General features: G+C 35.1%; 1 pseudogene; it reads right to left on the bottom strand.

Moving 5' to 3' along the window:
* Window positions 1–13,201: 13,201 nt before the first annotated feature.
* LOC121476756 lies at window positions 13,202–65,867 on the bottom strand (annotated as a pseudogene).
* Window positions 65,868–72,089: the final 6,222 nt, after the last annotated feature.

Here is a 72,089-nt window from a genome sequence, read left to right as displayed (position 1 = left end):
GGTATTTCTCATACATTCAGGTGTTGTTATCTTAAATCCACCTGTAACAGAATCTAATTAAACATTTTCATGGAGTTAGAAGATATTAAATATTTTTCATAAAATAAAAACTTCTTAGCCATATTAATGAAAAAGATGCTAACTTCTATCATGTTTAAGCAATAAAAAGCTACCCAGATTAACTGAAAATAACAAAATCTATATGAAAATACAAATACATGAGCTTTGTCTATATAAAGTAGCAAAATAATGTAGAAGTTTTAAGATACAGAGTTTCTCAAACAAATAAGCAAATAAGAATAATCTAGGGAAAAATGGAAAAGAAATAATTAAAAATTTCCCCAAAGGCTCTGAGGCTAGATTATTTTTTAAGGTAAGTTCTTATAATTTTGAAGAGACAGGCAACTTATATAGAGGCTACATAGATTAATCTATAGCATGAAAATGCTTGGAATGATCACAAATAATTGTAAAATATTGCTAGAACTGTATCACACTAATATTATATGTATACAGGCATATATGTATATTTAGTGTATGTTTTATATAAGAAGAAATTTAATGGTGTCTACATTTTAGAAATATTATTTACTTTAGTGTAATAAAAATATATTCTACCAAACTCTTATCCATAAATTCATCTGTTGTTATAATATTAATAAAATATGCAATATGACTGTTAGAAAAAAGTAAAATATGTATCATCTGCACTGCCGAATGGAAAGTAATTGAACAATTTTGGAGAGTTATTTGTTCAAATTCATCAAATTTTAAAATGTGAATATGCTTTAAACTATCAAATTCAGTCTAAGAATTGCTATAAAGATCTATATGCAGAGTGTTATACATAAAATGTATTAATTGTAGTAAGATTTGTGAAAAAAAATTAATGAAACACATTAAGTCACCAATACAAAGTTGATTAATTTTTATCTTCATAAATTAAAGTGCATGCAGCTGCTTTAAAATTCAGGTGAATATTATTCATATATATTGGAACATATATAAGTATATATACACAAGTATCCATTATATATAAATATAGAGAGAGAAACACTTGAAGATATTTACTTATCTATATAGGCAATTTTTCCAAGGTAGAGTTTATGCAAATAAGCTGTAAATCATTATGAATTGCATAATATTCATTTTATAAATCATTAAAATAACAGAGTTTCTAGTAGGAATGACTGATTACTTTTATAATTATTAAAAAGGCAATAACATATTTTATCATTTTGATCTAGATTTCCCTTGTTAGATATCAATTGTAAGAAAATAGCCAAAAATCACTGGAAGATTTTTGTTCAAATATTCTCCTTCCAGTGTAATTTTCAATTGCAAAAAATGGGATCTGCAGGAAAGTAGTTAATAAGCCATAGAGCATGCAAATAATGTAATATTTTAGGAATTGCAAATATTTTAGAATGTAATTAATGATCCTAAGACATGCTTATCACATAATTCTAGTAAGCAAAGAGAAGCTAAAATTAATAAAACATGGGATTAAAATTCTGTTTTTAAAATATTGCATACATAAGCACATAAAAATTAGTGATAAATTAAGAGGTAAGAGTGAGGAGGACCAATTGGCTTATTGGGAAAATCCTCCAAAAGAGATAAATAGTTTCTGACAATAGAGAATTGAGGAGGAGGATAGAGGTTATGCAAATCAAAGAGAATCATCTTCCTGGAGCTTGAACATCAGAAAGATGTTGAGAGGTTGTGTTTCTGGAAGAATGACTTGTGTTCTTAGGGTCTGCAGTATGATGACATTATCACAGTTTGAAGCCACCATTTTGGTATGAGGTTTCTTGAACATTCACTTCTCCATGATCTGAAAAAACAACTTCAGTAAACTACACATATAATGATATATCTAGTGCGACTGAGTTTGGCGACAGTGAGATTAGGTTCTGAACTGCAGTGTGTATGTGTTGGTGGGATGGGGGAAGCAATCAGATTCCCTAGGTAGATGCAGAACAGTGAGGTAGCTCTGTCAGAATTAAAAACAAAACAAAACAAAAATATGAAACAGGAGCTATGAAATTTGAGAGAGAGCCCTGAATTTTCTCTGCTGGTGAAATTGGGAGTTTCAGGCAAAGTGTACTAAGCCTCCCAAAGTATAGAAATCCCAGAGCAACATTTGAACGGAGAAAAAATAAACATAATATATACATTTGCTAAGTATCAAATCTTTTTTTTTTTTTGTAATTCTTTACATCTTGACATACTGGACTATGGTGATTAATACAGTTGCAAGTGGAATGTATGCTTTGAGGCAAGTAGCTAATGGTTCAGATTAGGTACTAGATGAAACTTTATCTACTGATTTATTTAGAGACAGCTAGTAGCATAAGCGTTTACTGAAATCTTATAAAATGTCAATGTGTTTTCTTATACTAGGTAGCCATCAGCATTTATCTATTGTATTAGTTTGCTAGGGCTACCATAACAAAATATCACACACATGGGTGGCTTGAAAAACAGAAATTTATTTATTCACGGTTCTGAGGTCTACAAGTCCAAGATCGATGGGCTGGCAGGTCTGGTTTCTCCTGAGACCTATCTCTTTGGTTCACTGATGACCATCTTCTCATTGTCCTCACACGGCCTTTCTCCTACCTGTGCATGCACATGTCTAGTGTCTTCCTTTTCTTATAAGCTCACTGATCATTTTATATTAGGGCCCCCATTTTATATCCTCATTTAACCTAAAAGTTAAAGTTCCTATTTCCAAATGCATTCACACTATAAGGTATTGGGGGATGGGACTTCAACTTAAGAATTTGAAGTGAATTTGGAGGAATTTTATTCAGTAAGAACAGAAAGATTAGAGATGATGACTTCAGGGGCACTTGTAGCTCAGTTGGTTAAGAGGAGTCCTGGAATCAAGCCCCCAGGTCCTGCTGTGGGGATCCTGTTTATTTGGTTCCCCCTCTGCACCTCCTTCCTTTGTGGTCTCTCACTCTCTTTCAAATAAATAAAATCTTAAAAAAAAAAAAGATGTTGCAAACTGGCATCAAAATGAAGTTACTCAAATCCTTAATTTGCAAGTTTGATGGGTGCTTTTCCACTGGACTAATTTATGCCTCCATTAATTCCTTACAGCCAAAATCTGTTTGTTGAAGTCCCATCAAATAAAGAGTAAGTATGCATTGTTTAATGATCTCCATTAAAAATATAGTAAAAGTAAATCTGTTAAATTAATTCTTTTTCATTAAGGCAGTAAGAAGAAGAAAAAAAAAGGAATAGGTACTATATTCCTCTGGAAAAGTTTCTTAAGTAGATTGAGTTTGATTTCAATCAGCCTGGAGCCTAAAAATGTATGAAGCACTACCAGGAAGAAAGAGGTGAATTATTCCAAAAAAGACACAACTAACTGGGGGAATAAAGATCAGGTCCCATGCGGCATAACCTAATGTGAAGAGGGATTCTCTGAATAGGTAACTTTCCAAATGAGACCTGAAAGAAAAATAGGAATTAACAAAGAGTGAAGGACATTCCTAAAAAGACAATCCAACTACTACCTTAAAATTGACAATGTTTTTTTTTAATCCTCTTCATTAAGGTAAAATAGAATAGAGTCTTCACTTTCCCTTGTTTTACTTTATGAAAAATATACAGTTTGGAGTCCACGTTGCTTCAGTTATGGCCTAATTATTTGATTCTAATTGTCTGTGCTTTTTTATAATATTTTCCTTAAATAAATGGAACTGATACATAAAATTGTATCAGGCTCTCATGTTTCTATAATGATATTATCATTGAACTTTTAATATTGATATAAAATGGATTAAAATATCTAAAATTAAGGCAAAATTGCTGCAGATTCCATGAATACAAACACGAATAGCTCATTAGTTTGGTAGCATGTTACACTGGAGAACATCTGGCATGTGTCAAGGCTATGAGCATACACATGGTAATGGTTTCTTTTTGAATAATATGTCAAAGGTAGTTAACTATTAGGTTTAGCATATGTGTGCAAGTTAACCAATTCATTGGACAATTTGACCTTCAATAATATTAATAAGGTCATAGAGCATAGAACAGGACCAATGACGTGGCTGGCAGTGGTGGCGGGCGGGGGGAAATGGTGGCTCATTCAAGTGGAACTGGAGTTGCAGTAATTGTTTTCATCTTTTTTTTTTTTCCCCCACCAAAGGCAGAGAGAGCTTCTTTTGCCTCATTTCTTCAATATAAATGCACTTAGAAGTGGATTTAATTAAAAAAAAAATGTTTGATCCCATATCAACTGACACATTTATAAAAGAAACTGAATCATTCTCAATAAATCAACTGCCTCAAATATTTTTAACATATACAGCAAAGACAAATACTGGACTAAAAAATGGATTAGGATTTGCTCATTTGTCCAACATCTCTTAAGAAGTAGTCCTTGGTTTGTTTTTGGGTAATCTCTGTTTGCTGCTTCATATAGCCCTTGGTAGACTTTTGCTGTCCGCACCAAAGACAGGAATTTTTTTCCTGCCTCTCATTTTCAGTCTATACCTGAATTGGCAAGCTCAAAGATTCAATTTGATATCAGATTTGGTGTGTGATGGCAGTACAATCTCCTGGAGCTGTAAATATACCTGTAAAGTCTGGGAAGTTTATTTAGGCTCTTGCACAGAGCTCTAGAGAATACTAGATTTCTGGGTTCAGGTTTTGGGTCCAGGAAGGTAGCTTTATATTGACTGTTTAAATTTTGTTACTTTTCTCCTCATTATTGAATGAAATCTCATCTCAAAAAGAAAACTGTGGTTAGAATAAATAGCCTCTAGGAATTCATCTGGATTTCCAGAAATCTGTCTGAGGCATCCTTTCTCCTTTGCTCTCTCAGCCCTCTTTGGCTGGGGCTCATTGAATCAGTGCCAATTGTAACAGTAGATATTATAGACCCAGACTACAGGTGTGCTGTGGACATCATTAATTAAAATATTTTTAATTGTCATCATAATTACATAGGAACTTTTCATATTCTTCAAATAAAGTCTGGAAATTTGCTAAGAAGCTTGCACTTGGAATTATTTGGTTTTCAGAAATCAGAATAACAATTAATGTGCTTGTAACAAAAAAACAATTAATGTAGTCATCTATGTGAGTCAAACCAGGAACTGAGGCCCATTTAAAGAATACTGTACAGGGACACAATGGTTGAGCATCTTTCTTTGGCTCAGGGTGTGATCCCAGGGTCTTGGATTTGAGTTCCGTATCGGGCACTCCACAGGGAGCCTGCTTCTCCCTCTGCCTTTTTCTCTGCCTCTCTCTGTGTGTCTCTCATGAATAAATAAATAAAATCTTTAGAAAAAGAATACCAAAAATAAAATAAAATAAAATAAAATAAAATAAAATAAAATAAAATAAATTAAAAAATAAAAAAACAGAATACCCTGTAATCAGGGAGCTAATAAATGAATACTTGTGAAAAAGATATATACTTTTTACTCCAGTCTCTTACAGGAGAGCAAAGGGATTTAATAAATAATACCCTGGAACAGTTTATATCTGGTATCCTCTTCTCCCACAATCTGATATATTTTGCATTCTCTTAAGTCTCTCATTTTCTAGGGCACCTGGGTGGCTCAGTCAGTTAAGCATCTGACTCTTAGTTTCAGCTCAGGTCATGATCTCATGGTTGTGGGATTTAGCCCTGCATGGGGCTCTGCACTCAGCAGAGAGTCTGCTGGAGATTCTCTCTCTGTCTCTCTGTCTCTCTTCCCCTCCCTCTTCCCCTTCCTTTCTTTCTCAAATAAATACATATTTTTTTTAAGTTTCTCATTTTCCAAACTTTCTCTACCATAAATACTCTACTCTGGTATCCCAGCCCAACCTGCTATGACTCCCTCTTCCTCTTCCTCCCTTCTCTCCACTCCAGGTCCATCCGTTATTCCTTCTTTCATGTCTGAATATTGTTTTAACTCATTTTCTTATTTGCATTAGAATGGGTAGATATGATAGGCTCTCCTGCATGGAGGTGGTGGGCTTTAGAAAGAGGTCAGAATTTGCATCAACCCTTGTCACACAGTACAGCAAATTGAATGATGAGGACATTTTCTTTTCCTTTTCCAGCTTTATTGAAATCTAATTGACACAGGATCTTGTGTAAGTTTATGGTGTACAACAGAATGATTCGATATATGTATATATTGCAAAATTGTTCAGACGGGTGTTTTTACTTCATCTATTTTTTCCCTCAGGGGGAAAAATGAATATAAAATTTTAAAGGTAGAGAAAACTATCCTATAAAAGAATGTGTGTAGATACTTCAGCCTTGAAAATCGTAGAAAGAATCACTAGTTAAAGTAAAAATGGGACTTATTTATGAAAAGATTCAAGGTTTTAGAGAATAGGAAATACATATGTGAAAGGAAAATGAGAGCTATCCTCAGGGAAAAATAGCAACAAAGGAAGATGGTCTAGTCCTTTAAATATAAGTTTGGAAGGAGACAGATACTTACTCATAAATTGTGAGCTTGGTATTGACAGCATATTCAGGGAAGATTCCAGAGAGTAAACTGACTCAGCCAGATGGTTATAGCAACCTCTGAAAGTTGAAAAATAGGGCAGCCTGGGATGGCTCAGCAGTTTAGTGTGGCCTTCAGCCCAGGACGTGATCCTGGAGACCAGGGATGGAGTCCCATGTCAGGATCCCTGCATGAAGCCTGCTTCTCCCTCTGCCTGTGTCTCTGCCTCTCTTTCTGTGTGTCTCCCACGAATAAACAAATAAAATCTAAAAAAATAAAAAATAAATCAATACTGGAATCAACTGGGGAATCTCTTCCAAATGGGTGAAGCCAAGGAGCACTTGGGTGGCTCAGTGGTTGAGCATCTGCCTCTGACTCAGGTCATGATCTGGAGGTCATGGGATCAAGTCCGGCATCAGGCTCACTGCAGGGAGTCTGATTCTCCTTCTGTCTATGTCTCTGCCTCTCTCTGTGTCTCTCATGAATAAATAAATAAAAGCTTAAAAAAATAAATAAAAAGAAAACAACAAATGTGTGAAGTCACTACATAATATATTTGCACAAATGAGGGAAATTTAAGCAAACAATAAACAGCACTTGTCAGTTTCTACTCAGTGTGTTGCAGGGTGACACAATTCATGTGTGAAGGTGGAGGAAAGAAGAATGGCACATTTAATGACAAAGCATGACTACAAATATATGGATTTATGTTGTAAGGGAACTACTAAGAAGAAACATACAAGAGGAAAATCAAGGTGTAGTCCAGCTTTGCCCTAGATACTGTATCTACAATAAATAGGGTAACTATAGATTTTATTTTCCAAATGTGCCCTCTTGTACTACCAATGACTTAACACCTGTATTTATGATATCAGGAAAGGTATGGGTGACAACTGAAATATTTATTTGGGTAGTCAGCCATCCAACACACAGAACATCTGAAAGCCCCAGGACAGGTGAAAACAATATAGATAATTGCTGGAGATCTATTATTATCCCAATTTTTCACCTCTCATCTCCCTGTAACAAAATTTTATATTCCCTCCCATTACCATCTGAATTGCCATGTCCCTATTCCCTGTAGGAGGAATTTGACTGGATTTGGCCAATGGAGTATGAACATAAATGAATGATGTCACTCACAAAAGTTCAGAGCCATTTTCCTTTGCCATGAGAGTGACCTGTTCTAAAAGGAAGTTGCTCCTTCAGCACAGAGCCAAGTTACAGGTGCTAGAAACTGTAATGTGAGTTAGAAATAATGATGTGTACTTGTAACGCTCAATGTAAGGTGCAATGTAAGCCAGTGAAGATCTTTTTTTTCTTCTTTTTTTCCCCAACAGAACAAAACTAACAATACAAGTAAACTTCAGTGAGTGGTAGATATGAGTAAGCTAATTGCAATTCAAAGGAAAAGGAGTAATATATTTTCTTTTAAAATTCAGTATTGATGTGATGTTGCGAGATAAAAATCTTCTAATGCATTAAGACTTATGAATAAGTAGAGTGAGCCTAAAAAGTCCATTAGCCCTTACTGTCATAACCTGGAAATGCCCACAAATGTGGATTCCTAGTCAATGTTCAGTATCTCGTACTAAAAGTTAAAAATTGGTTCTACTTCATACCATTTAAGAGAGGTTGTCAGGCAAAGTTCTCTCACATTGAAGGTAGGCAGAGGACATGAAGAGTTCCATCAGAAACCTTATTTAATTATATGAACACTTTCAAGAACAGCATTATCTTCTGTGAATTGAGAGCTTTAATATCTCTTGTTAATACAGGCCAACCAGAAACCACATGAAAATTAGAAAATAACACTCCATATGTTGGAGGCATTTAGGAAAAACAATTGCTAGTCTAACTTGGAGGAGCATATCCTTCTCAATGGGAAAATAAGCTGGACTTCAGACATAATGTAGCAAATTCAGTGACTTTTTAGTTACAATTAGTTATGGAGAGAAAAGCATCTGCTAAAATGGAAATTAGTAAAAGACTATAGTGTATTTTTGCTTGGCCTCTTTAACATCTGATGTAACTTGTAACCTTCATGCAATAATAACCACCAATATTATGATCACTGTAATTAAGCGCATGAGAGAGAAGGCACCTGACCTATGTGTATGCTGAGGGCTTTGCTACGGGAAAATTAAATGAAAATGTTCAAAGACTCACTGCTTATTGCCGAGGAATACCATAAACCTAGAACTTGTTGGATGGTAGTGATGGTAATGGCAGCAAACTTCAGAACTAATCTTACTAACTCCGTTAATGACTTAATTTGGGTAAACTTTTAGAAGGACTGAACTGTAATAACTTTGGCCTAGTGGAAATTTCTATATGAAACTATTGGAGAGGCTGTGCCCTGACCAGCGGCACTGTGATCACATGAGAATACCCACATGCCATCATAAGTGCAATGTATTTCAACTACAAGTCGGAAAACCTAGCCAGTTTTGATAGATGATAGATAGTAAAATATGCTGATGTGAATTTAAATTTTGATGAGGACACAAGAATTTCAGAAGTTAATGTCATTAATTACCCAGGAAGGAAATCATGGACCCCAGGAATTCAGTAGGCTTGTGTCAGGAGGCTAAGTTAGGTGTCCTATAACATAGTAGTAAAGGGAAATTGCCCTGATGACTATAAAAGTTTCCGTGAATCTAGGGGCAAAATGCTATCTTATTTGGTGAATCAGTAATCAGTGTGTAACCCAAGGTTGAGTATAGGGAGTAAGATGATATAGCTTCAAAATCACAACAAAATAAAAGGTATAAAATGTATGAGGCATGCTAAGACAAGTGTATGGATAAGGGGATATTGACATAGCAGCTTTTCCATTGCATTGGAAGGAGATTCTTTTAGGACAATCCTCTATCACTAATGGGAATTAACTTTGGCCTTGCTTTGAAAAAAAAAAAAAAAAACACACAAACATGCCGTCATTCAGGCCAGTAGCAATCAATAACTTCCAATTCCTCACAAGGGAAAAGGCACGTGGTCTACAGACACATTTTTGGATCCCAAATATTTTCATATTTAGGGATAAATGTAGGGAATGAAATCATCAAATATGTGTATTAACAAGCTGTGAGGTTGGGTTGGGGGAGCGGATAGTATAAAATGAGATGCTATCTATCCTCTACAAGTCACTGATTTTCAGGAAAAATAAAAGGAGCTGAGAGCTGGAGATGTCAAGACCCTGATAACACATTTAAACTATCTTCCTACTGATAAATCGGACGAGCATTTTATTTTTATAACAGCAGTAGTTTCTCCAGAATGCATACAGGCTTTCCTCACCAATGATTAATCTATTAAGGTCACTGTAGAGATTCTAGCCTTAGGAGTTTCATATAGGAAAAGTTTCTCTACAATTATTTACTTAAACAATGGGTCCACCTTTAGAGTAAAAAACTTAAGGGGATGATCATACATATATATCTATGTCTATATCTATATATAATATTATATATTCCAGTGAGCTGAAAGTAGTTGCAAAATTGGAAAGTAAAATCACCTGAAAAGGGAAGAGTTGACCCTTGAACAAAAGGGGTTTAAACTGTGCAGGTTTGCTTATATGTGGATTTTTTGGGGAGAGTTAAAAATCTATACAGAAATTTTCAACTGTGTAAGGGATCAGGCTCTTAACATCTGCATTATTCAAGGGTCAACTGTATTTAGTTATACCATTTTGTTTTTTTTTTTATGAAACCTGGAAAAAATCATGCTGTTCACTTTAGGAGCTCTTTGGAAATGTCTCTGCCATTGTTCTTTACATATTCATAAGTCACAGAGAATCTTATCAAGGAAAGTTCCTAAGGTGGCTACAAAAGCTATCCAAGAAGAGTATCCACACCAACTCAGTTCAAGCCACAGAAGAAGTCCATCTTTGTAGTCCTGATGTCCCTTAATCCCCTTCAGTAACTTAAGCATCCTTTGAAGAGCTGTTGAATCCACTGAGTTGATGATTATATATATATATATATATATATATATATATATATATATATATACACACACATATATATATACAAGAATATATGTTCTTATACATTATATATACTATTATAATATATATATTATAATATATATACACTTAACATATATACCATTATACTCAAGATATGAATAAAAGAAATAAAATAAATATTCACTGAATCAAAGAATTAATATATATTCAAAAGTGATAGCTAAAAACAGGCCAAATATAAATTAGACACAGTGTTCTGGAAAAATAATACAAATATAATACAAACTGATGGTTTTGTGGGCTATAGAGATGATGCTATCATTTTTATGGTCTACAAAACCTCCTTATTTCCTTTTTTTCCTTCTTATTTAATTTATTTCAGATTTTCTACACCAGTCTATGTTTTTCTGTCCTCCTCTTTTCTGCTCATTGGGGTTTACTTTGTGTTGATTTGTTATAAATTGGTAAAGAATGAAAGGTAGCTCCAGGGTCTTTCTCTTAGCAAGTGGATCTCAAAATCTGTTTTTACCTGTCTGCAGCAATTTGCCATCATTCACTATCTCATTTCATTGCCTATACCAAGAGATAGGATGGTGCTAGTGACCTGAGACTTGATCTCTGAGATTCTGGAAGTTTCTGGGTTCTCCCTGGCTGTTTCGATATGTATGTGTCCCTGAACTATTTAAGGTGATATTTGTACCTTTGTTTTCAAAAAAAGAAAAAAGAAAAAAAAAAGCAAATTAAAGTCAAATGGGATTTCACTAGGGCAGAGCTTGAGAGGAACATTCACTAAATGATTTTAACACTAGGAAAGTTTATTAAAATATGAAAAGAACTAGATCTTCCCTTTCATCTGTTGATACATCCAAGACATTTCTCGAATATACTACTATATTTTTTTACTGCAGGTCGACCTCTTTCATTGAACATCCCCTAAAGTGATAGAGTAATTCAAACTGCTCGTCGTTAAGAATGTATGAGCAAGTATGACATGGTATAAAAAGTGATCTAACTTTCCTGGGTGAACAAATATAAATTAGAATACACATTTTAGGGAAGTTATATGTTTGTCTCAAATCCAGATGACAAAGACAAATTTTTCTAAGAGAACCTGGGAGCAAAAAATGACTTTAATAAATGTTGCTGGAATTTGGGAATTATAGCCATTTAAAAATTCAAGAACTTAATTGTGAGTAAAGCAGACACCATTTTGCTGTCATCAGAAAGTGCAGTTAGGGAGAGAACTAGTTATCAAAAATAAGGTGATAAGTGTTACGAAGGACAAATGCAATGTACTGTAAATGAAAGCTCTAACTTAGTCTAGATAAATGTCCTTAGCATTTGCTTGAAAACAAAAACTTTGATCTTTTCATTGAGATCTAAAAGATGAGTGTTTGCTGACAAAAAAGGAGCAAAGTCAGGATGGTTGGAGCAGAGGCAACAGTGTGTGTGATGGCCTAAGGCAGGGAGCAGTATTGCTCACTAGAGGAAATGAAGGTCAGAGTGAAAGAAGAATAGAAAAATGTTAGACATGAAGCTGAAAAGTGAAGTGCAGACCCTAAAATGGTAGGCCTTGCACATGTTAAAAGTAGGGGAGTCACTGAAAAATTATAAACAAGAAAGATACTCAGATTTGCATTATTAAATGATCAATTTCCCTGTACTGTAAAGATTTGCAGAACAGAAAGAAAGTGGGGCCACTTAGAAGGGTGTTGCATTAATTGAGGGAACAGTAGACGATCACTTGGATTAGGATCCTGGCAGAAAAGATGCTGAGAGAGGCAGAGCCTAAGAGCTATTTGGGAGGCAAAATCAATAGAGTATCAGACCTCACTGATACGCGGGATGAGAGGAGAGCGTCTTGAAGGATTCTCAGGTTTCTAACTTGTACAACTGGATGGATACTGTTATCGTTCATTCTGATAGAAATCATTAGAGGAAGACACTGCAAGATCACTAGTGAGCATGGAAACATACAAGTAGGCAGTTATCCTGTTAAATGGGGCTAGAATTCAAAAGGGCTGAGGTGCAGACACATATTTACGTGTTTAATGTCAGAGTATATTCCTAACAACTGAAGCGATGGGTAGGGTGTGAATTAACTGAAGGACATTGAGTGAGGATCATGTGACCTGTGACAATCCGCAAAGAAATTCAACAGTTAAGGATTGCATAGAAAAAAATGACCATCCATGTGGTTGAGAAGGGAGAATTAAAGCATAAGATGAATGCCAGAAGAGGGTGGTATCGAATAAACCAAAGCAATATGCTGTCATTTTTTAAAAAGATTTTATTTATTTATTTGTGAGAGACACAGAGAGAGAGAGAGAGGCAGAGACACAGGCAGAGGGAGAAACAGGCTCAATGCAGGGAGCCCGACGTGGGACTCGATCCAGGGTCTCCAGGATCACGCCCTGGGCTGCAGGTGGCCCTAAACCGCTGAGCCACCAGGGCTGCCCATGCTGTCATTTTTATTACTGTTGTTATTTTGAATATTATTTTATTCAGAGGCAGTGGTTTAATGCTCACTTAGTACAAAGTGCTTCTGAAATATCAGACAAGGTGAAAGTTGGAAAATCTTCCCTGGACTTAGTGCTACGAAGAACAGTGATCTGGAAACGAAGAGCTCTCTAAGTAGAGGGGAGAGTTGACAGGATGGAATGGAGTGACAATTGAGAGCATGATGAAGAGATTTCCTTTCTTTCTTTTTTTTTTTTTTCCATTTGAAAAAGTGTTTAGAACACATAATACAAGGCAATGTTTATTCTTTCTTCTTGTCTTCCGGTGAGGGTCAGCTGGTGGCTCCTCACTGTGGTGCTATTGCTCTCGGAGACAGTGTTACTATCACTGGGCTCTTCCTCAACCACACTGTCGGCCCCCTCCTGCCCGCTGGCCTTGTCTTCAGGAGTAGATGTGCCTTCCTCATCATTCTCATGGCTTTCGTCACTTCAACAGGATGCTTTCATGGTGTCTCTGGTCTCAGTCTTACTGGCATCTGGCTCCTCCTCAGGAACCACACTGCTCTGACTGCCTTGGGCTTGCTCTGCTGCTTCCTCCTTTTCCTCTTGCCTTTTGCAGGCCTGTCCCTCTGCCTGTGCAATTCCAGGGGCAATTTTCTTCCATATCCACCTTGATTTTCAGACTGAACAGTATTTTTGAGTTCATTGTTAAATGAATCTGTCCTTTCCAGGAATTTCCTCTTCTTTTCTGGGTGCTGCTCCTTTATTTGAAGAAGTTCAGCTTCTAGTTTTTGCTACTAAGGACTGGTGGTCCAGTCACATTCTAGGTGCTGTGACAACTGACCAAACATCTGGTCCCATACTTTCACCGGGGATTTCACTGATGAGGCGATGATCTCTCTGAAAATGGATGCTTCACTGAATGGTTCACTAAAAAGCCAGTATCATAATCATCTGCATCTTAAGCTAGCTGAATGCTCATGCACGGTTCTCCTTTCTCCGTGTGAGACTGTCTCTGTCCACCTTCTTCCTCCAAAGCAGCTTCCGTATGACTTTCTGCATTTCTGTAAGCAAAGTATGCAAGGGAATTATGAGAGGTCTTCATAGATTCATTGTACTCTACCCTTTCTGCTTTGTATTCATTTAAATATTCTTGTTTTTCTTTACCAGTGAGATCTTGCCACATGCCACCAATAATCTGGCCAGTCTCCTACAAGTTTAGGTCAAAGTTGGAAGCTTTTACTTGGTCCCAGAATTTTCTGCTGTACCTCATGTAGGGCATCAGTGTGTTATCTGGTGGCTTTGGGTGTTTTGATCTTAATACCAGAGGATACACTGCCTGGCTGTAGGTGCATGGGTTCCCTCCCAGCCTGTAGTTGTAGGTGAGATAACTGCATGGATGGTATCCCACAGACCCTGGGGTGGTGGGAAAATTGGTGTTGCAGGAGTGAGGGTGCGAGGTGGGACATAAGATGGTCTTTCTGACACTTTGGAAGATTAAGTTCACGGTTCTGTAAGCCTGAATCTGAGACGCAGAGGGTAGAAAAAGCGCCCACAGCTCCATCCTCGTTTCCCTTTTATGATGATGAAGTTATTTCTTAAATTGGGCCTGAAAGGTAAGAATGCATGGTAGTAGTTGGGTAGTAAACTGACCTAGGAAAAAAAGGATTTTTTAAATTATTATTAATGTATTTATTTTGCCTTTTAGGTTAAAGAGATTCCAGCCTGTTTCAGCACCAATGGAAAAGATAAGTAATAGAATGTAATAGAGAGGAAAGTGATTGATCTGGCCAAGGAAGAGGCAGGAGCAGCTGAATGCAGAATTTCTTTGTTCCTGAGAAGAAGTACAAAGAATTCCTAAAAGTGAATGTTTAAAACATTCTGACGTCCTTTCTAAATGTTCATACAGATTAATTCACTAAATCCATAGTCATAGGAGATAGAAGCATGGATAACCCCATTTTACAGATGAGTTAAATAAGTTGTCAAAAGCCAATTTTGTAGGTAATGGAACCAGGAATCAAACCTTGAAAGATGGGGGCATCTGAGTGGCTTAGTGGTTGAGCATCTGCCTTTGGCTTGGGTCGTGTCGGTCCCAGGGTTCTGGGATCGAGTCCTGCATCTGGCTCCCTGTGGGGAGACTGCTTCTCCCTCAGCTTATGTCTCTGTTTCTCTTTCTGTGTCTCTCATGAATAAATGAATAAAATCTTAAAAACAAAAGTTCAAAAGACAGACTCCAGCGTCAATTGACTAGCCACTACCCTACATTATCTATCTGGTCTTATCATTTTCCAGCTAATCTGTAAGAACTCTGAGGGAAACCTGCCTGTCTCATGCTTCCCTTGGTTTTCAATAAAGACAAATTTAATCTTTGTAATGAAATACCTATGCTTATTCCAATATTTTAGATAAACAAAAGTTTAAGGGAGATGAGAAATGCCTCAGTTTTATTTTATAGTACATGGTAAAGACCAATTTGAACCCACATTGGTCTAAATTTAAAGCCATTGACCTTTTCCCTCACCAAGATGAATGATTTTCAAGTTCTCATGGTTGAAAGCTACTCTCCTGCTGATCACAGTTACTCCAACATTGATCTCTCAAGCCTGCTTTAAAAGAAAGCTTTTCTTCGCACTCCCCTTTCCCCTCTAGAGCCCACTATGCTAATTCAAATTTGTTGTCCTCATGAGTGCTCCCTAGCACCCCATACCTACTTCATTCACAGCACACATCTTTGCATTATAATCATCTGGTTAATTATGAAACAAGATAACTGTTAACACTTTTTTTTTTTTTTTAATGAGAAAGGCTACCAGCTGCTACAGAGTAGTCTTGCTGAAAATAACCTGAAGCAGCTCATGTAGATTATCAAACATTACTTATTTTGGTGTCTCAGCTTTATGAAGGCATTGCATAGAGTGTGTATGAAGTTCTAGGACTTGGACAAAATCAAGAAGGATTGCCTTGAATTGATCCAGCATTATAGTAACACTTTGTGTGGAGAAAGGGTGCCATGTCTCATGTTCTTTGGGAAAGAAGACCACCCCCCACCCCAAGTACACCAGAGGAGGTTCACAGGGTGGGTAGTGTACTCTGAGCTGGTGGAGAGGGCTTGCTGATTCTTGTGGGGATCTTAGCCTGTTCCTAAGGCTGGAACTCTTCTGAGGCTCACTAATATTTGCCAGGTAATAGCTGAACATGGGGGAAGGTCGTGAAAAATAAACAAGCTAGTCCTGACTTAGAGTGAGCGGCAGCGAACATGGTCCATCTTCTTTACTGGGCAGGACCAGGTCTAGAAAACATGTACTCTTTGGCAGTAAGAAACAGTGACAAAACCCTAGCACTGAAAACCACACCCTCACTCCCTTTCTACAGACTCAAGTTTTTTTGGGCTAGCCTGTGGCAGGACATCTTAAGAGCCGAATAAGGGGTTAATCGGGAAAATAAGGATCATTGCTAGTTTATTACCTAATAGTTAAACTGGGCAAATGGATTTTCTTTTGCTAACTCCTACTCCAGTGTGTTGAGGACTTTGCTAATTTGTTTTTGCCACTCCTGTATCGCAAATGTTTGCTCAAAGTGGAACTTAACTGTGTATTTAATACAAAAAACTGGAAGAAGCATAGCACATGCATTTTTACTTTTGGTAGTAGGCTCATGTGAATATATCTCTAAATAATTACAATAACTATTTTATGGTACTTTAGCATTAAGCTAGGAATGTTAAAGATATTACCTTATTTGATATTTATATAACTCTATATGATACGTACTGCTACTTGTTAAAATCTGAGACTTAGGCCTTAAACCACATGGCCAGAATCACATTATTAGATATTTATAAAATCAGTATTGAATGAAACTTAAAATACAAGTAGTTCAGTTACAGAAACTGTACTCTTAATCCTAAATATAATTTTGTGCCTTGTCAAAAGAACTAGGCTGAAACCATTTTAAGTGAATTCTGTGTAAAGTAAAATCTCCTTCATTAACAATCTTTTAAGCATAAAAGACTTGTATTTTCTCATAGGTAAATTATAAACATGGAATAAAGATGAGTCAGGAAATTAATATTAGAATTTCAACAGTGCTTCAGAACTGTGATTTTTGGAAATATACTTAGTAACTTCAATAGCCTATTTTTGATTTTGCATCAGTTATTTTGGAAGAGACACTATGGTTATAAACTGTGTAATTTGAAAATTAATCTTAGTGAGTAGTGAATAAACAACATTTATTGAGCTTTACTTGAAGGAGTACGGCATTATTTAACTCTTTCCAAGGCCTCTCTTTCCTAAGCCATATACACAAAAATGGAGGAATTATACAAATAAGAATCGGATGGTAGCATAGAAGTCTACCCTGAATTGAGCAAATATAATAAGATAATTTTTGTATAAGGTCTAAAGATGTATTACACATGCCCCCTCCCTATCCCCTTTACCCCATCTTTCCTTCTCCTTTTCTCTCCCTCTCATATATAGGGTATGGGTTCCATACAGTGGATGTGCCCTTGCAAAAGTCAACCAGCTGCTATTCTATCTTCCGTCATTTTCAGGAAGAAACATATCACACAGTGTTTTGGATTAGAGTGTGTTCACCAGGAAGATTACTGATAACTGAAAATTATAATTCAGACTAAGATAGAGGGAAAATTAATTAGACATGAATCAATCATCCCTTAGAAATTACATAGTTTTTCTTTTACTGATTTCTTCCTTTTCATCTCTGTCCAATCTTTCAGGCTTTCCCATTTTTCCTTTATTAAACATTGAATCATGAGTATACTGTAGACACTGTCATAGGTACTTAGCTCTTGAAGAGTTCAGGTTGAGTTAAGAAGGAAAATATATAATCAAATACATTGCAAAAGTGGATAAATTGTTTTACATGAAGAAAATATTGCACAGTAGATTTTCAATTGTAGCTCCTAGTATTTCAGACAAGGAGGTGTTATCCTAAATCGGTGCTGTTTGACAATTGAGCACTAATAAAAAGAAATAAAAGGTGGTGATTTTAATTCAAAACTACCATTTAAATTGTTATATTTTGGATTCTAGAATCTAAGAGCTAAATTTCATCACCTTCCAAATTGGAAGGAGATATTTTGGTCAGGCAAATCCAAAGAAGAAGTTTTAAAAATATCTTTTTTATAAAAATAACTGTGCCATATTTTTCTATTCCAATGATTATTCTAACAGAGAAATTTTGATGATGTTTAATAAATTCCATTACCTACATTTATACACTATATATCTATGATGACATCCTTTCTGAAACATTTTAAAGTGAACTAATTAGTTTGATATTTTCAATAAAAATTAGTTATTTTGAAACATTTTGAAAGCATGCTTATAGCAAATTGTGAAGACTAATTCTAACTAGGATCAGTCTCCTAATGATTAATTCTGTGTGCTTCCCAATTAAACTAGGCCAATACCAGAGTTTTTTGATTTTCAAATTGGTTTTGACATAATGCCATATGTAGTAGTTTGTCTTGACAAAGTACCACAAATTGGGTGGCTTAAACACTAGAAATTTATTGTGTCACAATTCTAAGGTGTTGACAGGATTGGTTCCTTCTGAGGGGCATAAAGGAAAGATATGTTCTAGTCCTTTCTCCTTGGCTTGTAGATGGCTCTCTTCATATACAAAAGGTGTTCTGTATGTGTGCTTTTGCACAGATTTCCATCTCTTATAAGGATACGAATCATAATTAGGGCTCACCCTATAGATCCCTCCTTAACTAATTGCACCCACAACATTCTATTTCCAAATAAGGCCATTTTCTAAGGTATTGAGAGTTAAAACTTCAACATATATTTTGTTTTTGGTGGAGGGGGCTCTACGTAACCCATAATAACATCAAATTTTGTAATTCAATCCTTCTTTAAAAAAATATGGGAATAAATTAAAAATAATGTCCTGATCTTTGATTCTTTGGATTCTCATTAACATAGGGACAACAAATGAGCATTTTTACAAAGTATACTTTTGACCATCTGTAAAAGATCATAAGGCATTTTTTTTCTACAATCTCCCTCGTTCCCACTTGGACATTGGTAGTTTAGTTCTAATAATTCAATATGCATTATAATATCAAGAGGGTCTTGATTGTTATGCTTTGTGCCTGCCAAGGGAGATAGGGTAGTGGGGGTTATCATGTGTTGGCTGACTGAACAAATTACTTTTTTTATTTTTCTTAATTTTTTTTTTTTTTTAAGTAAGCTCCACATCCATCATGGAGCCCAAATTGGGATTTAAACTCAGGAACTTGAGATCCAGACCTAAGCTGAGATCAAGAGTTGGATGCTCAAATAACTGAGCCACACAGGTGCCCCAACAAAATACTTTTCAATTGGTTTTGACTCTGGCAGATTATTGCCAAGATTATTTCCAGATCATTACCTTCAAAATGTTCTGTAGGGAACATTTTGCTTTTTCTTACCCCACCTAAATTTCAAACTTAGAAATTGCAGACTACGTAAGTATAAAACAAATAATAATTTTATGTGTTAATTGAAGCTCTCTTTAGGCAGTTCTAGTTATTTTTGGTGTTTCTACCACATTGGCTTTATCATCCAAGTTGTAGAAACCTTCATCTTTGGCAATGTATCTCTCAGGATGGAAGTTGAAGATATAAAAAGTGGAAGTGGAAGTGGCCAAGTGGAAGAAATCAGAGGCTGCAAGAGACCTGGAGTGTGAACTAGGCCTGGGGCTCTTTCTCCTTTCAGCCTGACTTGCTGAGGAAGGCAGTTTTGTTCAGTCTGATGTTGTACTCAACTCTTTCTCCCAGTTTATGCCTCCTCTTAACATTTTATTTATAATTGCATTCAATATTATTTTCAAATCGTCTTATTTATTCTCAGTTCAATGTCTCTATGATCCCTTTTCCTATAACTTTGTTCATTTATACATATATAAAATATTTCAGAAAACAGTACTTATTACAACTTAAGTAAACTAAAATTAAGACAAAGTACAAAATTAAAACATTTTCCCAGGCTCTTCAGTGTGGTATGTAGTCTTCATACTGACCTTAATTCAATGTATTTAAAATTAAGCCTGAGCTTTAATGCCTGGATCTTCTGTAGTTTCAGAGCATGGGTTGATTTGAATTCATGTTCTCATGTTACAGAGCCTGTCAGGGATGAGATTGAAACCTTACACATTCACTGTTTGAAGCATGGGAAAATTGCTTAAGTTCTCTAGATTTTAGTCTCTTACCTACAATATAAAGATAATAATGACTATTTCATAAGTTTGTGCAGGAGTTAAGATAGATGATAAATGTAAAGTACCTGGAATGTTGCTGGTTTTATGTAAGCACTTAATAAGATGACCACCATTATTGTGTATACAAAAGTCTCAAAAGTTGTTCTCTCCATCTTCTCAATACCAACCATCTAGGAACATTCTCTATAGTAAGTCATTTCATTACCACCTCCAGGAATATATATTATCCTGTGAATCTTCATTTTAATTCCAAAGGCCTGATCTTCACTTGCTTTCCTAAAAACCTTGTATTTTTCAATATGGGTGAGTATTTTTCTCTCTAAGCCTCAGTTTACACATCTATAAAATTGGGGTAATAATCATGTCTAACAGGACTATTATGACTGATTTTGAAAGAAAATTATAAAGCATGATACACATTATGCATTGATGGCCACTTTTGCACTAGTATTGTCAAAATAACAATGTTATCAAAATAGAGTTTGAGTTATAGATGCAGCCAGACCTACTCAGAAATACTGAGAAATATGTATGTGCCTACTTAGCAAGTGTAAATTACTAAATGCAAGCTCTCCGCCAATCAATGCAATTTCATTGGGTATTAATCTAGTAGATTTGACTAAAGTTAGCATTACAATTCAAACCATGTGTGCTTATCTATATAATTATGAACATTTCAAGGCTAATTCCTCTAAAATGACATTTCATCTCTCATATATATATATATATTTTAATATATAAATGGTTACCAAACAAATGGAACAAACATTTGAGCTTTGTCCGAGTTTAGACATCAGGCTTCGGACCTTGAATCACTGACGTATAATAGACTAATATATATAAATATGAGGCTTATTATCATTTTAAATACAGATGCTGTTATGTTTTTAATACTCAATAGTACAATAAGTCATTTTTATTATAGGCTGGGATTTTGAAGAACATAACTTCTCTCCTAAAAACTAGAAAATAAAAAAAAAACTAGAAAATCAAATTTTCTTACTGAGTAGAAGTGGTATTAAATATGTCTTTCTTCTTCATATATATTTTAAGTTTTGTTTGTAAAATCTATCAACAGTTCTAAAGTAACATTTCTAGGGATAGACATACTCAGTGATCCTTGAAGATAAGCTATGATTGATGAAGAAATTAAATGCAGAAATATCTAGTAAACATTTGTTAAAAATGATTATGTATTTACAGTTATTTTATTAACTTGTATAATGTTTTTTATTGAGCAAGAATGAACTTTCCCAGGTTTTTTTTTTTTTTTTTTTCCAGGTTTCAAAAAGAAGGGTTAAAAACTGGAATTTATTTCTGACACATATATATCAGGTATATATACATGTATGTAAATGTTTTTTAAATAATAAATTTATTTTTTATTGGTGTTCAATTTGCCAACATACAGAATAACACCCAGTGCTCATCCCATCGAGTGCTCCCCTCAGTGCCCGTCACCCAGTCACCCCCACCCCCGGCCCTCCTCCCCTTCCACCACCCCTAGTTCTTTCCCAGAGGCTAGGAGTCTTCCATGTTCTGTCTCCCTTTCTGATATTTCCCAACATTTCTTCTCCCTTCCCCTCTATTCCCTTTCACTATTATTTATATTCCCCAAATGAATGAGACCATATAATGTTTGTCCTTCTCCGATTGACTTACTTCACTCAGCAAAATACCCTCCAGTTCCATCCACGTTGAAGCAAATGGTGGGTATTTGTTATTTCTAATGGCTGAGTAATATTCCATTGTATACATAAACCACATCTTCTTTATCCATTCATCTTTCGATGGACACCGAGGCTCCTTTCCAGTTTGGCTATTGTGGACATTGCTGCTAGAAACATCAGGGTGCAGGTGTCCTGGCGTTTCATTGCATCTGTATCTTTGGGGTAAATCCCCAGCAGTGCAATTGCTGGGTCGTAGGGCAGATCTATTTTTAACTCTTTGAGGAACCTCCACACAGTTTTCCAGAGTGGCTGCACCAGTTCACATTCCCACCAACAGTGTAAGAGGGTTCCCTTTTCTCCGCATCCTCTCCAACATTTGTGGTTTCCTGCCTTAATTTTCCCCATTCTCACTGGTGTGAGGTGGTATCTCATTGTGGTTTTGATTTGTATTTCCCTGATGGCAAGTGATGCAGAGCATTTTCTCATGTGCATGTTGGCCATGTCCATGTCTTCGTCTGTGAGATTTCTGTTCATGTCTTTTTCCCATTTCATGATTGGATTGTTTGTTTCTTTGCTGTTGAGTTTAGGAAGTTCTTTATAGATCTTGGAAACTAGCCCTTTATCTGATACGTCATTTGCAAATATCTTCTCCCATTCTGTGGGTTGTGTTTTAGTTTTGTTGACTGTATCCTTTGCTGTGCAAAAGCTTCTTATCTTGATGAAGTCCCAATAGTTCATTTTTGCTTTTGTTTCTTTTGCCTTCGTGGATGTATCTTGCAAGAAGTTACAGTGGCTGAGTTCAAAAAGGGTGTTGCCTGTGTTCTCTTCTAGGATTTTGATGGAATCTTGTCTCACATTTAGATCTTTCATCCATTTTGTGAGTTTATCTTTATGTATGGTGAAAGAGAGTGGTCTGGTTACATTCTTCTGCAGGTGGATGTCCAATTTTCCCAGCACCATTTATTGAAGAGACTGTCTTTCTTCCAGTGGATAGTCTTTCCTCCTTTATCGAATATTAGTTGACCATAAAGTTGATGGTCTACTTCTGGATTCTCTATTCTGTTCCATTGATCTGTGTGTCTGTTTTTGTGCCAGTACCACACTGCCTTGATGACCACAGCTTTGTAGTACAACCTGAAATCTGGCATTGTGATGCCCCCAGCTATGGTTTTCTTTTTTAAAATTCCCCTGGCTATTCGGGGTCTTTACTGATTCCACAGAAATCTTAAAATAATTTGTTCTAATTCTCTGAAGAAAGTCCATGGTATTTTGATAGGGATTGCATTAAATGTGTAAATTGCCCTGGGTAACATGCGTTTTTGACATATATATCAGAGTTTCTGACATATATGTATCAGAATTATATATGAATTATATATATGTTTTATAAATATTTTATAACTATGTATAGTATAAGACTATGAGAATCAAAGACACTTCATAACAAAAAATGGAGAACCAGCTTATGCTAAGAGTATGAAGATAAGAGTACGACTTAATAGATATTAACAAAGGAAAAGAGATGTAGTCTAGATGGCTTATAAAATTAGGTCAATTCATTTGTTAATTGCTTTTTCTTTTAAAAGGTCTTTTGGGAGACTTTAATATAATAGTTATTTTAAGAATAAAATGCCTTTCTTCTCCCATTCTCATATCTGATCATTAAAATTTTTAGTATCAAGGGAAACTTACCATATTGCACTTTGAATCAGCTAAATTATATGAATAAATTATCTGTAACAAAGAGCTCACATGTTTCTAGACATAATATCTTTCAAGTTAATGAACTCCAAACTAAAATATGATTTGGAGTATATATTATATGCTGCTTATTTTCTCTTGTGTTTCAATGGTCTGCATGGGTTATTAGGATATGTAGGTCCAAAAATGGGATGAATTATTTTGGAATTTACCATAACATATTTAATCAACATGCTGATGGAGGGTATTAATCTTCTTCTAAAATTATTAAGAATAAATATTAATGATAACCATGACAAAGCAAATATAGATGTTTATTTATAGTGGTATCTTCCTAGAGATACCATATGTAACAAAGTTTAGTATTAAAGATATAATATATCTATTATGAAAACCCATATTGGGATATCATTATAATGAAGAAATAAAAAGATTGAAAATAACTAAATCTGTATATATCTATCATTAACATTATTAAATTATAATTCATATTATTATTATTTTTTAATTCATGAGAGACACAGAGAAAGGGGCAGAGACACAGGTATAGGGAGAAGCAGGCTCTCTGCAGGGAAACCGATGTTGGACTTGATTCCAGGAATCCGGGATCAGGCCCTTAGCCAAAGGCAGACACTCAACCACCAAGCCACCCAGGTGTTCCCATACTATGTGTTTAGTAATATATCTGCTTTAAGTAGTTCCTCACTTCCTGGATTTAATCTACATGCTGTCAGGGACTCTGCTGTATCCTCTGTTGCGTATCCTAATCACATAGATTAGGAACTAAGTCAATATGCAATAAAAGCAATTGATAATTAACATTCCCATTGTTAAAAAATTAAACAAAAGTTTATAGAATATACAATATGAACAAGTTGACTGTTAATAAAACTATTTGTTAGCATTATTTAAAACTTTAATGAACTGTAGTTATTTAAGAATATATATCATATTTTATAATATGTACATATTTTAAAATTTTAGCCCTAAATTACAATTCATAGAAAATGCATTTAGGGTCCCTGGGTAGCTCAGTCAATTAAGTGTCTTCCTTCTGCTCAAGTCATGATTTCAGGGGTCTTGGGATGTAGTCCCATGTGGTCAGGCTCCCTGCTCAGTGAGGAGTCTGCTTCTCCCTCTTCCTCTGTCCTTCCCCCTGCTAGAGCTCTGTCTCTCTCTCTCTTTCAAATAAATAAATAAAATCTTTCAAATGCATTTGGAATTAAAAATAGGATTTATTATTGACCTTAGACTTGGCTCATTTTGTGCTGTGTCTCTTTTTTGGCTCTTGTTACTCCTCTTATTGTAGATAATAGAAAATAACATGGATATTTTTATCATGAAAGTGGCTTCTCTAGTTATTTTTGTCTTTTAAGTGACAGATATTTGTACTGTTTAAATGGGAATAGACTGTCTTAGGAATTAGTGAGTTCTTTTTACTGGAACTATAAAAAATAAAGCTGGGAAATATATAATTATGTCCTGGATATGCTGAGATATGATTCATACATTAAATATGAAATGGTATAGAAAATGGTTTTCAAATTGTAGTTCATGAATTGCTAGAGATTTTTTTCTGGTTACTAAGGGTCCTCTGAGGGAATAAAGGAAGGCCAAGAAGACAATGTTCTGGGGCCTACATTTATGTTTTAAGCAGGACAGATTGATACTGACTATTTTAGCTATGGGGGTACCATAAAGATTTATCCTAAGTAGTACATGGTTATTTAGGCTTAATAGCCACAGTATTAAAGACTCCTTGAGGTCCTCTTAAATTGGTGATCCCATGATTCCACAGATATACAAAATAAAGGTATCATTTGGTTGCATATATAAGCTATTATCATTTTCCTCTTTGAGTATATATTCCCCTCCTTAAAGAATTATATTACCCCTCTCCAATGAATCATAGAAAATTTAGGACTTAATAACACCCTTAATTTGGAAGTATTTTTGAAAATATCTACTTGGCTATATTCATAGAAACATTAAATATCTTTACACTGAACTATGTATAAGAGTCAATTACTGGGACTGGGACGCCTGGGTGGCTCAGTGGTTTAGCACCTGCCTTTGCCTCAGGGTATGATCCTGGAGTCCTGGAATCGAGTCCCACCTCAGGCTCCCTGCATGGAGCCTGCTTCTCCCTCTGCCTGTGTCTCTGCCTCTCTCTCTCTCTCTTTCTCTCTCTCTCTCTCTCTCTCTGTGTGTCTCTCATGAATAAACAAAATCTTTAAAAATCAATTATAATTAAATATATATAGTCATCTGTAAAATGGAAATATATATGCACATATTTGACAATGAATGAAAAGATATTCTAATCGGTAATAAGGAATTTTAAAAAGGTAAAGTAATTATACAACACCTTCTATTAAGGTAATATGTGGAAATATTATTCATTTTTAGTGGTTGATTTTTGAACAATTTCAAAATTATAGAAAAATGGTAAGTACAACACAAAGATTTTATTTATTTATTTATTTGTTTGTTTATTTGTTTATTTATTTATTTATTTTTAGCACAGGGCTCATTCTTGCATTTCTCTCCAACCATACGCAGCCACTACAAAGATTTTTTTCTTAAAATGTTGAGAATATATTGCTAGGTTGATGCCCCATCAACTCCAAATTCTTTAATATATCTCCTGTAATTATGTACATGGCTGTCACATAACCACAGTACAAGCTCACAATCTGAAAATTAATATTGATATACCATATCCATTTCATCCTTAAATCCCACTCAAATTTTGTCAGTTACCCTTATATTGTTTTTGGTAGCAAATTGATCAGGTTCAGAATCATTCATGGCATTCACTTGTCATGACTCTTCAGTTTCCTTCAAACTAGAATAGTTCTCGATGTTTCCTTGAGTTTCCTGATCTTAAAACTTCTGAAGTATAAAGCAATTATTTTGTAGACTGTTTCTCCATCTGAGTTTGTCTGATGCTTCCTCATGATATATTTTCCAGGAATATCACAGAAGATGTGCTACATTTTTTCGTGCCTTATTAAGTGTCATGTGATTTTTATTTTTTTCCTAATACTGATGATGATCACTTTGACTGGTTAGTGAAAATATATTCAACAGGGCTCGCCATTGTAGAGTTACTCTTTTTTTTTAAGTTTTACAATTGACAAATATTTTGTAGACAGGTACATTGAAACAATATAAATAGCTAAGCTCCTCGTCGAACTTTTGATTTATTCTCTTTATTTGTTTTAATATGGGCTTATGATTATTATTTTATTCAATGAGTTAAAATTAATTAATATTTATTTGGCCAGAAGAAGAGCCTCTTTAACATTTTCACAAAGAGTCTATGATGTCTTCTCTTGGTCAAGTTCTAACATCCAGCTCTGGAAACCCATTCTAGCCTTCTCTGCCTCTCCAACTCAGACCCACTAGTCCATGGGCCTTCAACACTATGTGTCATTTCATAGATCTAATATTGAATTGCTTAGTATGGTAAAGGGAAATATGGGGGAAAAAGAGGAAAAGAAAAATATTTTTTCTTTATTATTTAGAATGCTATTTTTTACTGATTTAGAAAGTTAAATCCTTTTTAAAAAGCATTTTCATGTTCTTTTAGAAACCAATGATTATGATGATAGTGTCTGTGGTGGTGTGTCTGTAGGTGTGTGCATTTTCTTCCAATGAGTAGGTGTGTTGCAATTGTGAATATTCTTTTATTAAGATTTATAGAGAACTAATTTTAAAAAAATAGAAAAATAATACCATGGAGTCAAATCTGAAATATTAGCCATTTACCTACTGCTCCTATGGTAATAGAACTCTATCCCATCCATAGTCTAAAAATACTAGAATTATCTTTGAATTCTCTCTTTCCTTTATCACCTACAACATTCTTATGGTTTCATATTTGCAGTATTTTACATTTACTTTTTCATTTACATTCTGTGTTGTCCTTTTCATCCTTCTTTCCCCTAGTTTGCTGCAATGCCACAAAATTGGTCTTCCTCCTAAAACCTTTATGCCTTTATCTTGCACTGTGATGCCAAATTACTTATCTTCTGCTCCCCAGAGCCAGAAAAATAAAGGCATTCAACAACTTCTAGGATCTCTTTTCTAACCTACCTTTTCAATCTTTTCTTTTCCACTCTTTCCTTTTAAAATGGGTCATTCCAGCCAAAGAAAAGATGTATTGTTCCTTTTGGAAACTCTCAGATTTCCAGATCTGTACCTTTTCATTTTCTTTTGCACATGGCACTCTCTCTCTTTTAATACTCCATTCACTCCCCTAACACTTAAAGCCTAGGTCAAAGTAACCTCCTCTATGAAATTTTACATGACTTCCCTAAGTCATCCAGCTGCATCTTTGTAAAAAAAATGCCTATATTATTTCCTACCATGCATTTTATTTTTTAATTTATCAACTATTTTACACTTAAAGTGTGCCAAACAATATTTTAAGTGCTTTACAAATAGTAACTTAATTCTCAAAACAACCCTATCACATAGGTTATTGTTAATATAATTTTAAAGATTGGAAAACCAGTCTTTAAAAAAAAAAACAGAGTTTTTAAGCAATGCCAACCTACACAGTTTAATTATTGAGACCATGTTTTTAAATTTTATGCAGTGTGACTGAAGTCATTTATAATTTTACCTCTTTTACAAATATATAAAGGGAAAACTTACGTCACTCACTCCCCTCCAAACAGAACCTAGTTCATTGCATTGCATTTATAAGGTATCATATAAATATTTGTTTGATAAGCAAAAGTGCTAACATTTATTGAGCATACATTATTGGGAAATACTATTACTATTAATTTGCATTTATTAGTTGATTGATCCTTCAGTAGCCTGTACAGTAGGTACTATTATAACATCTTAAAGATTAAGAAACTGATATGAAAAAAGTCTTAAGCGCCTTATTCGTTATTTTCACTAGGAAGTACAAATTGGTACATTTGGATATGTGGTCTTTAAGTCTTAAGTAGAATGTTTAAATCTTAACAGCTTCAATAGTTTGTTTTAGACTGACAATAGCCCAGCTATGTAAATTGGGAAATTTATACCTATTCATAAATGGGGAGACTGAAGCTCAGACAAGTGGCTAAATTGACCATCACATATTTATAATAAACACATCTTGGATTTTAATTTATCTTCTGACTCTCAAATCTAAGAGTTTCACTTTGCCCTTTCAACTCTCACATTTTCTCCACAAAATAATAAAATGAAGGGAAAATGGTGCTCTCACATGCCCTCCTCAAGTTAGCCTTTGGGAAACAAAGACCAGAACATGAGCAATGCCTTAGCAACCTAGGAAAACATTTCACCATGTTCGTGGAAGAAAATGTAGTCTCTACGAGAGTACAGAAATGTGAAAGGATCTTTCCTCCGCATACTGAGCATCAGTCTAACAGACAAGTGGCAGACTTCTATGAGAAGTTTGAACAAACATTTTCTATACCACTGAGCATGTTAAAGGCTTAAAAGGAGTGAAAATAAGTTCTATCCAAAATAATAAAGGAAGTAGCTATAAAGATGTGATTGGTTGTAACATCTATTTCTCAGAATTTTATTTAACAAGTCAATTAAATTGAGGAACAGGGAATAACTCGGCATTTCCTCAAGATAGTCTTTGGAAAAAGAAAAAGCATACCCAGACAAATCAATTTAATTGTTAAAGGAGAATGAGAAAGGAAGCTACACAAACAATGGAGCAGAAACAATGGCCTTGAGTTGTAAACTTTCTAAACTTAATAGCTGTCATAATTGAAAAATTCAAATTAAAGTTGTGGCTTAAGAGATTTTTAAAAACACAATATCAACCTTTTACAAGTATTAAATATAATTTAACAGTAATAGTTATTTTTAGCATATAATCTACCCAAAGTCAGAGGTTTATGATACACTCCCATTAAAAACACTCCTCTCTGTAGAGGTATATCTCAGATTGTGAAAGTGGCTATAATCAATTATTGTATATTAAATATTCAATGGAAGGAGAATGGCATTACATTTCTATTTACCTTTTATCTATCTTTAACATTGAAAAACAAAAGTAGAGTTAATATTTATTTGAGAAAAAATCCTTTTTTTTTTATCCTGAACAATCTTATTCTCAAATCTAATTTAGATTAGATAATCCCCTGCTACACGGACGCTTTTAAACAATGAAGGTGTTTCCTCATTTTTTTGCTACCAAAGAACACTATATTATTTTTCTACCATGATGAGCATGAGCAAAAATACACATAATTTTTCAATAGTTGGAACTGCAAAGACAAAAAATCTGATCATTTAAAAATTTTAATAGATAGTTAAAAATGCCTTTTCAAATATATTTCCTTAATTAATATTCTATTCAAGTACATGGAAGTGCTCATTTTAAACTCCCTCAACAATATTAAATAAGATGTAAGCACATTTTTACTTTTTAAAATCTATTGGATGAACACTCATATCTCCATTAACTCCATACTATTTTTTAAATTAATTTTTATTGGTGTTCAATTTACCAACATACAGAAAAACACCCAGTGCTCATCCCGTCAAGTGTCCGCCTCAGTGCCCGTCACCCATTCCCCTCCAACACCCGCCCTCCTCCCCTTCCACCACCCCTAGTTCGTTTCCCAGAGTTAGGAGTCTTTATGTTCTGTCTCCCTTCATACTATTTTAAATTCTATGCCCTAGATTATGAATTAAGTTATATATCTTAAGACTATTTACTATCAAATTATATTTCTTCTTTGGAGAAGTGTTTGTTTATATATTATACTCACTATTATTTAAGACTACTTGTCTTTTTCATTATTTTTAAGCTACCTTTGTAATTTCTAGATATTTTTGTTTTTAATTTACATATATTGCAATTATTTTCTGACTAATTTTAAAAAGATAATTATATGTTGTGCAAAAAGAGAAGGTTTTGTCTTTTTCACTGTAATACTTATGATGCTTAGGCATTTTTCTTGTCATATTGTTTGTTGAGTAAATTGAGGTATTTAACTACTTGAAAGCATAATGTTGATATGGTACTGTTTATAGAGTGTATTTGGCCTACTTGGGGGTAAAAAGAAGTCATTATACCATAATAAAAAGTGGTTTTTCAAAAGTAACACAACTTCTCAAGAGTGTGATGGAGAAATATATATTTACTAAACAGTCATTAGATGAGGTAGGTCTGTGATCCAATGGCTTTCAGTTTGTAGAATTCACCATTCCCCCCAAATCTTGCAATGTGTATGTGTAAACTTTGGAGAATCTATTTTAAAATGGAATTTTAGTACAAACCATTAGTTCTTAAAGTTTCTTTTCAAATGACGTTGAGAATTCTAGTGGAGTTTTTTGGGTCCTGGTGTTACTTTGAACATTCCATTAAAAAACTTACATCAAACTTGACTAATGATTTTAGGATATAGATTATTTTTACATGAACCAGTGATTTCATATAGGAATTGCAAAATGGTTAATTTATAATTGTCAATTTCTCCATGGTTTATCATCACGTATGTGGTTATTTCAAATAAAACTAATTTAAGAATGTCACAATAAACATCTGACCTTTTAGTCATAAATATTTTTTTTGGTATTAACTAATTTATTTATTTGCAGGGGGTTGTAAATGATCCATTATTGAAATTATTTTTTGTTGTATTCTTGATCTGGGCATTCCATGGCACCACCTTTTATGCTATCCACGATGTCATGAGGGTGGTGGCCATCAACATTGAAGCCCACAGATTGGGCAGGCCCCTGGATCTCTTCAACGGCTTCAGAGAGTTCTCTGGCTAAAGATCAGTGCTGGATCTTTTGGACAATGTTGTCAATCTTATCAAAAGTGATATTTCCACTGTGCTTAATGTTTTTCTGCTTCTTTCTGTCTGTCTCTTGGTGTTTCCTAAAAGAAGAGACTGAAGGCACCACTGATTAAATGGGCCAGATTGATGGGCTTGTCTCTTCTGAATGGTCAATTTCACTGTAATCCTCAGACGGCTTCCAATAACCAATGGCCCTGGCAATTTCATCACCAGTTTTTTTAGAGACAATCCCAGGAAGCCAACCTTCCCAGCCAGGGCAGAAGTGGCACCTATTCCCCACTGGTGCACCCCAGGTTATGACTTTGATCTGGTTGGGGTCAAATTTAGGCAGCTTGCTGGAGGCGATTGGTGTCAATTAACCCAAATTATAGATCACCAAAGGCAGTGGCACCTTTGCCTCTTCTGAGCCAAAGACCCCCTCTTTTTTGGTATTTAAAAGATTTTAGGGATGCCTGGGTGGCTCAGCAGTTAAGCACCTGCCTTCAGTTCATGTTGTGATCCTGGAGTCCCAGGATCAAGTTCTGCATCGGGCTCCCTGCATGGAGTCTGCTTCTCCCTCTGCCTGTGTCTCTGCCTCTGTGTGTGTGTGTGTGTGTGTGTGTGTGTGTGTGTCATGAATAAATAAATAAAATATTTAAAAAAATGATTTTAGAGTAACTAGTTTGTGCTGTAAGCAATCTCGAATATTGATGGTTGGGTTAGTTGCTTTAAACCATCTTTATGTATTCTTGCATCTTTATATATATGAAGTGTTAATAATGATTGTTCTTCTTTTTTGTTTGAATTATATCATTTTAGGAAAGTGGGAGCTTCTTCCAATTGGATTTATATCCTATGGATACAAATCTTGAGGTCTTATTGCTTTCTTGTCTGTTGGCACAAAAGAGTATCCAAGGATCATCTCATATATTCTCTTCCCCAGATTTTATTTATTTATTCATGATAGACATAGAGAGAGAGGCAGAGACACAGGCCGAGGAAGAAGCAGGCTCCATGCCCAGAGCCCGATGAGGAATTCGATCCTGGGACTCCAGGATCACACCCTGGGCCAAAGGCAGGTGCTGAACCACTGAGCCACCCAGGGATCCCCTGCCCCAGATTTAACCAACTGGATTTAACCAGGTATAGAAAGAGATCCAGTTTCTTTTCTGGAAATGAGATTTAGAAATCATAATTTGGGAATAGGGGATGAGGAGGGTTCATGTACCGTTTGTTGTTGCTGCTGTATTTTCTAGACAGATATAGAAAAAAATGTCTTAAGAGAAAATCACAAGTAATCACTGGTATTTCCATTTAAAATAGAAGGCTTTTTTCATGTTTTTAGAATCAACCACAAGGTAAGTTATTTTAGCTGGCATAATGTTGTCGTTCTTGAGAAAGTCATAAGAAAGACAATACGTAAAAGCAACAATGGCAATCAAGTGTTGTCTGCTGACTGCTGCACAATTCTATTTGCTCGGTGAAATGTAATCAATGAACAGTACTATATTACTATGCTAATTCTGGATATTCCTTAGGTCAAGCCTAACTTTGCTCATATTATTAAAGGAATATTAAAAAGTAAATTTGTAAGGATAACCTTTGCCAGTATTTGTTTAAAATTTCTTTTAAAAAAAAGATTTATTTGGTAGAGAGAAACAAAATATAAGCAGGGGGAGTGGTAGGCAGAGGGAGAAGGAGAAGCAGACTACTCCTTGCTGGCAAGGGAGCCTGACCCAGCAGCACTTGATCCCAGGACCCTGGGATCATGACCCGAGCTGAAGGCAGACACTTAACCTATTGAACCACTCAGGTGCCCCTGCTTATAATTTCTGAAGTAAAAAAAAAAAAAATGTATATTTTTCAGTAATATACTCAAAAGATTTTTACATTGTATATACAAATAATGTACTTTTCAATTTTTTAAGCTACTAAATCCTCTGTTGAGATGAAACTATAGATGAAACTTCAGTGTGCAAATAAACGAATGCAGAACAACTCTGGTTGGGGAAGTTTATATGTAAATTTTGTTTCAATAAAGTTGCTTAGAGTTTTTCCACCCAGAGAATCATATTACCAAAATCGCTTTAAATAGAAAAATAAAATAAAAAATAATCCTTTGGTTTTGAAATTAGAACTACTGGGGCGTAACTTGGTCATTCCACTTTCAGTTTTGTAAATCAGGAAAAAGTTATTTAATCGATCAGAGAGGGATCCCTGGGTGGCGCAGCGGTTTGGCGCCTGCCTTTGGCCCAGGGCGCGATCCTGGAGACCCAGGATCGAATCCCATGTCGGGCTCCCGGTGCATGGAGCCTGCTTCTCCCTCTGCCTGTGTCTCTGCCTCTCTCTCTATCTCTCTGTGACTATCATAAATAATAAATAAAAAATTAAAAAAAAATCAATCAGAGACATGGAATTGTTATGTGTAAATTGAGAATCTCAGAAAAAGAGTTTATTGTGTTTTTGCAATAAAAACATAGCTTTGGGGGATCCCTGGGTGGCGCAGCGGTTTGGCGCCTGCCTTTGGCCCAGGGCGCGATCCTGGAGACCCGGGATCGAATCCCACGTCGGGTTCCCGGTGCATGGAGCCTGCTTCTCCCTCTGCCTGTGTCTCTGCCTCTCTCTCTATCTCTCTGTGACTATCATAAATAATAAATAAAAAATTAAAAAAAAAAATCGATCAGAGACATGGAATTGTTATGTGTAAATTGAGAATCTCAGAAAAAGAGTTTATTGTGTTTTTGCAATAAAAACATAGCTTTGGGGGATCCCTGGGTGGCGCAGCGGTTTGGCGCCTGCCTTTGGCCCAGGGCGCGATCCTGGAGACCCGGGATCGAATCCCACGTTGGGCTCCCTGTGCATGGAGGCTGCTTCTCCCTCTGCCTATGTTTCTGCCTCTCTCTCTCTGTGTGACTATCATAAATAAATTTAAAAAATTAAAAAAAATAAAAAATAAAAAAACTTTAAAAAAAAACATAGCTTTGGAAGTACTATATATATGGCATGTTACATATAAATATTGTAATTGTATGCCATATTTTCATTTTCATTAACTATATATCATATTTTTAATTCTGATTCCACAGGATTACTAACCCTCCCCTTCCTCCTCCTCCTCAAAAGAAATCTTACAGGATTGTCATATGCAGTTAGTTCCCAAGTGAATCTAAAACAATTGTGAATGCATAGGGCTTTGTTTTTTTAGTGAAAACATGAGACTTTATTGGTAGATGATGTGCACTCTCACCACCGACTAAATCATTGTGTGTGAGTTATTGTATAGGTTGATGCAGTACTGTACCTATTGAGTGCAGTATTTAAGACCTGGGATATTTCACACATTCCTATAAACTCATAACATTGCTATAATCTTTGCAGCAAGCAGCATATGCATAAACTATTAGGAAAAATTTGACCCAGGAGATAATTTTACCCTCCAACATGATTTAAATCTTTGATAGTGGGGATAGTTTACATGAGATAATAGAAGCAATGTAATCTCTTTCAGGATAATTTCACTTAAAAGGCAATCTTCACATTATAGACCTTGAAAAAGACATTTTAGAGTGGTGTCCTTGTTGGGATGATTTTAAATACATCCCTGATAGGGGACTGGATATCTAAATGTTTGGTTAATAAATAACACATTCAGAGACAATGTGGATCCTGGTTACTATTCACTGTTTTATGTCTGTTCTCTACCTTGCTGTCAGCAGACATTTCTGAAACTAATAAAGAAAAAAAAAGAAGTAAAATTATCCTGATATAAATTTATAAATTTAGGGAGATTATTTTGGATGTTACATTTTGGAAAGGTAAGAAAAATGAAGGACCATAAACTGAAAGCTCAAGCAACATAAAAGTCTCCAAATTCACAGAATATTTAGTGTGACTACATTAGAGTACAAATAATTGAAATTTTTATTGCTAACACTTTTAGAACTTCAACAACAAATTATTATTTTTAGTTATCTGATCCCCAAGAGGAAAATAGTTGTAGAATCTTTCAATAAAGAAGTTGGGACATTGTAAATGTAAATACAAGGAAGATGACCTAAGAGGTCTGTCTGATATTAGAAGTGGAAACAAATAACTATTTAACAACACTGTTTTCTGGCACCGTTTATCTCTCATAACATCTCCTAGAAATCTTGTGCCTTAACAAAAAAGCAATTTGATGATAGATTATCAAAATTTCAATATTAAAGCTACTTTGTACATATCTATTTGCATAATGTATTATTATTGTTACAAATTTTTAAAAGATAATTAGCAAGGCAAAAGTTAATGTAGTAATAGGTGTAATAAGGCAAATAAGTGCTTAACCTGGAATTAACAGTTTATTACTTTTGAAACAAAATACTTTTCTGTAAGAGTTTATTTATTTATTCAGGGAAGACAGGAGAGAGAGGTAGAGACATAGGCAGAGGAGAAGCAGGCTCCCTGCAGGAAACCTGATTGGTAACTCTATCTCAGGACCCCAGAATCATGACCTGAGTCAAAGGCAGAGGCTCAACCACTGAGCTACCCAGATGCCCCAAACACTTTATTTTTATGTTTACTTGCAAGTCCCAGGATTTGCTTTTCTTTGTTAATTATTAGATTTGTTAGTAGTCCTCCAACCTTGTAAGCACTGGTTATACATTCACTCAATAAATACCGTAGAGTATTTCTGGTAAGAATATGATAGTGGCAAAAATAATAAAAAGTGAGAAATATTATTAAGCTTATCATAACGTATTATAGTCTTTCTTTTAACAGAGCTCGATGCTAGGTAAACCTTCAGGGAAGAGTGAGCGATCACAGGGTACGTAAGAAAAAGTATGTGAACTAAATGAGGGAGGCCACCTGAAAAATAGGAAACTTCTCCTTTAGCAGATAAATAGCTTGTACCTGAAAGGAGGAAAATAAACTAGCTCCGTTGCTAAGGGCAACTCTAAATGCTACTTCTTCAAGCATGACATTGTATTGGAAGATTCATGTCTGTGCCTCCGCTATTTATCTATCTGCAAGTGATTAAGAAGATGCTATTTTAAGTCAGGTGTTCACACAACTGTCAGCAAGCATGAGTTGTGGAGTAGAGAGCAGAGGCACATGGGCTTAAATTCTACCCCTTCTGGGAAGCCCAAGGCACCAAAGTAAAAGACAGTGAAAACTAGGAACAAGAAGAAATGTGGGCTTCTTATCAAGTGAATGTCGCCCTTGTCAAGTAAGGCTGACATTGCTAGAATGTAACAGGATGCCCATCTGTTTTGGCCAAAACACAATAGCTGTACCCTGGTAAATTACCTGAGATTAAATTGACATATGTGTTGCCTTGCAGCTCTTTGTCTATTTACCTTATATAAGGCTCACGAAATAAATTATGGATGTAAAAATAAATCAGGCTAAAGTTATAATAAAATGTGTATAAAGATGCCTCAAATCTGTTCAGATATTATTATGACTACTAAAATTTTGTAATGTTTGGCTGGATACTCCTTCAAATGATATTTACGATTTATATTAGACAATATCCAATGGCATGCAAACATTTGTAACTACAATTTTATTTTTTCCAGCTTTGAGATATGACTGACAAATAAAACAAGTATATATTTTGTGTGCACCATGCAATGTTTTGATATATGTGCCCATCATGAAATGATCACTGGGAACTACGTGATTAACATGTTTATCATTATCATTGTTTTACATTATTATCATTTTTGTTATTTGTAGTGAGAACAGTTAAGGCTTACATTCTTAGCAAATTTCAACTCTACGCTACAGTGTTGACTAGCTATTGTCTTCATGCTGTATACTAGATCCCCAAAACTAATTCTTTCTGCACAACTGAAACTTTGAAGCTTTTAGCCAACCATCCCTTTGCTTCCCTCATGCCTCAGCTTCTAGCAACCACCATTCTCTCTCTCCTTTGATGAATGAAACTTTTTTAGATTCCACATATAAATAAGGTCATGCTATGATTTAAAATCCTAAGCATTTAATGTTGTTGTTCTTATGGAAGTTGTGATGTTTATCTATACTGAAGAACGACTACCATTTCTATTTTTTCTAATGAAATCATGGTCATTGAGAAAAGAAGGTCCCATTATAATTTTGGCATCTGGTATTTTCTATTCATACAAAAGGTTTTGAGGCTACACAATGGATTGGTAGTTGCCTGTAGACTGTGTTTTCCATTCTACTACTAGAATGTGAACTAGTATGAAACTTTCATCTTTGTTTCCCTTGCACCACACTAGTCAATGTCTTTAGACAAGACATTTTAATTTGTATTGCGTCAGGCTCATTAACTATAATGACACTAAAATTCACAAAAATAACTTGACTCCTTATCCGCTATAATCTGAAACACAATTCTAAAGTGTTAATATAAAATATATATAAAGACTGTGGAAAGGGAATCATCTAGATTGAGAATAAAGCTTAGACATAGTCTGCATGTAGCATAAATAAACTTAACATCACAGCTATCACTTTGCTTTGCACCTGCAAACAGATAAGTCACCAGCAGACTGCTGAGCACAGGTGTTATGTGCTCAATTCATCTGAGACCCTTAAACAGAATAAACTGCTATATTTACTTCTTCATGAAGCCTCTAAGTGGATCTTTATGAAGCTGTAGACTGAAGTTTTCCACATCCCTAAAAGTAGCTGAGTCCAAATCCAGTCCACCATTTATGCCAATGAGACATGAAAAAAATCTGGGGTTATTGCTTACTACTCAAAATCACGGATCCATCCCCAAAAAGCAGATGCAAGAACATATTACATAATAATGTTCTGTACTTATTAGTAAGAGGGTAACTGTAGTCTGGTCCCAGGGAGACAGTATAACTTGATTTTATTTTAACAAGCTCAGCTGGCAACACCAAGCTGACCAATGGAACCAATACTTGTGTCAGAGCAAGGGCTTGAAGGGGTAATTTTAAAAGGTGTGGCTTCTCAGGAACCACACTCAGATTCCTACTCAGTAGGCTTGTTTGGGGCCCAGAAATCTGAATTACTGACAACCCTAGATCTCCAGATGTTTTGGACAGGAAGAGATAGATAGATTAGATAGATAGATAGATAGATAGATAGATAGATGATAGATAGATATAGATAGATAGATAGATATCATCATCTTTAAGAGCACAGAATGAAGAATTTGTAATCACCTTTTTGTTTTGTTTTAAGATTTTATTTATTTATTCATGAGAGACAGTGACAGAGAGAGGCAGAGACACAGGCAGAGGGAGAGGCAGGCTCCATGCAGGGAGCCCAATGCGGGACTCGATCCTGGAACTCCAGGATCACACCCTGGGCCGAAGGCAGGCGCTAAACCCCTGAGCCACCCAGGGATCCCTCACCAAAGTTAACAATATATAGTTCCCTAGCCCCAAAACGTTTCTTCTTGCCCCTTTGCTCTCAATTCCTCTTGCTGGCCCACACACCTGACAAGCACTCATTTGTTTTCAATCTCTATAGCTTTGTCTTTACCAGAAGGGCATATAAATAGAGTCCTAGGAGATGCATATAAGTGTTTGTTCACTAATAGTATCCTATTAAAAGTCATCCATGTTGTTGCATGTATCAGTAATTTATTTATTCCTTTTAGTTACAGAGTCATATTTCATTTTATGGCTAGACCACAATTTCTTTTAAAAAAAAAAGATTTTATTTATTTTGAGAGAGAGAGCACATGGGCATGAGCTGGGGAAGGGGCAGAAGGAGAGGAAGAGGGTAAAGAATCCCAAACAGACTCCCCACTGAGCTCAGAGCCTCTGGGGGGCTTGGTCTCACAACCCTGAGATCATGACCTGAGTGGAGACGAAGAGTCAGATGTTCAACTGCCTGAGCCACCCAGGCACCCCAAGACCACAGTTTCTTAATTCACTCACAAGCATGCACACATTTGAGTTTTTTTTTTTTTTTCAGAATTATAGCTGGAGCTGCTATGAATATTAGCAAGTAGGTCTTTGCGTAGGCTTGTGTTTTCACTTCTTTTGACACTGCTGGGTCCTATAGTGGTCATATGGTATGTTTAATGTTGCAAAAAAGTGCCAAACTGCTGCCCAAACTGACTACCATTTGGCATTCCCATCAGCAATGTACAATAAATCTATTTGCACTACACAGTTACCAGAAAATGGTATTGTTAGCCATTTTGATTTTGCTACTCCAGTTAATAGGCAGGAATATCTTTTTGTTAAATGATTTTTCTGTATCTATTAAGAATATATTTATTTATTTACTTTGCTTTTAGTCAGTTTATATAGTTAGTTACATTGATTATCTCTAAAACTATTAAACCAAGCTTGAATGTTTGGGATCAACTTGTTTATAATCAATTATCCTTTTTTTTTTAATTTCTTTAAAGATTTTATTTATTATTTTAGAAATAGAAAGCAAGGACAGGAGCAGAGGCAGAGGGACAAGCAGACTCTGCACTGAGCACAGAGCCTGACAGGGCTAGATCCCAGGACCCGGAGATCATGACCTGAGGGGAAACCAAGAGTCAGATGCTTAACCAGTTGAGTCACCTGGGCACCCCGTTAAAGATTATTGAATCTCTGTTTGTGAGGGATTTTATTGTGCAGTTACCTTCTTCCAATGTCTTTAGTTTTGAAATCAGGGTAATGCTGGCCTCATAGAATGGACTGTGACATGTTCCCTTTTCTATTTTTTGGTGAAGTTTGTACATGATTATTATTATTTCTTTCTTGAAAATCTGGTACAATACAATATTCATCGGAGTGTGTTTTCTCTGTGGAATTTTAGCCAAAAATTCAACTTATTTAACAGATATAGAGCTTACCTGGTTTTCTAGTTCTTCTTGATTGCTTATCATTTTATATTTTTATCTAAGTTGTTGAATATATCGATATAAAGGTGCTTACAGGACCTGGGTGGCTTAGTCAGTTAAGCATCTACCTTCAGCTCAGGTCATGATCTCTGGGTCCTGGGATCAAGTTCTGAATTGGCTTCCCTGCTCAGTTGGGAGTATGCTCCCTCTCCCTCTCCCTCTCCCTCTCCCTCTCCCTCTCCCTCTCCCTCTCCCTCCCCCTCCCCCTCTCCCTCTCCCTCCGGATGCTCTCTCTTGCTTCTCTCTCTCTCTGTGTCAAATAAATAAATAAAATCTTTAAAAAAATAAAATAAAATAAAGATATTTTATTGGTCATCTGTTACCTTTTTTAAGTGTGTGGACTCTTTAGTGATGCCACTTCTTTCATTCCTGGTAATGGTAATTTGTGTCCTCAGTTTTGTTCCTCATGAATCTGGCTTTAGTCTTATCAATTTATTCTTCCTCATTATAGTAAATTTTGATCCAATTATCTTCTTCTATCTTTCTTATTTATATTTCATTGGTTTTTAAAAATAAATGTTTTACTTTATAATCCTTTTTCATTTGAAGAAATATTAAAAGATTCAGCCTCCCCTGTTTTATTACATAAGGTACATTTATCACAATAAATGAACAAATAGTGTTACATTATTGTAAACTAAAATTCATACATCATTTGGATTTCCCGAGTTTTTAGGTAAAGACTCCTTTTTCTGGCTCAGGACCCTCCTAGGATATCCCATAATATTTAGTCATCATGTCTCTTTAGCTCTTGGCTGTGATAGTTTCTTAGACTTGCCTTGCTTTTGAGGATCTTGACAGTTTTGAAGAGTAGTGCTTAGGTATTTTGCGTGTTTTCCTCAATTAAGATTTGTCTGATGATTTTCCTCACAATTAGAATTGGGTTATGAGGTTAAGAAAGGAAGCTCACAGCAGTTAGCTGACACTTCATCACTTGCAAGGGTGCATGCTGTCAACCTCACTTATCACCGAACTGGATTGCCTAGCTGAGCTGGTGTTTGTCAAGTCCCTCAATTGTAAGGTTAATCTCCATCCCACCCCCACACCATACTATCCTGTTTGGGAGGAAGTCACTATGTGCAGTCCCATATAAGGAGTGGAAAGTCATCCTTCACCTCCCTGAGGGATTTACATGGTACTTATATAAATTATTTGGAACTTGTTCTGGGTTTAATAGTCTACCCTCCAAATTCATGTCTTTCTCAGAACACCTGAATGTGGCCTTATCATAAATATGGCAATGGCAAATATAATTAGTTAAGATGAGGTCATATTAGAGTCTGGCTTTAATCCAATATTACTGATGTCTTTATAAGAAAAGAAGAGACACAGAGACAGGAATACACAGAGGGAAGAAGGACAATTGATAATGAAGGGAGAGGTTGGAAGGATGTATTCACAAGTAAGGAACCCCAAGGATTGCTGGCATCTACCAGAAAGGAGGAAGAGATAAGGACAACTCCTCCCCTTGGTCTCTTGAGAGAGCCCATGCTACTGCCAACCACTTGATTTGGGAACTCTAACCTCCAGAACTGTAAGAGAATAAATCTATGTTTTTTTAAGCCACTTGGTTCATGGTGCTTTGTTACAGCAACGCTTGAAAATTATATAGAGTTCTTAAGCACAGGAAATTTGTCTCTATGACCATATGTATGTATTCATTCAATTATTTATTTTTAAATGAGCCCCCCAAATGGTCACCAAGGTTTTCTAGGGACTGAAGGTGAGGGATGTGATGGTACAACAAACAAACAAACAAAAACAAATATTTTGCCTTTCCCCTGGTGGTGGATAGTTTTTATTTATGGACAAGACTCCAGAAATTTGTAACTATGTTGCAAAAGTCATTCACTATTTATACCCTTGCACTGCTGAAGAAAGCTATTTCAGGTCTCCTGCCTGAACTCAAATGTTCTCAAGTGCATCTGGCGGAAGCCAGTGAGAAAAAGATGAAAAGTGGTCAAAGACATTATTGAGACTGTAGCTCAGGGGCCTTCTGAACCTTTACACTAGCCCATATTTGACCTTTAATCATTTGGGGTTTTCTTTGGTTTAATTTCCTTCTTCCCACTTTTATGGCTGCCACCCACACTCTTCCAAAGAGAAAATATGTCTGTGTGTCCTATCTCTCCTAGAAGGGACTTGTCAGACTTTGAATTCTGATTTTATAGAACACCTGACTTGTTATGGTAGGCTTGATATTGTCTTGTGGCTTTTAACATCTTAAGTGGAAGTGGAATTTTATGCAGACAGAACTGTAACAAGTACTTTTCTTAAACGGCTGGAGGAATTGAACATACTGAAAGAAGTCATGAAGTTGCATTTCTGTCAGTGGTTATTTCATGAAAACTCAAGATACTTTCTTAACTTCAGATGTATTGTTCACTATCTGAGAAGAACAGTGGAGCAACTGAGGAACCAATATAGATGTTTATATCATTTATAACATTAAATTATCTATTTCAGAAATACAGTGGAATCTTCTGAATTGTCCTGTTAGACCAACTCTGGGACCCAAGGCATCAAGTTTCCACATAATAGGAAATTGAGGGAAAAAGTTGCGAATCAAATAGGAAACCATATATTTTTCTCAAGTAGAAGAGGAGCAATGAGAATCATAAAACTGTCTATATCTTAAATTATAAGTAAGTCCAAAATATATGCAAATTAAAGAAGATTTTAATCAAGAAGGGCTTTCTAATACATTTTTCTTTTCTCTTTCTAATCTATCTTCACCATGGAATAATATTTATAGTCTTTTTTCTCCATAAGGAATTTCAAATAACTTACACAACTATATTAATTTCCAGAAGAAAGCAACACTGAAATGCTTATGGAAATTCAAAGAAAACTTTCCTAAAGCTAAAAAGTGAAGATGCCTATCATTTATGAATAGAGTACCCTCTAGGCCCTACTGCTGACCAGAGATGAAATATTTCACATGGTGAAGGAACAGAACACTCATAATAAGTATAAGATGTTAGCATTCTTGTGCACATGTGCCCAGAGGTACTGGAAGTGTTTAGTAAATGAAAAAAATAAATAAATGCATATCCATTTTTTTACTCTCTCCACAGACTGATAAAACAAAAACGTAGTTGAGCTCAAAGTAATGAAATGAAATTGAGCCAAAAAAGAATTTAAGCTCCACATAAAGAGGGAAAAATAGTATACAGATTTATTAAAGTATGCAATAGTCTCCCTAGGAGGGTATTAAAGGCTTGACGTGAATCATTTAAAAGGGGCCTGAGGAAACACACACACATACACATCACATTAAAATATGTGCTAGAAGGACCCATTTGTCCTGATTGGCAAACTGGCTAAATGTTTACTTAGCTCCAATATTTTTGAAGAGCCATGATCATAAAAAATAAGTTTCATAATAAGTATATTTAAAAAATAAATTGCAAGACTAAAGAGTTAAAACTATAAAAGATGTGAAGAAAATGTGAATTTGTTTATATATAGGATTGGAAAGGAAAGTACTTTTTATGCCAGTGCACAAAAACTATAATGTCATAGTGAAAAAGTATGGTAAACTTCACTAAGTTTGAATTTTAATTATTCTTAACAGCTAATGTCCCCAACAAGAAGTAATCAGATAATAATAATAATATGATACATATGCATTCAAAATAATTGACAGGAGCCAATATTTACTGGACATTCACCACATGATAAGTGCTCCACTCCCTACTTCATAAATATTAGTTTGTTGAAATTGCCTAACAACTAAATGAAGTACATGACTGTATTGTCCACGTAACACAGAGGTAGAAAACCTATGTTAGCTATATCTATATGTCTACATTCACATAGCCACTAAGTATTTATGCAATGTGACAATATCGAAACCTAGCTCTGGATATCTTAAATCACACTCCTTGGAATTTAATGTACATTTAGATGAACCAGGATCTTGTTAAAATACAAATTATGGTTCAGTACATCTGGGAGGGGGGCTCAGGAGGCTGTATTTCTAATAAGATCCCAGGTGATGCTGACTCTGCCTGTCCAGCAACCACACTGTTACTAACAAGGCTACGGAGAATGACTTTTGATTACTTGCTCAACTGAATCAGCCATAAACAAAATACAGGTAATTATGGAGTGACGAGATTCTTTTTAGGATAATAGAAGTGTAAGTTTATAGAAGGCTTTTGGAGACATTATGGCAAAGACTTCTAAAATGTTCAATGCAAAAATGCAAAAATGCAAAAAAAAAAAACCTTTGAATCCAATTGTGTGTCTATAAGTTCATTATAGAAATAGATTATTACATGTACTTAAATACATTTATATGTAAAAATGTTCATTGCAGCATTCCTGTAATAAAAAATGGAATTCTCTGAAGTATTTAATCGGAGGCATGTTCAATAAAATCGAATAAATCTATCCAATGAAATATTGGGCAGCATTCAAAAAGAAGACATACATCAAAATTACCTTCTTGGAAAAGAACTCCATTTGTTCTTAAGCTTAGAGTAGGTAGGCACTTTGATTAATGTTGGAACGTCTATACAAGCGAAATATGCCTTTTACACAGCAGGTGCTCAAAACACAATGATTGTTTGTAGCCTGAATGAAATGATGGCTTCCAAGGTATTCCACGGAGTGAAAAAATGTATAGTAATATTTTTAGTGCTTTCAGGGGGAAATATTGTAAATTTTGGGTAGAGATAGAATTGTACTTTTATTTTATACTTTATTTTGTGATTTGGCTTTGTAAGGTCTGCTTTACTACTATTTGGAAAATAAAATTAATTAAAAAACAAAGAGGAGCATCAAAAATTTCAAGAAGTTAGAATGTTAGTCCTCAGATTCCAGTGTTTTTCTTTATTGTGGTTTAAAGGATTTGGCATAAATGTTTTTATCTTACCCCTTTGTACAGTAAGTGTACAGTTCTATAGTGTTAAATATTTTTTGCATTGTCATGAAAGAGATCTCCAGATTTTCTTTATCCTGCAAATCTGAAATTCTATACCCATTAAGCAGCAACCATAGTCTTATTTAAAGGAAGAGCTTCAAGCTACTGTGTTGAATCAAAAGATAAATTTCCTTCCAGACTTCTTCCACATATTTTATTCATACATTTAAGTTGGTGCAGCCAAAATTAGCCTCAAGGCTTCTCTTTTGTCATTTTTAAGGTATCTATTTTGTATAATGCTCTTCCTCAAAATATAAGTATAACCAAAGTGAATTAAATGTTATAAATTTGATTTACACCTCTGTCTTGTTCTGTATATCAATTTTATGATATTAAGTATTCCACAAAATTGGGAGACAATTGAACATTAAGAAGGGAGACAGAACCAAAAGAAAATAGTTTATTATGTATTCTAAATCTGTTTGAGTATGCACATTGCAATGGCTATGTTTATTCTTCAACTCTGCCAAAATTTAGCTGTAAATAAAATAGAACCTGCTCAAAATCTGGCAGAGGCTAAATTATGAGTCCAAATCCTAGGGTTTTGTGATACAATTCATACAATTTACAACTACTATGCCTTCTTTTTTCAATTTTAGAATATGTAAACATGCCTCTTTCTTGAGATTGAGCCAGATACCATTTTTGTTCTTTAGGCTTTCAACTATTTACTGGATTTTGAGATGTTTCAAAATCCTGTGGACCAGAAACTCCATCCTCAAGTCCTGATTTATTGTCACTAAACATTTGAGTCCTGCAATGTTATGTTATCTTGGGATGAGTTTACCACCTGAGGATTTAAAGAAAAGTCATTTCCAAGCTAAACCTTAACACATGATATGACCAGTACTCAGATATACCTAAAACTGCTGTTTCATTCATTTTACTTCAATCTTTCCAATTCTTTGTGTGTGTGTGTGTGTGTGTGTGCACTGAATTCTGACTGCAATAGGATTGCACTTTTCACAGGATCTTTTGAGAGGAAAAGATAAACTAGATAGAGAATACACCTGCCTTGATGGTCTGGTCTTGAGTGAGGCCTTAGGATGTCAGTACTCATGACCAAACTGGTTGGCTCCACAGAGTTCTGATTGGTTATCCAGGTCCTGTTTTCAGCTAAGGTGCTATGGGTTAAAGTCAGTTATATCACCCTTCACAATGGAAATCTCGGGAAACCTCTGTCTTATTTTATTAAGTTTGTAATCTGCCTCATAGTGTACCATTTATTTGAACAATGACATATAATCAGAAAATTATAAACTTCTAAAATATATATGTTGGGTATAAAGGAAAAGGGACTGCGTTTTAACTTCTAAATTTTTAACCATGTGGATAAGTGAAATATTTATTTTGGAAGGATACTGTGGCACAAAAATTATCTGGAATAACATGGCACAAATCTTTACATGAAATATTTGTAACTGAAGCAATAGAAAAAATAAATATTTTCAAAACTGCAAAAAAAAAAAGTTGACTTTGTAAACTAAAAATGAATTGAATTAACCAATGAGGAGAATGTACTTGACAGTGCGCATAAAGGCAATAATTCTCCAGGTATGGTCTAGGGTCTGGAATTATCAGTGTGACAAAGGAAACTTTTAGAAGTGCAAATTATCAGGCTCCTTGCAGACCAACTGAATCCAATGGGAGAAAGGTTTGCCAACATATTTGAAAGATCCTTCCCCACCGCTCCAGGAGATTCTACTACATGATATATAGGTTGTGAATTACTGCTATAAACTTTAGTGTAAGATACGGTAAACCATTCAACAAACCTTCATTAGTGCAGGCAGTCTTAAGCTAAAAAAGAGAGCAAAAAATCAACTATACCAACTATAAATTTGACATTTCCTCTTCTAGCCCAAGTAAAATTTTAAGTGATATCAGATTTAATCTCTGTTCTCAAATTTATGTACCTCAGTTTGAAGCTCCAATGGAGTTTACTATATATTTGTACATACTCTAAAACTGAGATTCAATAATCATTGCTCGTCAAGGTTAATTGTGACACCAGTAATTTCTATTTCAATGCCCATTAGTTGTGAGGCTGCAGGTGTGACTGGTTTCTGACAGCACTCCAAGCGCAGCTCCCCCTCCACTCTTCAGCTGAGCCCAAGATGCTGACAAAACCAGTGCAGGAAGGGGTCACTGTGCAAAGCTAATTTCAGGTGGCTTCCTGAGGCTGTGATTCTTTCCACAAAGTGGCTAATTATGAATACTATGGCATGATTGATACTTTTTTCTTCCTACTGTTACATTGTTCTCTGTCTTGTGACCATGTAACCCCCACTACCACTCCCTGGTACTGCTGATTGACATTTGACATGGGCAATCTGGAAAGCTCAGAAGAAACACAACATTTGAACTAAAATACCCATGAAGCTGCTGTAAAGGCTAATTTGAAGGTGGGCAATTAGAGGCAAATGTGAGAAGGGGAAAACAACTGTTGTTCTAGTACAACTTTAATAGGACTTATGTAGTGGAACTAAAATAGGATTTGAGAATTTTACATGAAAAAAAATATTTGCTGACATCAGATACTGGCAGTCAGATTACCACTTAAGACTTAGGTAGTGATAGTGTTTACTTATTAAATGGATGCATTCAATTTTGTGGTGTATGGATGGGATTTTTTTGCATGCACGTATTTGCACTCACAAAATTCACAGTGATTTTTTTTTCGTGGTACACATTTTCAGATTTTCTTTGGGTATCTCACTAGCACTCTCAGTGGAAATAATCTGTTTTCTAGGTGCCATTATTCTCATAGTTGAATTTGGAGTACATATGTGAATTTGTGAGGTGGCCAGATGGGATTACACTTACGCAGTTTTTTAAAAGAAGTAGACCTAACCATGCAAAGCCACTAAGGCACTAACTAAATCGACATTCTTTTCATATTACAACATAGAAATTTCATTGAAATATAGGATCAAGAATTTGATGAAGTTGAATTCAAAGACATACTACAGCTTGCTACTCAAAGTGTAGTCTGAAGACTAGAAGCATCGGCATCATCTGCACGCTTGTCAGAAACACAGTCTTGGAGCCATCATAGACTGAAGTGGGATCTCTTTCTAAAAAGATTCCAAACAATCAGTACGTTCATCAGAATTTTAGGTGCAGAGTACTGAGGAAAAGATAAATAATATTTGATTTATTTAGTATAATGTTCTTTATCACTAACTATGAACACGTACTTTGATTTACTGAGGTTTTTTAGCAGCCACTTGGGAATTAAAGTACACAGAAATTATCCATCAGTCATCACAGACATAAGCATATCTCATAAATGTATAACCAATCCATTCTTTTTTTGGACCTATTGTGGTAGGACCCCTTCAATTGTTATTTGATATTGAATAAATTAATTTTTCTCTTATTTAATTTCCTCATCTGTAAAATGGGGACAACAATAATACTTCTATTATAAGGCTATAGTGAGGATTACATGAATTATATAAGTAAAATTTTAAAGAGTTTAGAACACATAGTAAACACTCAACACTCTTAGTATTTTTTTTTTTTTTTGGGAGAGAGAGAGTGTATGTGAGAAAGAAAAGGGGGGAGAGAGGAGCTGAGAGAGAGAGGCCCAAGTATGTTCCATGTTCAGTGCAAGCCCTGTGAGGCTTGATCTCATGACCTTGAGACGATGACCCCGAGATCGTGAGCCCAGCAGAAATCAAATGGCCAATGCTTAATCGACTGAACCATCCAGGTGCCCTACTCTTAGTATTGGTTTTTGATGTTAGACACAGATGTCAGGCCACCGGTTGCATGAAGTTTTTGATCATAGGCTCCAGAGAAATGCACTTGCCATCTCTGAGGTCTGCTATAGCTCAGTCAAGTTCAGCCAGGGCAGCTGAAGGCATAGCAGCAGTCCCCAGGATCAGTATTGTTTAACAGCCCCCTTCATCAAAGAAGTAGAACAAACCCCCAGAAAGATGGCTGATGGCATTAAAAATAAAACATGAAAGAAACAGAACTTTCTCAAGGACTTTTTTTTTTCTTTTCTTTTTTTTTTTTTTTTTGTCTGATGGGGATTTACAGAAAGCATGGTATACTTGAAAGAGAAAACTGGCCAGAGGGGATGAACTTTATTTGATATTCTGGCCACTCCAGGTATTGACACATCTCTTGATTTTTAAAGTAGTGTGTTTTTACTTAGTATCTGTTTTTCTAGAAGATTTACTTAGGATTGAACTTCTAGAAATGTGATTATTTTAGAATAGGTGAATCCCTTGTTTAAATGTAATAACAAAAAAAAATGTACAGGCTAGGTCTTCTTTGAAAAAGCAATTTCAGATAATGTTTCACAGAGAATTATAATGAATCAGTGTAACATTGCTTTCTTCTTAACACGGAGAAAAAGAAAGAGAAGAAAATACAACTAAAAATGACTTTTTGAAATGAGGGCTCTTTTCATATTTGCCATGTGGAAAGTGAAAATAGTTTATGACAGCATTTATGGAATATCCAAGATTGTCTACAAATGCAAAGTGAAAAATAGTGATAATGATCACATTAGAAACAAATGCTATTATATATTGCGCTTTTGTGAAGTGCAAATGACTACATGCATTGCTTCTGATTCTAATAGCAAACTACAAGATAGGTATTATTATGATTATCAGGTAGTATTATTTCTCTTTTAAACATAATGAAAATAGTATTCAAAGAAGTTATGTAACTTGCCCCAGGTCTTTGACAAGTCAGTGCCAAGAGAAAATCAGATGTGACGTTTCCCTTAGTCTACATCAACATTTTTTCTTAAGCCAGGCAAGAGAAATTTCTCTAAGAATAACACTTCTTCTACCCCCAAACCACATTGCTGCACTAATTTTTACATCGCTATCCAGAGCCTCTGCTGTACTTGTACTAAAGGAAGTAATCATTCAACCCAGGTGTGTCTGAAGTCCCTTGTCTTAAAATTCATTCTTGTACAATTGGCCATGTTGACAGTGACCACTGTAGACATTCTCATTTGCTAGATAGCCATTCCTATAGAAGAAACAAAATTTCTATTTCTATTAGCGTCACCAAAGTCACCAAAACCATAGGCAAGAATATGTGTAACATTTATTGTTCCTTCACATCAGAGATGGTATGATGCTCTTCCATGTTTCTTCTGAAAAATTTGGCTTCCTAGTGTATAAATAGTTGGTGTTTGAGGTGGATTTGCTAATAATTTAAAGAAAAGACACAGTCAAGTTTCTTGCACTAGACGTATGCAGGACTGCTTAGAAGGGGGATCTCCCTTTTCCAAAATAAAGAGAAGCCGGTGGAGGGAGAGTTTATATTTGTTTTGAATCTTATTACAATTTTTTCCCTCCCAGGGGGAAAAAGAGGGGGAACATTAAGCCCATTATGTGTGAATAAACTGAATTTGCAAGACATGAGCAACCAACTTGCGATTTGCACCAGAACGATTAAATATAATTGTTTCTAAATCCTTGTAAGACAAGGTTCAGGGCAGCTATTTTTCTACATCTATAGTTTTTATACAAATCATTTGCTAACTGCTATTTGTATTTATAACTCTGTGACTTTTCTCACTGAATTTCTTCTCTTTAAAGTTTGGTTTTAATCATGTTATTTTTGCAGCCTACTTCATTTTTTTGAAAGTTCAAAACCCACGTTTGGCAAAGAGGTTCCCAATTTACCTGAATGCAAAAGAGCTAAAGGGATGTGTTACCAGAAGGCATAATATTCACAGTATGGAATGAATGCTTATTGAAGGTAGGAGATATGCATAAGAGGAAGTAGAAAGAAGATATATACCTAACATTTATAGAAACTACTTATGAAACCTTGAGAAGTATCTTTAGAACTTAATACCCTGCGATTGACATTCCTGAGCCCATTTCCTACGAAGCATCACTATGAATGCTGGCTTTGGCATTTTCCGGGATGGGGGGGAGGGTAGGGGAGGGTAGTTCTGCCAGATGGGCACACACACTATTGTGTGTGTGTGTGTGTGACACACAGCAGCATCGTGTCTCTGCTGTCTCCGTCTGTGCAGCATATGGGATGAGGCTGTGCCTTTGATGAGAAACAAGCCTGTAAGATGAATACGACTCAGCCTTGCAGATGCACTAGAACAAAAGAAATACAAGAAATACAAGCAGAAAACTTGATAGATTTGGCCACATATAAATTTAAAATGTCTACACGTTAAAACACATGAAAAGGGTCAGTTCAATCCAAAAATAGAGGAAGAAATATAAGCTGACAATAGTCAAGAAATAAAAGACAGCCAATAAACCTATGAAATATATTGAACTTCACTTGTAAACAAACAAAAAGGAATGCAATTAGAGTAACAATGAGTCCTCATTGAAAAAGACCAAAGGAAGGGGAAAAAATGCTAACAACTACTAGGAAACAGGCATTTTTATACATTGTGATTGAAAATGGAATGGGTGGTAAATACACTTGAAGGAGAAACTATTATCTGTCTACCTACCTATCTATCTTAAACTTAAGTGTCTGTGATTTTGATCCAGTAATATCATGTATTGGAATTTGTCAAAAAGACAATTACAAATACATAAAAATATGTATATATAAGATAATGTTGTTATAGTATTTTTTTGGTAAATGGTGACAACCTAAGTGTTAGAGTTCATATATGTTGAATATTTAATGACAAATTTTTATGGCATGATTTATGAAAGTAATCAAAAACATTGTTTTAAAGAATGTGTAAGGATATGGGGGATATAACTATAATTACTATTAAATTTAAAAGTTTCCAACATAACGTGTATCAAATAAGGCAATTATATAATTGTAACATGAAAACTCAGAAACAAAAATTTTAAAAAAAGGTTATGTCTGGGTGATAGGATTATGACTTAGTATTTTTCTTAACCCTTTAATCAAATTCCTAAAGGGAAATGAATCTAATGCAGTAAAGATTATAAAATAATGTGCAAAACATTTCTTAAACTAAACCTTCTTGACCTCTAGCCTTTTTTTTTAAAGATTTTTTTTATTTATTCATGAGAGACACATAGAAAGAGACAAAGACATAGGCAGAGGGAGAAGCAGGCTCCCTGAGGGGCGCCTCATGCAGCACTCGATCCCAGGACCCCAGGATCACAACCTGAGCCAAAGACAGATGCTCAACCACCTATCCAGCCAGGCGTCCCTTGACCTCTTGTCTTAATTACAAGAGACGGTAAGTTAAAAATATGTTTTGTTTTTGGATCCAGGGGATATATCCAAAAGAATGGATACTATTCTTACTCATTATTTATCTCTCTGAATGATGATGTTTTACCTCATTTATATCACTGCCCACACACACATTCTTCTTCCTACCAATACAGTCATATTGTGCAGTTTAATTTTTCAATATTTGTTTCAAATATTGAAGTTAATAAAAATATTTAAGCCATATTTCTTATTATCTTAACTAGAAATTATCTCTTGACTTCTCACTTAGTTGGAAGAGGCTATAACTGCCCCTATTCCTCATCTACTTCTTTTGCTCCCATCTATCATTCTATTTCTGACATTTATAATATTATTTTGCATCTGTAAGACAGATACTATTCTGTAACCATATTGTGGAGAGATTGATTCTCATATCGGAAAAAAATGGCAAGTATTACTCTTGGTTATAGTTATGTCATTTTGTCACTTCAAAGCCAGGTGTTGTGATTCTTCTTTGACTACACAGTCATGATCACTGGGCAGACAAAAGAGATATTGGATCAAATGAATTTTCTTATATGCCACAGTAGCCTTGAGAATGAGCCTTGTAAACCAACAACAGGGAGCAGAGTAACGATACAGGTTGCTGTGCTCTGAAATCAGTGTTGGCACCTCATTGATCCTACTGTACCTCCCTTAGACACTCTAGGACTCTCCTTTCATACCTTCCTTTCCCGCCTTCCTCACTCAAACTCAGATTTGCCTACACAGCCTTCTGAAAGCCCTATTAACTGCTCAGCTTCCTGCCCACATTCTCATCCAATCACTTACCCTAATAAAATTTGTGCAGGTTGAAGCCTACAATGTCATCTTCTCTCATCCCCTAACATAGATGCCAATATTTCCTCAAAATGATGCAATATTTTAATTTGCTTTAACCTCAGTTATTTTAACCCTCAATTCTTACATTTTTTTAAAAAAATACTTTATTTACTTATCCGAGAGAGAGAGAGAGAGAAAGAGAGACAGAGACAGAGACAGAGACACATGCAGAGGGAGAAGCAGGCTCCATGCAGGGAGCCCGACGCGGGACTCCATCCCGGGTCTCCAGGATCGCGCCCTGGGCGGAAGGCGGTGCTAAGCCGCTGAGCCAACCCGGGCTGCCCCTTACTTTTTTGTAGTAATATCATTATATTAATTGATAATGATATCATTCATTATATTATGTATTGCTCATTAATCATTAATTAGAATATTAATATAATATTATAATGATAAAATTACCATTTCTCTTTTAATCTATGTTTTATTATATAATATCATAACCTCTTTTTTTCAAATTTTCAATTATATTGTCAAGTTTGATACATACCATTTTTTCATACCCATGACCTACTTTCCAGAGAATTCTGTCTTCTTGCTTTGACTTTTAACCTAGAATTTTCTTTCACTGATCTCCGGGTCTTTCCTTGACTTATTACTCATTTAATTTTTTTTTCTCATTGTTTTTTGAAGCACATGCTCAACTGATTTCCTAAGAAAAGGTGGGCCAGAAATAAATTTCCAAGCTTGGGAATTTTGTAATGGCTTTGTTCTAACTCAGATATTACTGTTAAGCTGTCAGGGTTTTCAATTCTACATGGAAAAACTTTTCCCTCAGAATTTAGAAGGTCTGGGGGATTCCTGGGTAGCTCAGCAGTTTAGCACCTGCCTTCGGCCCAGGGATCCTAGAGTCCTGGGATCAAGTCCCACATCAAGCTCCCTGCATGGAGCCTGCTTCTCCCTCTGTCTGTGTCTCTGCCTCTTTCCCTCTCTCTCTCTCTATCTCTCTTGAATAAATAAATAAAATCTTTTTTAAAAGAGCTTAGAAAGTCTATATTCTATTGTCTTTTTTAAAGATTTATTTATTTATTTATTTTAGAGAGAGAGAGAGAGAGAGAGAGGGAGAAAGAGAGAGAACATGCAAGCACACGAGCTGGGTGAGGGGCAGAGGAAGAAGGAGAGGGAGAAGCCTCAAGTGGACTCCCTGCTGAGCATGGAGCCCTACAAGAGGCTCTGTCTCAGGACCATGAGATCATGATCTGAGCCAAAATCAAGAGTCAGATGCTCTACTGACTGAGTCACCCAGGCGTCGCACATTGTCTTCTAATATATAGTTTGCTAATAAGAATTCTGAGACAGGTTTGTTTTCTTTAGATTATTGATACTCTTTTTCTCTTCTATGAATTTTCTTATAATTTTTTCTGTATTACTCACATGTTCAATTTTACAGCAATATATAAAGGTATGAATGTTGTGCATATGTGTGCAATTGGTAAAAAATACTTTTAAGATTCCATGTTTCTCTTTAGCTTTTAGTAATTCTTATCTTTCATGGTGGCTTGTCTTCCATTTTCTTTGTTGTCCATTTCTTAAATGCCATTAGATTGAGATTCAGTCACCTGGGTTTATCTTCTAAGTCTTATTCTACCTCTGTTCTCATTTTTTAAATTTGGTTGGTACAGAAATGTAGCTTCTATTTATTTATTCCATAGCTTCTCTGATATTTCCTATGAACCACATGCCAGTGGCAAGGAAACAGATATCTCAGATAACAGATATTTCAGATAACAGTTTTTTCCTGTTAAAATCGTTAATTCATAGTTCAACTTCCCAGCAGTGCTGGTTTAAATAGTTCTTTTTAAAAACCTGAATCTCTTTAAATTGTGTTCTCCTTTCTCTTCCCCAAAATGGCAACTGTGTATTAATTATGCATCCTTGTGGTTATTAAGAGGATCTTAGATTCCTGAACTTCTGTGTGGTTTCCTGCTGTGAAGGGGCCTGTTCTGGTATAACTACTGGACAGGTGATCCCTATCTTTGGATTGGCTTTGTTTGGTGTGTTGTGGGACATGCCTACACCTACAACTAGCATCCATGGTGTTCGTTCATTTGGTTTCATCTGAAAGTCCTCCCACTCATAGATAGACTTGTTTCTAACCCTAGTCTCTAAATCTTTATTCATATGTTCAGCACTTTCTTTTTATTTTGTGAATTAAGCATTTATACCCCAAATGCCTGATCCCTCCACATGGTTGTGGATGGAAGTAAAGAATTATTGCTGCATCTTAACTAATTACTTCACCCACCATTCTAATTCTCTGTGTAATCTCTTTGACACCTTGGCGGGTAGGGTGCTGATGAGGAGCAAGGTTCTTCAATGGACCTGTGGCTTCCTCCATGTTCTTTCAATAGCCACAGGACATTTGCTTTTTGTGTTCAGGTTCCACAGTACATACCTGGGTATCTTTAAAACTTTTACTTTGCTAAAGTTAGGACCTAACAGATAAAGTGACAATTAGATGAGGAGACGCCATAACAAAACTACTATCTTCCTTCTTCCTCTAACAATCCTCAAGGTCAGAAAGGAGCAGCCCATTCATCTACTTCTTCCTTTTTAGCCTGGTCTCATGATACAGCCTGGTGGCAGGTAGAATCAGCAGAGAAACCCATTCTGTGATAGAAAAACACAAATCAGGAGGTCTTTCAAGAAGACTGTATTTACCATTGGCCTTTTAGTTGGCCCCTGAGGAACGCTTCAATCTTCCCCTCCTGAGTTTGGAACTTATTGAAAAATAAATACAGAGGAATCAGATAAATGGAGAATATGACATATTTATTACTGGTAAAGATGTTTGGTGAATGTGGCTTTAAGAATATGGCCACTTGGACTTGAAATGCTTCACCCCAGAGTTAAACAGACTGACCCACACAATACTGGCAGTGCTGAATGAAGAGGGCCTTCCTGACCAAGGAAAGCTAGTCCTCTGCAGTTGAGGGGGAAGTAAGAACCTGCAAGCAAGGTGGCCCCACAAAAGAACTTGGAGTGCCCCTGAGCCAAGGAAGCAAATGTGTTGTTTTTCTGCCCTTTGATAGAGGACAGTGGAGGAGCAGAATGGAGCTGGATGTGTTCTCCCCAGACCTTTATTCCTTGGGTTCTGAGGTAGGAATTTGTTCCCTTTTCACAGAAATATGAGGAATGGGAAATACATAATCTCCCCCTGATTCTCCTCAGATCTTATTTCTTGTTAGACTAAATGATTAATTCTATGATCAGCCCTGATCACAGCAGCTTACTGTCACGGAGGAGAGAGGTGACGGATCAGGCTAGCTCTGTTTCCATCTTCGTGATGCCACTCCCTTCATGCCAACCTAGCTTCTGTGTGGGTCCTCCTGGATTCACCGGCAGGGAGTTAGTTTCCTCCCCAGAGGGTTTTGAAGTGGTTTAGAACCGTAACATTTCAGGGGTCCCTGAGTGGCTCAGTTGGTTAAGCATTTGCCTTCTGCTCAGGTCATGAACCTGGAGTCCCTAGATCAAGTCCCCACATCTGGTTCCCATTTTGGTGGGGAGTCTGCTTCTCTCTCTGCCTCCCCACTTGTGCTCTCTCTCTCTCTCTCTTTCTTAAGCACACCCGCTCTCTCAAATAAATAAATAAAATCTTAAGAAGAAATAAAAAAAAAAAAAGAACCTTATCATTTCAGACCAGAGAAATCAGCATCACTTGGGGCTTGTTAGAAATGCAGAATTTGTTAGAAATGTGGAATTTCAGACCCAGCTGAGATGTACTTACTCTATAGTTATACAGGATCCCCAGGTACTTCTTTATGTACATTACAGTTGGAGAAGCACTGGTTTAGAACAGGTAATTAATTAAAGTATCTCAAAGGCTTTGCTAAGCCCTAAACTATGTATTTCCCCCTAGTTTCCCTGCACAAATTACCCATGACTGCTTTCTTGCCTCACCTAAGATCATGAGATGAAATTTAATGGTAGTGGCGGAAATAATAGATAAGATTAAATAATAGCTAATGAAAGAGCCTGATGGTAGTCCAGAGGCATGTTCCCCCATTCAAGATAAGCTCCTCCCATTATCCACTTAAGAAAAGCTTACAATCCCAAGTGGAATCCCTTAACCCAAATAATGAATATAAAACCTGAAAATATATCAAAGTTCATAGCTCTTGTTGAAGTAAAGAAATTAAATTCTAAAAATGAGACTGGCTGACACTGGCTGCTGAGGTGGCTTTCTGGGATGCTAGGGCAGCGGCCCCACAGGGAAGGTGCTCGCTCTTCAGCAGCTGAGGCCAGGACTGTCATCCACTTACTTAGACTGTCTTCTCACTCAGAAAGTGGTATTTGAGGCATATGTGCCTTTTAGCAATGTGTGGAAATTTGCACTGGTGATGGCCCAGTTCCCAGATCTGGAGATCTTTTTTTTTTTTTTTTCCTGTGTTATTGGGCATCTTATAAAAAAAAAAAAGAAAGAAAGAAAAGAAAAGAAAAGAAAAAAGCCTTCTTGTGACTGAGATCTCTGATATCTCTATGCAACACTGCGAAGCCCTGTTCTCTCTCTTCTTTCACCTTTTGAATATTTCCAGCTCTGATTAGCATTTCTTTCTACTCTCTTTCTCTGCAGTAGGAAGCTATGCCTTTTTTTACTTTTGCTTTCTTTGACCCCGGTGCTTTGAGGGAGGTTTTGCTGAGCCTTTTTAGCAGTTGAGCCTATGTTCACCTCTTTTTTTCACTCTACCACATTTGGAGTCATTTCCCTAAATATAAAGGTTTATTTTACCCTTTTTCTGGTGGCACTAGACATTTGCATTCCCTATATAATTCTTGATTTTTGTTTTGTGAGGCCCCTTGGTTAAATAGAGCAAGTGAACATTTTGGTCTGAAAAAAATCAATGAATATTCAAAGAAAAATTGTGTATCTTTACATCCCTTCTCTGAATATTTCCACCAAACCGAGGATGAATATTATTTGTTATTACCACCAAACTGAGGGTGAATATGATTTGTTATTACCCAGACTGACTCAGTGTCAGGTTCCTGGTGCCTCCTTCCTTTTGTGCCTGTTTCTGCAGAGCACAAGCAGGACTTCCCCACCTAAGTTAACTGTATTTCCCCAAATCTCATTCAGTAATTATGTGGCTACATACACTCATGTTGCTAGTCATTCCCTCTCAAAACTGTTCATACCTTCTCTTATCTTCAAATTGTGATTCATCCAGTTTTATGGATTCTTTATTTAATTTAATTATCAAGAGGATACATCGCAATATGTTTTTGGATTCTTTCTCAATGAGGTTCCCAATCAGGAAAACCTTGCATTTTCCTATTTATTTATTTATTTATTTATTTATTTTTAGGGGAACCCAGCCATTCATTCTGATAGTGAAACCAAGACAGGTGTCCCTTCTTTAATACCTTCCTGAAAATTAATTACACCAAAGTGCGTCTCCTCTGCTTTCTTATCTATATGGCGTGATCGCCAAGATCTCATTTATCCCCTTTCAAAGGTATATATCCTCTCCTTTAAAATCACAACATTTGTGTGGAAATTCTCTCCTCCTCAAGCTTAATTAGCTTAAATTTATGGTGTTTTCACTTTTTACTACTCCCGATCATCAAGAACAAAGGACATTTTTAAATCAAGCCAATTAGTTTTGGATTTCCTGAGAAATGGCATTCCTAGATGCAGAATGTTCTAGCTCAGGTTTAAGTTGCCTTTGTATATCTTTACAACATGTTTTTTTGTCCTCAGTTGAAGTTGATGGCATATTCCTTATAAATTAATGGCCTCTCTACCATTCTTTGCATAATAAACTCTGCTGAGCTTATGCAGATGGAGTCATAATTAGGATCTCTGAAATCAGAGTTTTGGAAGCCACGAATTCAGGTTCTGTTCTGTTCTCAAGAGTCCTGACTGAAAAGAAAATATATGTTACTAAAAAAGTGTACCCTTAGATATTTTTCTTTTAACCTTTATTGTAGTTAAAAGCTATGTAAAAACCAACAGAATGTGGAATGTCTTCCCTGCCACAATCTAGCTCACACGTTGGTCACTCTGTGAACTTCTTACTGGAAATTTAGCTAACTTTGCAATTATAAATCCCAATCTGAGGTAATGTCTGAGAAGCACATGAAAAGCAGGGAAAATTATCCACACTTCAAATGACTTAAATGCTAGTTTAATGGATTTTTGTTTGTTTTAAATAAGCACCAAGTATGTCTCAAAGTCTCCTTTTATTCAGTATAATTTATTTGCTACATAAAATCTGTATCAGCTTAGGTAGGATTGTGTTCAGTCATAAAGGACTATCTCATGCCTTAGGTTAGATCGGTGTCAGTGGCCGAGAATTCTCTTCCTGCATATTAAGTTCTGTAGAGCCTATATTTAATATGCCAAAGGCCCGTTAAAAACAACATTGAACCTTTAAAAACAGCAAATGCCCTATGAATAAGCCACTATGAAAGGCTTAATTCAAAATGCCACATGACCTTTATACCCTAAGGATTTTATTAGTACTACAGCAAATTTCCATCATATCTGGTCCTCAAATACCATTACTTCTATATTTTCTAGGCTTCCCAATAACTGTAGGATACAGGTTTTTTCTGAAGCCAATAAAAAATACCTTTCTACTTTTTTCAGATTTGAAATTAGGCATAGAACTGAAAACGACACATGAAATGCTAGGTTAATTATTGATAACATGGAGTAGAGAACAGAACATCAGTTAATTTGGCAAAATGTACTTGCTTATCCTTCACCCTAGAATTCCACAGACTTAGTCACACAGTCCCTAGTGCTTTGGACATCTGCACACCTCCCCTGCAGGGCAAGAGCCAGACTCAAAGCTTATTCCATGAAGCAGAAGAGGATGCATATGTCTTGCAAAGCAGCTGGATACAAAAGGATACCTAGGAGACACTGAGTCAACCACACTGATTTCTTTTCTTAAATCTATTAGTCAAAAAAAAATTATTAGTCAGATGTATTTTTCCCACACATTTGTCTCCTGGGGAGTAATGCATTAAGTCATTCCTTTCTATGAGAGTAAGAAAAAGTGGAAATAAACACCCCCACCGTATTATGCAAATGCCTTTGGAGGCAATGGTTTTTGCATTCAGTTGATTATTCTTTTTATCTACTTTTTAGCCAGTTATTTTGGGAAATAATTGAAAGGAGTAAATAGTGTCCTCTCCAAAGCATGAAAATAGTTTTTCTTATTTTGGCAGTTCTAATCCATTCTCATTGATTGCTGTTTTAGTTGCTGCTCATTGAGTGAAGAGGTGAGTGACAGGGCAACTGGATCACTGAGCAAATTTGTGTTTATCTGAGGGAGACTAGGAGGGAAATTTTCCTAGTAAAGATATGGCATTTTTTATTCTTTTTGTTTCAGTTATTTAAAATGAACACAAGAACTTCATAAGATCATTGTTATGATTAAATGAAGAAATATATAATATATATAAGAAATATATATAAATTGCATATATATGCTTATATATAAATTCTATATATAAACATATAATATATTATATGTATATATTTATAAATATTGACATATATATAAATTGCATAACACAGTGCTTCATATATCACTCAAGTAATGTTGGTGCTCTGATTATTAATAATTACCAGAAGCATTTAAAGACACAAAGTTACCTTCTGATATCCTGTGTGTGTTAATATTTTTCTATATATAATATACATAAAGACAGATGATTATTGACAATTAACTTAGTTCTCTCTCTCTTTTTTTGCCTGCACAAAGTACTATTGCCATTAATCAGTGACCTGCCCTCCAATAAGCAGATAGCTTTCTCTATTTCCCTTTCTAGGCACCTGACAACAGTTAAAATATGTCTCACAAATTTTGGTGTCTATGGACATGGTTACAAAAAGCTTATAATCCTGCCAACATTCACCTGAGCATCTGTGGATTCAGGGGCAAATGGTCCTGAGACAGAGTGTGTATTTGCGTGTGTTTCTTTGAGGAGACAGTGGTAACTAGTTTTGAGAACAAGGCAAAAGAGAAAAGAGTACTATTCAGTCTACTATTCAGTCATGATAAGGACAAGCAAACTGCTTTAAAAGGATAATCAGAGGATGAAATCTTAGTATTTCCTAGTTCCCCTGTGGAAACCTGAGATGTAAGACTTCCAAAAGTAATTTACTGGACTGCCAATTAGAGTGACTGTTATATGGCAACCCTAGTTTTGGTACATCCTCCTGGAGACATGAGATGACAGATGAAGTGGCAATTTGAGGGTAGAATATAAAGAGAATTCTGCAAATTTCTTCCAGACACGGGATTACAAGACACGATGATCTTTGTCACTGCCTAAGGCCCAGATTTCCTTGACCAAATATTACTCCAGAAAACTGTGAGGCAGTGACTTCTGTAGTTATTTTGAGCTTGTGGTCAAGTGGTGCTGTACTTAGTAATGAACAGATATCCTCAACACTGCTTCAGGCACTCATGTTTGTACCCAAAAAACATAGAGGTTACTCCAGAAATTTTTGTGGTATCTGCTAGGAGCATATCCTTGAAAATACATGTATTACTAAACTAAAAAAATAGAATTGTTTTAAATACAGATTTTTTAATTAATTTCAGAATGCTTTGTCCATCATAGTTTGCTCTCTATCAATGTTTTAATCCTGGGGTCTCAAGCAGAACTCTCTTGTCCTTGGTTTATTAAAAAACAAAACAAAACAAAACTCCAGCCCAAAGAGCCACTTTCTTTTTGGATGTTACTGTAAACAATAGAGTTGATTTAAACTATTCCTAAAAATGCATACTACTTCATATTTCTAAGTAAAATGTAAAAGTTACTTAAATAAGTACTCATCTTTGTCAATTTGAGAAATTTCTAAGATAGAAGAACATGCGAATCACATTTTCCACACAATTAAGGAAGCTGATAAGGCTGCTTGCCTCTCATCATATCTGTCAATGATAGTTTACAATGGAAATAATGGTAAACTAACAAATGTTATACAGATGGTCCCTGACTTACAATAATAGTTTGACTTCAACTTGTTTTCTTGACTTTACGATGATGCAAATGCCATACACATTCAGGAGAAAACATAGTTAGAATTTTTAATTTGGATCTTCTTCTAGACTCCCGATATGTGGTACAATCCTCTCTCATGACACTAGGCAGGGCAGTGAGCCATAGCTCCCAGTCAGCCATACCATCATGAGAGTCAACACTGTACCACTGACAATCATTCTGTACCCATACAACCATTCTGTTTTTTTTTTTTTTACTTTCAGTACAGTATTCAACAAATTACATAAGATTTTCAACACTTTATTATAAAATAGATTTTGTGTTAGAGGATTTTGCCCATTATGCAAAATTATTGCATAATGTATAGAAATATCTTCATTATGTACAAGTACTTTGTTTTAAGAAGTTTGAAACCAGTTATAATAACTTATAGTTCTCACAGAATTTCATCAGAAAAATTTAAACCTCTGTCAAAAATTCTTGAAAAGCTAGGTGTTAGGATGGAATACTGTGAAATAATTATATTGTGATGAAAATGCTTGTTAATGGACCCCTTTCTGAGTTTGCCTTTTTGCTGAAGGTACACACAATTTTTACCATTATTTGGCAATGTATTATGGAGTGTAAGTCACAACTTGGTGTTAGTCAAAGTTTATAGTTCCAAGACTTATCTAATTTTGTTTAAAATTAAATTTCAAATACTCAGATGCCAATGACAATGCATGTTGCCTCAGATGCCAATGACAATGCATGTTGCCCCTCAGCTCTAGTTATTATGCTAAAGAAACAAGTAATCAAAAAAGCAATTGCTTTGTGTAGAGGAAAATACACCAGAAATCTAGCCTGTGACCTCATTTTTAAAAACATATTGTAAAAGCATCCATAAAACTACTAAAAATTATATAGGAAAGAAAATAATTCATGGTATGCTAAATAATCTTAACATATGACACATTCAGAATAATGTATGTTTTAATCAATGCACTTTTGTTTTCTAGTAGAATGTTTTGATAATATGACAAAGGGATACCACTGCTTGATAATTTATTTCATAAGGTTCTGCTTAAATAAACAAAAGCATAATTGAGAGAGTTATCTGCAATACATGAATTTACATGCATAATTCTTCCATTGGTTAGGTACAGTGGGATGGCAACTCAAATAATTTATTTTTTGATTCAGTTATGTACTTGATATCAATGGAATATCTATTGTGAACAAATTATAAATTCTCTGCATTTATAAGTCTCATTTTAGGTCAATTTTAAAAATAGGTCTAATTTGAGGTTCGAGTTGATATTTAAGCATGAAACCTGGGAAGTTTGAGATTAGAAGCTAGATTAGACAGAGGTGATTCTGAGTCCACTCCAAAGACAGCAGAGGTTGATTGGAGCTGGGCCATCAGGTTTACTCGGGCTAGAAAGGTCAAGATGTCTCCTCAAACCCCACTGCACAACCAGAGGACCCTGAAGTAATTCTTGCAGTATTGCTCAGGGCATGATATAAGCTCCTGGCTGGTCTCTAATCATTCTGGGTACCAAACCCTTTACAATATTTCACATGTGCCCCATAGGGTATAGACAAGTGTACGTGTGTCAGAGTGGCTGTGAAATTAACAGGCATTTGGGACCCTGAGTTAAGTTCTTGTTGAATTGTCAGCACTATAAATATAAACGAGGCTCTATAGTCTATTGTCACAACCAAAAGAAAGTGACAGTGCTGGAGGAGTGTGTGTGTGTGTGTGTGTGTGTGTGTGTGCACGCTTAAATAAATCAAGGACAAGAGAGCCCTGCTGGAGACCCCAGGATTAAAGCATTGATAGAGAGCAAAATATGATGGATGAAGTGTTCTGAAGTTAATCTACCCAACTCTAACATTTCAACTCATCAGAGAGTTGATTGTCACTACCCACAGATCATTCTCAGCAAGCTCTCTGTTCTTCTTATCAGCTTCCTGAAAATCAGGACATTTGGAGCTACCTTTTTATTCCTGTTTAAGATCATAAGCTTTCACTCTCCCTCATGAGGATCCTCTTACAAGATCCTATTACAGGAAGACCAGAAATATCATGATTTATGACAATAAAATCTTCAAAGCAAATGGAAAGATAACTGGTAGGAAAATTATGACATACGTCTCCTTTAATAATGACTTTTGAAGTATTTTACCTCACAGAGTAGGCATCTAAAAAATGTTAGTTGCCATAGGTGTGATTATTAGACACAGTCAAGATAAATTAGTTTGAGCAACTTTCATTTACCTGAAAGATAGCTTTAGAGTATGTAATTCTAGAGTTATAGTAAGAAGAAAAAAATCATAAATCACAGGGACAGTCTTAATATCATGTTCAAAATAATCTAAAAACTATGAACATAAAAACAAATAACATTAGTAATATGGTTTGTACCTGGAAATGGAGTTGTATCATAATTCACTGTCACAGATATAGATTACAAACAAGAGCCATTTTGCTGAGTCACATTTCACTTAGTGAGGTGTTTTGTTTTTGTTTTTTTTTTTTTTTTAATTTTCTGTGGCAAAAGGATTAGCCTTTGTGTGTTTTCATTATTCACGAGACATACATATAATCATATTTTGTCTTTTGTTTTACCACATTACTGTCTTCTTTTAAACAAGAGATCAATTTTATATAAATATTTGTATATATCAACACATCAGTTATAATGCAGGTTTAATAAAAATGAGGATCTTGGAAGACACTATACAGAAAGTAACTAATCTCAATTATTAAAGAAACTGTCTACTTACTAAGAACTTGTAAGCAAACTGATGTCTTGATTAGTAATGTGAGATTTAAATAAAAAGTGTGAAATGCAATGAAACAGCAGTATAATTAACTACATAAATTGGATTAAAATATATAGAAAATCTATTCAGTGAAAAACATTTAATTCATAGAGCAGTAGAGATTAAAATTAATTTTGAAGTGAATTATGGATTTATTTATAAGATGAAAACTAATTTTTAAAGACAGAATTCAGTGTTTGCCAAGTTATTGTGAGTACATTGGGGAAAAAAGGCAAAAGTTTTAAAAATGCATTCCATAGGGGAGTCCTGGAAAACTGGGCTGCATTATTTTTCCTAACACCAGAGAGCTACAAAGCAGTATGTGCAATTAAGATTTTTAAAAATAGTTTAACTTTTAAAATATCTTAAAACTGCCAAGAACATCATTTTTAAAAGACTAATTTTTTTCTGGGTGCAATGGAAAATTGGGGCTACAACACATACCAGAAATTCTTTTATTTCAATTTCATGTACTCACAGGGAAAATGCATTAATATTATATTTTTCAAAACCCATTTTTACATGTTTTCTGAATTATCCATACAAGAATACTCAAAGCAGGAGGAACTCTGCCACCATTCAAACAAAGAAATTTATGCTGGGAGCAGTGAAGTGTCAAAGAACTGTCAAGCTCAGGTGTGATCTAGAAACAAGATCTTCAACAGATGTTAGGCTCCTCCAAGTTGAAATTCAGAATTGTTGCTTATTTTCTCTAATACCTAGGCAAGCTGTTGAACTTCTTTTTTTGAGTTGACATGAAATTTAGATACAATCTATGCAAATATGCCATCTCAGACACTTCAAACATGGCAACTAGCGATTTAGTGTAATCCCAAATCCATCACTACTTTATTGTGTGACCTTAAGAAAGCTGCCATTTTCTCAACTCTGAAAGTTGGTTGAGTTACACCTACCTGACATGATGCAGCAAGGATTATGTAAGATGATGCGTATGAGCATGCCTGGCACAAAAACCGTCATGTCCTTTTGCTATTCCTTCATCACTGCATATTTCAGGTTCCTAGGCAAGAATTCCTTATCCCTTAAGGCACTGCCTCCCTTCCTTTTTTTCTTTCAACACCAAGAAATGAGCCTAAAACAAGGAAATCTGAGTGGCTTAGGTCAATCTATTACAAAATAAATCACCTCCTCTGGAAGCAATCTGTGTAAGAACAGGAAATACAATACTAATTAGAACAACTGAGTTCTGGACCCCCTGCCTCTTTGCCTTTAATCTCTAGGGGATGTAGCCATTTAAACAAGTTATGTATTTTCTTGAATGGGGGGGGGGCACCTATTTCCTAAGCTGTTCCAATACATTGATTAAATAGATCATCTTTAAGACTTATCCCACCTCTAAATTCTATATTATCATCAAATAAATCACATCAGTGGATATTTACTTTCCTTTTCTCTGTTATTCTTAACTTTTCACCTGATAGCATTGCCCTCAATTTTGTCAGCTTGAATGATAAAATTCAGATGTTAATGCAACCGCAATTGTGATTTTTAACCTTGAACAGACCATGAGTTTTACTCCATTCCAGAAGCTACTACTAATGTATCCTTTAATTAGACAGGCTGCTAAAATATGGATGGATCAGCAAAATGCATTCCCGATTCTGGAAAAAAATTTAGTGCAGACTCTGCTAATATTGTTATCACTGAGGCTGAACTGTTGTATACATGTTGCAAAAAAAAACACCCATTTCTCATCATTTTGCTCTGTAATCTTCAGAATGTGACTCTTTAGGTAGTATTCTTCATGGACACAACAATAAAATAGCTAGGATATCCTGTATATACATATACCTATATAATATCTGAATATATGTTATATGAGGAATATGCATTGAGTGTGTTCATAAAATGGCCTATTATGTGTCAGATATAACATATTTGTCAATTTTCCTCAATATGTATAACTTAATGAGGAGAGACACATTGCTTCTTTGACCAATTTCAGCACAAAAACATTGATTTGCATTTCAAGCATACACTGAGAACATAAATACTATTTGATGGCTATTATAAATAACATTTCTCAAGACACTAAATATTATAATTATTAATATTCAGACAAAGGTAGAATAATTTTATGTGATAAAAATTATAAGATTTACTCCTAGTCCCATTTTAATACAATTGGCTGAATTTGAATTTTCTGTGACTTACTTAACTCAAATCTTTAGTATTTAGAAGATCCAAAATGTAATTAAATACTTGTGTACTTTGCTAAGGCTCCAATGCCAGAAAAAGATAGATAACAAGGTGACTAATGCTATTTATTCTAGGACTAATGTGAGAATTGTCCAGGCAAATAAGTGACCGGGAATAAAAACAAGGTATGGTTTGTTATCACATTTGAATGATTACATTAACATTATCATTCACTCATCTTAATAATTAAAAAAATTTCCATATTTCAGGAACTTTGCTAAGATAACACAAAAATTCTAAGTATGAGGTTCAGTATTGTTTGTAGATAAAATCCATATCCAGATTTTAAAATTTATATTGAAGAGAGACTTGTTGAGATTCTATTTAATCAATTTAGTACCTAAAACTTTGTAAAGTAAGTACAAATAAAAGAGATCCCTAGGATGAAAAGATGGATAAAGAAATGATGTACTGTGAGAATTTAAGAAATACATCCAATGAATAAAGAGTAAGGTGATCCCTCTATATCATGGATGCCATGTCCTGAATGTCCTGAGAGCTAACATGTACTATAGTTACAGGAATCCAGGGAGCTTATACCATTCCTTTGAGAGAACCTGTGATACCTTTGTTTCTTTCCACTAGAACAAACTTTTTCGTGTGAGGTATGGGAGACAACTAAGGTTTGGATTACAAAGCAAACATTAAGCTGCTATTTTTCATGTGTATTATCTCACTTAAACTTCATCATAAATCCATGGGAGTGGATCTTTTTGGTCCCATTTTTTTTCAATATGAGGACATAGAAGCTTATCTTTACTGGATGTGCTGCATCACAAGTAAAATTCAAATTCTATGTTTTCTGATCTAAAGCCTTTGGTATCTTTGCATTTTGCTGGCTTGCCTCATTTGACAAGAGTGGAGTTACCATAGACTCAAATACATCAGCCGCTTGTTTAAATATTTGTGTTGCATTGCCTAACAGAGGTATATAAGCAAAATGCCTACACTGCAATGGAATTAATCCTGAGAAGATTTAGAATGAAATAATTTTCTATGAAGAGAAAAAAAAAAAGACGTTAAATTTTCATGAGATAGAAAATGAATATCAAATAAATCAATACCAAATTGATATCTGTGCACTCTTTACTGCAATAGTATTAAACCGTGCCACCAGAAGTAAATTACAGAGCAAAGGAATAATATTTTAAATTAATTATATTCTAAATTATTTAATACAGTAATTGGTATTTGTTGAAATTGCTAAAATATCCCATGTTTTTTTTTTTTTTTTATCCCATGTTTTTTTAACAGATTCTGTCCTGTGCTGAATATAAATAAAACAGAATAAAGTAACACATATTCAGCTTTTTCACACAAAAACATTCATAAATTATTCTATTAGTTTTGGATAGTGCATACATAGATATGTAAATTTCCAATAGATTAAACAACATATTTTATGCATATCAGGGCTGCTAGTTGTTTTGATAACTAGAGAGAGATTAAATGTGTTGAGCCAATTAAGGATTAGCTTAAAATAAAGTAATTGAATATAAACTCAAAGGAACTATTAGTATAATGGCGTATTCTCCATTTTTTTTATCTCTTTCAACTTTTATGGCAGCTTTCTCAGAGGAGAATGCTCACATTATTAACTTCTGAAAATTCAACAAAACAAACTTAACAGTTTAGGACCAATTCTTATATTATTGCGGTATGTTTGAGCACAGCTTTCTGTAGTTGAATTGACATTTTTGACTAAATACAGTAAAATTCAATTGCAAATGACTCTAGTGGTGTACTTAAAAAAAAGCTATATATACATATATTTTGACGATTTTATTTTATTTATTCATGAGAGACACTGAGAGAGAAGCAGAGACACAGGCATAGGGAGAAGCAGCTCCCTGCGGAGAGCCTAATACAGGACTCGATCCCAGGACCCCGGGAACACATCCCGAGATGAAGGCAGATGCTGAACCACTGAGCCACCCAGACATCCCTAAAATAAGTTATTTAAAATTTAGTGAATCAATATTTGTGTTGTAACTATATGTGTATAAATATATATTATAAATAATATGCATATTTGTATATATAAATAAATATGTATGCAACATGTATAAAATGTTTATAGTATACAATACATTTAATAAATGATTGTTTAAATAATGAGTGCATCAGTGTAAGATTGTAAAATACCAGAATAACTGATAATGCTAGCTATACTAGAAAAAGGAAAATGTGTATGTTTTATTCTTTTTTGCTATATAAAAATATGGAAAATTTTAAGACCATCTACAAGGCTAACTTATTAAAGTGACTAGAAAATCAACCTAATGATTACATGGTTCAAATAGAAAATATAAATTTCTAAGCACAAAAGTTTAACTAAATATAAAAAGGTCTTCTGTGCCAATGCAAGTTTACTTGAGAATTACATATATATTAAATTAAAATCTTTAACTAAATTTAAATATATAAATATCTTAAATTTTAATTAAATATACAAATAGCTTTTATTAAATTCATACATAAAGTGATAAACAATGGAAGTTTCTCCCTGAATTTTGATTGTCTGAATGTGTAATTTATCAAATTGAGAAGACAATGCTAGTAAGTGATGGCTTATAATTCTTTAATGGCGAGTATCTATTAAAATATATAAATATAAAAGATAGTTACTTTGGGAATACTTCATCTCTAGAGTGTCTGCTTACTCTGCAATAAGATATCATATACTCATGAATTTGTAATCCAAATTGGTATTTCTGTATACAAATTTGACACTTTCATAAATAATTTAGTTTTTCTAGTCTTATAGATACAGAGTCATTTGCACAATATGGAATACAAATGTATTTCCTGGCACTATCACTTGATGTTTGATTTTCTGATTTGATTTCCAGAAAATGATACATTTTCATAATATTCTTGGCTTATTTATAAGATAATAATTGTGTTGATAAATCACTGTCCTAAGTGCATCACTGTTTTTAAGAAGAGACCTCTAAAACAATACAGATTAAAACAATACAGATTATGTTTTTCTAACTCATAATTCATAAACAAGAAGTCCCTCATATGTTTGAGGTTTTCTCTGGGATTTCAGAAGATTAGGGGTTCTCGATGCACCTAGTCAGAAAATCTCATTTTGCCTCATTTTACTGTAACAACGAATCTGCGTCATTAATCATGCACATCCTTATAACCCAGACTCCAGGTAATAATTGAGGTTGCTAAAAGATATGGTGAATGAACTGATGCAATGAATAATAAACTTTGAAAGAAAGGAAAAGGCTAGATTATGGTTCTCTAAAGCCGGATGTGTAGATCCTGCTACTGGTTATCTATTGAGATAGTAATAAAAACTTGTGTGTGCACAGAATTATGGGTGCATGTGAGGAAAGCATAGAACTCGGGGGCTTAAAGCCATTTATATTTTTTCAGCCCTGAAGCATGCAAATCAGCATTTGGCTGATTTACCTGCCTAGATTTTCTGATCTCTCCTAAACTCATTCACATGTGGACAGTTGATTGTCTAACAGGGTTTTGCAATGACTAAACCATACGTCTTTTATCTTCCTGTCAGCTAATTGGGCATATATTCTTCTGGAAGCGATGAAGTCAGAGGCATATAAGAAAAGCCTCACAATTCAAGCTATTCAAGACTACTTATGGTATGGTCCCCAGCATTCAATCAGCCTTAAACACATGTCATGATGGAAACCAAAGTCAGGATGGAAGAAAACAACAAAATTACATTAACAGTATGGAACCAGGGACTAGTAAACAATTGGAGCTGCTAATGTAATCATCTTGCCATAATCTTCTAAGGTTTTAATTAGGTAAGATATGATAAAAGCCTGTGAATAATAGTAAAGTATATGTATAGGAGAATGCTGTCACTATTATTGTCAAAACAATTGAAAGAATTTGTAAATTTGTACATTTTTTGGTTGTGAAGGGTCAGGATGACTGTTAAAAGATGTTTTTAACATTAAATTTATGGGGATAGCTGTATTTATTCCCAACAGCTGCTCTAGCAAACTACTACAACTCAGGTGACTTAAGAAAGAGCAATTTGCTCTCTCCCTGTTCCTAGAATTCCAGAATTAAGGAGTTAGCAAAGCCACACTCCCTATGAAACCCACAGGAGAAACCCTTCCTTTCCTCATCTAGTTTCTGGTGTTCCTTGACTTGTAGATGCATTGCTTAAATCTCCACTCCTGTTGTCACAGAGGTGTGTCCTCCTGTGTACTCACTGTCTTCACACGGGGTTCCCCTAATGTGTTTTTGCCCAAATTTGTCCCTTCTTTTCAGGATACCAGTCATATTGGATTAAGGGCCCACCCTACTGCGGTAGAGCCTCATCCTAATTAATCATATCTGCAATGACCCTATTTACAAATAAAATTAAGTTCTGTTTTACTGGGGGTTAGGATTTCAACATATCTTGGGGTGAGGAGGACATAGTTTAACCCATAACCATAGTGGCATTAACCAAAACAAAGTGTTGATAGCAAAAATTTAAAATATATATATATTCAGAGAAGGCATGAGGAAAAGATGAATTTGTATCAAAGCATTCCAAATCTAAGCTTTCAGAATAATATTCAGTTTAGAAACACAGAAAATATTTAGAAGTGTCAGATTAGCCCTGCTAGAGAGAGAAACTTGACATTTGCCAAGGCAAAGGTTTTCTACATGGAGTGGACAACAAGCCTAAAGACTAATACAAAAGGGTAGGTACACAAATCTAGGAGAAATCAGAGAAGTGTGGGAAAGGTAGGAAAAGACAAAAAAAAAAGTATATATTATAATTAAATTGGGAAGAAGGGGTTTTACTTAGGTAAGAGACCAATTATAGTATCTGAATAGAATAAATCTTAGAGATTGTTCTAGATAAGCATGGCAACAGTTAAACCTAGTATAATTTTAAATACTTATTTTTAAAAATGTATATTTGTTTGAATTGCAATTATCATTATTGCCAAATTAAGGAATATTCCATTTATGAATTTTAAGGAATTCATTATT

The sequence above is a fragment of the Vulpes lagopus genome, chromosome 16, assembly GCF_018345385.1.
Source record: "Vulpes lagopus strain Blue_001 chromosome 16, ASM1834538v1, whole genome shotgun sequence".
NCBI classification, from domain to species: Eukaryota; Metazoa; Chordata; class Mammalia; order Carnivora; family Canidae; genus Vulpes; species Vulpes lagopus.
Note: the sequence above shows the minus strand (reverse complement) of the source record. Positions and strands in the feature narration are given on the sequence as shown.